The 70,861-nt window shown below is 42.9% G+C and overlaps 3 protein-coding genes across 6 annotated transcripts; 2 read left to right on the plus strand and 1 right to left on the minus strand.

The window, feature by feature from the left end:
- Positions 1 to 2,811: 2,811 nt before the first annotated feature.
- On the minus strand, positions 2,812 to 11,848 carry METTL6 (methyltransferase 6, methylcytidine). Of its 4 annotated transcripts, none has more exons than XM_051789052.1 (7): positions 11,811 to 11,827; positions 10,850 to 11,034; positions 9,820 to 10,198; positions 8,972 to 9,106; positions 7,582 to 7,752; positions 6,001 to 6,142; positions 2,812 to 3,326 (listed from the first exon to the last, which is right to left on the minus strand). In XM_051789052.1, exons 3-7 carry the CDS (start codon positions 10,099 to 10,101, stop codon positions 3,178 to 3,180), a joined length of 879 nt encoding a protein of 292 aa, XP_051645012.1. In that variant the 5' UTR covers positions 10,102 to 10,198; positions 10,850 to 11,034; positions 11,811 to 11,827; the 3' UTR covers positions 2,812 to 3,177. The 4 variants fall into 4 exon arrangements, with proteins under 4 accessions (XP_051645012.1, XP_051645011.1, XP_051645013.1 ...); XM_051789051.1 differs by lacking the exon at positions 11,811 to 11,827 and adding an exon at positions 11,747 to 11,764; XM_051789054.1 differs by lacking the exon at positions 11,811 to 11,827 and adding an exon at positions 3,991 to 4,138 and having other exon boundaries at positions 3,209 to 3,326; positions 10,850 to 11,693.
- Positions 11,848 to 31,949, plus strand: EAF1 (ELL associated factor 1). Its single transcript, XM_051789062.1, has 6 exons — positions 11,848 to 12,035; positions 15,266 to 15,360; positions 18,678 to 18,814; positions 21,334 to 21,500; positions 28,055 to 28,285; positions 30,267 to 31,949. Exons 1-6 carry the CDS (start codon positions 11,933 to 11,935, stop codon positions 30,311 to 30,313), a joined length of 780 nt encoding a protein of 259 aa, XP_051645022.1. The 5' UTR covers positions 11,848 to 11,932; the 3' UTR covers positions 30,314 to 31,949.
- A 12,660-nt stretch (positions 31,950 to 44,609) lies between these two features.
- MTURN (maturin, neural progenitor differentiation regulator homolog) lies at positions 44,610 to 65,462 on the plus strand. Its single transcript, XM_051789063.1, has 3 exons — positions 44,610 to 44,802; positions 51,341 to 51,463; positions 57,819 to 65,462. Exons 1-3 carry the CDS (start codon positions 44,641 to 44,643, stop codon positions 57,927 to 57,929), a joined length of 396 nt encoding a protein of 131 aa, XP_051645023.1. The 5' UTR covers positions 44,610 to 44,640; the 3' UTR covers positions 57,930 to 65,462.
- Positions 65,463 to 70,861: the final 5,399 nt, after the last annotated feature.

The following is a 70,861-nucleotide window of genomic DNA, read 5'->3' on the forward strand; positions in this document are numbered from 1 at the left end:
TGAGCATGATTCAGTACATGTATGCTTTTTTCAAGTCATTTGAACACAATTTTTCCTGATTACTACATCTCTCTAAGGACAGATCTTCACAGACTCATAGAATCATAGAATGACTTGGGCTGGTAGGGACCTTAAAGATCATCTAGTTCCAACCCCCCTGCCATGGGTAGAGACACCTTCCACGAGACCAGGTTGCTCAGAGTCCCATCTAACCTGGCCTTGAACACTGCCACAGATAGGGCATCCACACCTTCTTCAGGCAACCTGTTCCAGTGTTTCACCACCCTCACAGTAAAGAATTTCTTCCATACATCTAACCTGAATTCCCCCTTTTCCAGTTTGAACCCGTTAGTCCTCATGCTATCACTAGTTTCTTCAAGGAAGGATACTAGGTACACATATCTTTGGCATGTGCTACTGGTGAGCTTACATGAGCTTGGAGAGGCTGAAGAGTTGGGGGGAGTATATCTACTTTAATCAGCATTACAACAGCCACATGCACCCTACCAGTTACTGTGTCTCACATGATGAGGCAAGGATTGCTTAAAGATGACTCAACTTCTCCAAACTTTATCATAGTTACAAAAAACTTGTAATGATTTATAGTTCACAGAAGCAGAGCCATAGAGACCAAGTTAAGCTTTCTGACCAGTCATCTCAAGATAACATCTGCTTTATAAGAACTATAGCTGAAGGCCTTTCTGGTAGGGGCACTAATACATGCTACTTTATTTTCCATGTCTGACTGGAAATGAGACAGAATGAGGAATAATAAAAAATTAGAAATACTGCTCTCCATTTAACATATTGCTACACAAAAAGCGTCAGTAGTTCCTCAAGCAGAAAAACACAGAAACACCAAAGCTACAGCCACACACAAAAAGGTATATTATTGTTCTGGCAATAGCTCAGTGTAAAAATGGTCAGTGGATGTCTGGGTTGACTCAAGTCTCCTGATCAATATTTTTGATACTTGCCTACATCTCATTTCCTTTCTGAGATGAACAGTTCAGTGCACCTGCCTTTGCATATGCTGACGAGCACCACACAAGGCTCATCCTTCAGTCTCATTTATGTGCTGTATACTCCAAAAGGACCAAAACTCCAGTCCTGAAAGGCATTTGATGTTACAGGGTTTAAACCAACCCAAATATCAAGAGATCTCAGACTACACATAATCTTTGAGAGAACTGCTGTACTAAAGATGAACATTTGCTATGGGAAGCCACAAAATTATGATTGTTCAGATTAGAATAATGCTATCATTGTTATACTCCTTTTTAACATAGTTTTTCATTTACTATAAATGTTACTAGTTTGATATTTATTACTAGCATGGCAGAAAGGGCTAATGGATTGTGCAGCAGAGGTCAGCAATGCATAAATCTCCAGTATAATACTCTCCATAAAAAAAGAAGATGACATGTAATAACTCTCCTCAAAGAGTCATTAGGAGAACTGTGTGATTTAAGTGTTTTTTCCTGTGAGACCAAAGATTTGTGACACAATAAATTCAGCTTTGGGGCTCATGGTATCAAACAAAAACAAACCAAAAAACTGTGGTGTCCTGATGCAAAGCAATGATCTCTTGCAAATTTATTTGTAAGCATACCAACTCAATAAGACCTCTGGCAGATCCAATTTGTTATAAAAATTTTGACTGGTTAACTTTTTAACATTAAGCTTTAGGCTGGAAAATTACTACTTCTTTCCTTCCATACACATACAGCCAGTGTTAAGAGTGCTGGAAAAGAAAATCATTAACATATCTTATGGCTACTCTGTCATAAACAGAGGCAAATAGTAACCTCTGGACCACATCAGATGTGCATGACTGGGTCATCTAGCAACACCCAAATCCAGTGGAATGACAGCCTGAGTCAATCAATCACATATGTACTGCAAGAAATGAAATCCCTACTCAGAATAGGGCCACCCTCAAAGTCACAGAATGCTCAAGGCCTTGCCCAGTCTACTTCCAAGTATTTCCAAGAATGACTACAACCTCTTTGGGCCCTGTCTCAGTATTTGACCTCCTTTTACACACACACACACACACACACACACACACACAAAGTCTTAGTATTGCATTGGAGTTTTCCCTTGTTGCAACATGTGTACACATTATACAAGATCAGCACAGGACATTGCACAAGTCACCGGATACTTCTGAGCTTCCTCTGCTGCAGAGTTAAATGCAGGTTAAAGATCCAAGCATGTTTTTGAAATTATATCATTGAAGAACACAGAAAAGGTCCTGCAGTGCAAAGTGCCACAGCTGCTGAAAGGATGAAGTTCCTTCAAGCAGTTAAATCTGTGGCAGGCTATGAGCTATAGCAACAACACAGTGGCTTTTAGTGGTAGGAAGAGCAAAGACCAACATAACTTTCCTTAGAGTGATGGAAAAGAATTAAGACCTCTGCTCAGGAAAGAAGCAGCTGACAACAATTCATATGAAAGTAAGTACTCCTGACTTTCTGATTTCAGTTCCAAACGGGGAACTGACTTGCAAAACCTCAACTATTTCTGCTAATCAAATGAAGAACATCTGAAATTAATAAGGGATACAGACAGCCTGATCTACTAACACGCTTCTTCAAGCATGAAATCAGAAAAATTAGGATCTTATTTAGAATGTAAACATTTTTTTACATCTCTAAATGCTAAGCATATTAAAAAGATACCATATTAAAATACCAAAGCATCTTCCATTATACTGCTCACTGAGTCTGTTTCATTCCTGTAAGTCCTACAAGTACTGAAAGTAGGTGAAATATTGTGACTTTAATAAGGTCCAAAAAACACAAGTCATAGGAAACACAGGATATTTATTTAAAAAATAGTTTTTAATAAAAATTAAAATAACAGTTACAATGATAACTAGTGGAAGCTAATGCATAAAATTAACCATCTTTAGTGTGCTTTACCTGATCCTCCAACAGTCTTGCACAGGTTTTACTTTAGAAGTAGGAATACAGACGCTCAACAGGTTGCCTGCATCAGTAAACCATCTTAAAAGTGAATTAGAAATAGCATTCTTATTTTGTAGCTGAGGACAGAAACCAACAGGAGGCACTGGATGCAGTCATTTCTGGTTTACTAGAAAGATGAGCACACACGAGGCTACGTGCTAGCTTCAATTTCAAACAAGTAATGCTGTTGCTAATCAGCAAGAACTTATGTCTTACTGAAAGGCTTTTGAAATTTGCCTTGAAGAAAAACTCTTGGAACACGTAAGTCTTCTTTCCTATTCACGGTTTCTCGCTGCACATATTCATTGACCACTTGCTCATATCCCTCAGCCTTGAAAAGCTGAGATAAGAACTCTGGAAGAGAATTGGAGAAAAAAAAAAAAAATTACATATTATGCTTAAGCTATTTTTAAAACACCAGACAGCATTTATATAAGCATATGTTCTTCTCTGTTACAGCCTGAAAATCACACAGGCCTTCAGATTTCAAGCTGTTCTATGCAGGCAGACTGCTGAATAAAAGTCAATACAGATCTCCTTTAGAAACATCAACTTAAGCAAAACAGCTTGTAAAACTGGGGCTTAAGCTAGTTACTCAGTTGATTTTCCAAAAATTGCCACATCTCTTATTTTTATTGAGCCTTGTCATTCTGATTGTGACTGATGCCAGTGCATTTTTACTTTGTGCAGCTGACCTTCGCTAGCTAAACACATCACTCATTGCAAATACTTCAAAGGTAATCCAGTCTTGCATCTCTGCTTGGGGAAGAACATTACATTACATGCCATTGCTCAACAGAAAAACTGACAAAGTGGTAAAGGGAATATGGTGATATCAAGCCTCCACTAAGTCTAACTGAAAGTGTTTTCCATAAGCAAAAGAATTTTACTCAAAGCATATCTCCCTTAAAGAAGGCAGAAGTACCTCACAAACAGGCTGAACTATGCAGCAGGGAGGGCTGCTTATGCTATTGACTTGTCATGTTAATTAAAAATCATAATTTTTCCTTTCCCGCACCTTATTTCACTCACTCAGGCAGTAATTTCACAGTAAATTTAAGCCATTTCTAAACTTGTGTTCCTTGACAGAAAACAAAGACGTGCCGTTTTCCATTGCTCAGGGGGATTAGCTCGATGAAACGCTGATCTTGTGGGTACAGGAAGCACTAGAAGAGATGGTATATTGAGGAGGATGAGACCACCCACTTTGGTGGTACTGCAGGCTTGTATCAACCTAAGCCCACCATGAAGCCACACACACTGGTTGTAAACAAAGTGTGTTCATGTAAAATGGAGGACCCACATTGATGAAATATAAATAAGCAGCACTTAATTGTGGACCTATTGAAATCTCATTGTAAAGAAGCTGCACATATTTCACAACACAAAATTACAACCACGCATTCCTCCACAAATTTAATAATTATTTCAAACAGTAAGAGAAGAATGGATTTTTTTTTTCCTTGGAAGAAGTTCAGTGTTGTTATCTGACACCAGACATACTATAATAAGCATCATTCAAATCATCCTATGCAGCAATTACTTGGTGTACCAGTGTAGTGCCAAACAAATGACAAATAGCATGGGTTGCAACCTGTGCAGAATTGGTGGGAGTCATGTCCCTAGTAACAAAAGAATCCTCAAGCATTAAGCAATATTTATATGAAACTTTGTGAGATGAATGAGATCATAATGATTAAAAATGGGAGCAGAGAGGATCTGTGAGACAGTCACAGACCAGACCAAGGAAAAACAATTACTAACGTGAGCGATATAAAATAAATTCTCCTTTCTCTTTTCTTCCTCTTCCTCCTCCTTACCTCAATTCTTCCACCAATGGAAACATGCATACTGGAGAGGAATTTGTCATTCAGAAACAATTCTAACACACAATAAAAATGGGATTTAAAATTCCACAGCTAGGTCAGTCTCCTATTTGTTCCCTTTAGCATCCATTCTCTTTGCAAGAGCTAATTGTTTAAACAGAACTAAAAATCACTTAATAAATATCAGTTCTGGAAATGCTTCAATGAAGCTGTAGCACAGCCTGCATTATCTTAGATTTCATCATTGTCCTGTGAAGGATAGAAAGAGCTCAGATAAGATTAATGGGTTTTATATATCAGAAGCAATTAGGTAATATGTTATGGCATAAAATATGAATAACAATTACTTGGCTCCAAGCTGGTCTCTTCAGTGTCTATATTTTGCTTTAGACTAAGAACAAAGAGCTCCACAGATATAAACTCATAGCTCTTATAACACAATGCTCTACAACTGATGGGGGGAGTAACGAGTTTAGCCTGAGGAATTGGGAGTTAGAAGCTATAGCCAAACTGTAATCTCAACTCATTTTGAAAGTCCAAGCAAATTCCTTCATGTCTCTCTGCTTCACATTCTTCACTAGTAAACTGCAATAATTTCCTTCCTTCCTAAACCATTATGAGCACTGTATTAAAAACTTTATATACTGTATCACATGGAAATGTTTTTTGCACCATCTTTACTGGAAAAAAAAAACCCAAAAAACAGAAGACAGAGTGACTACAGCAAGTCAGTGCCATCCCAGTGGGATTTGTGCACAAGCTTATCAGCACTGTAGTCATGATTCTGCTTTAGAAATCAATGGTTTCTTCAATAGGCCTCCTTTTGCACACCAGGAATAGTCTTGCACAAAAAATGATGTCAAGAGAACTGCTTAGTTGCTTCATGAAGATTATCAATTGTCTGACTGAACGTTGGTCTTTTTCCCTCAGCTAACAAATCCGAATGAAATTCAGCAAATTCAGAAACTGCTGCTCTTGGCACATTATAGCACATACAACAAGCTCGTAAACAAGAAAGCGCTCCATAAAGCCCTGCCAGTCTAAATACCCTCTTGTTTCCAAAAAGGATGGTAAACGAAATAAACCACAATTTAACAGTTCATTTGCATAAAACAAAACTTCCAGGGGCATGTTGGCAGTTCCCTGAAGCAAGCTTAAACAGAAGATTCACAGAAAAGAAAGCATTCTACAGTATGTCTTACCTTCAGTAAAAAAATATGATCTTGTCCCATCTTGTCTAACATAAAAGTTTTCTCCAAGTTTGCTGCCGGATTTAAACCTGAGCATTGCATGATCATACATTCCATAGTCTCGGAACAAGACACACTTGCCTGGTTTTAATACCTGTCACATAATACATACATGCTTTAAGAAAACGTTTGCAATATATTAAGAAATAAATAAGGAACAATTTCAATAAAATGGATTGTGGATTTTTGTTGTTTTGCAATTTTATTATTTGGTCTTTATCAAAGGAAACAGGTCATAAAGAGTTTAAAACTTAGAAATACATGGTCATTGGCCATGCTGATTTTAGATATTTGATGTATGCAACTTTCCTACATGACATGCTGTCATCAAATACCAGTTGTATTTGTTAGAGGAGGAAAGGAGTACTTGCCACTTCCAATTAGTGCAGAAACCCGCAAGTGACTTAAATGATCTCCACAAAGAAAATAATAATTAACCTTTTCATAAACATGAGCTAAGAATCAATCCTGCTTTTGGAAAACAGCTGGAAATATACCAAAAAACCCTAACATTCCCTCTTCAGACTACTGATAATAAAACAAACAATATCAGATAACATAAAACTTATACATATATGCATAAGTACAAAATATATTGACTGTTTCCCTCTGCAGTCAATATATGACATCTCAGAAAAATCAAAACAATCACTATTCATATTGTTTAAACCACTCTTTGGATGGGCCTATCCTAGTCTGTCAACTAACAAAGGCAGCCTACGGAGATGAGTCGCTCTAGATTAATGTTTACCTCTGAACACTCCAATTTTAAATCAGCAGAGATCAAGTGTGTTTATTAATAACAGTATCATCCTAACTCCAAGTCACTGTATGCCTGGAAGTCAATTTTGACTCACTATCATTCACACCTTATCAACACAGACATCTCTGCAATCTATAAACATTATTTGTAGCATGCAACCCAAGTCACAGCTTTAAAATCGTCAAATCATAGAATGGCCTGGGTTGGAAAGGATCTGAAAGATCACCTAGTTCCAACCCCACTGCCATGGGCAGGGACATCTTCCACTAGACCAGGTTGTTCAGAGCCCCATCCAGCCTGGTCTTGAACACTTCCAGGGATTGGGCATTCACGACTTCTCTGGGAACCTGTCCCAGTGCCTCACCAACCCCACAGTAAAGAAATTCTTCCTAATATTTAATCTAAACCTACTCTCTTTCAGTTTGAAGCCATTCCCCCTTGTCCCCTCACTACATGCTCTTGTAAAAACTCTCAATCTTTCCTGTAGGTGCCATTCAGGTACTAGAAGGTTGCCTTTTATATATATTTTTGTTATATTGATATCATGAATTAGGCTTCAATCCAAACAATCTCACAATACCAGGAGAAAAAAAACATTATAAAACATATTTTAGTCCTGTATACTAAGTGAACTAACTAAAAACATCCACGGTATATAATATTAAAGATCATTATTACAAGAGGGGTTATTTTCTCAGAAAAAAAAAAATGTACTTTCGAGCTAAAAAGAAGAAAAGTGCTTTAAAGGCTGTAAAATCGGCTGGTGCTACCTTGTAAATGTTCTTCAAGACAAGATTCATTTTGTCAGGATGAATGGCAGAAAGGACAAATATAAGTGTGACAACATCCACAGAATCTGCTGGTATATTGTCTAGAAGATCATCTTTGGTAAGATCGCACTGGAACACTTTACATCTTTCGGTACTATATAAGGCATTTTTCTAGGAAAATAAAAACAGTAAGCTTTCATTGAAAATTAGTAGCATTTGTTACTTGAAAAACAGTAAAAAACTTGTGAAACTAATCAATACAGCAACATGAAACACGGTGGCAAAAGAACAGTAACTTCCAATAGGCTACTAATGCGATCAGAAAATTTTTGCTGTGTACTACAATAGCGAAACTACAACTAGTAGAATAGTCTGTTCTCATGAGTTTGAGAAGGAATGTGCATTAAGACAGTTCAGAAAGCTTAACCATTTCTGTTTTACCGCTGCTTCTACTCTTTAAAAAATACATAAATACTATTAAAAGAAATTCTGTATTACAGGGTGATCGAAGTGCAGCTCTTGAGCTACAAGTAGACTGCAAACAGTTTGGGTTCCTGTCACGTAACCTGCAGCTGGGCTGTTCTAGCCCACAGTTCTGCTGGGTAAAAGGAACCTGGTCTTGGCCAGAAATAACATCAGCAAGAGCTGGGGAGGTAGATGTCACCAAGTCATCCAAACCCCTGGGGTACACACTCAGCCCAGTGTCATCCTGGGGTGCAGCTATGGCATCCCAGGAAGCTGCTGTCCTCTCTTGTTTGCCACATGTGCTTCTTCCTGTTGTTCCCATGAGACATGCTGCTTGTGGTTCTTGGTCACAAATATCCCCCAAGACAATGCTTTCAATTAACAGACATATAGAAATTTACCTGTGACTACAAACTTAATAAACTAGGAGACTTTTAAAGCCCAAAGCTCCTGCCAGCCTTGCTGGAAGGCTGAACTTTGGACTGCAGTACCATCTACCCATGAATAAGTATAAACACACCTAATCCTAACCAGGCTACAAATTTCTTTAACAATAACTTTCATAGCCCCGTTTTTAAGGTTCTCCTTGGGACTCCCTCCATTAAGGGTAAGTTTCCTTTGCAAACAAATTTTGCTTGTACTGCACAGTCAGCAGAGACATAGTAGTGCTCCCAAAAAACACAGTCTTCATAAATTATTCAAGTAATATACCATAATACTACAATGTGATGCTGAAAAGCGAGGTCTTGAGCAATGATTTGACTTCTTGGATAGGATCTCAACTGAAATGGATCAGTCTCCATTTTTTGGCAAAATATATTCTACCCTTCTTAAAAAAGGAAGGCAAGAGACGCCTGTTACATTCATTTGCAATTTCAGAAGCTTCTAAAAACACCCTAAAAGAAGTTCCAGATATCACACCAACCTTCACATACTCAACAGCTCTAGGAGAGAAATCACAGGCATATGCAAAAATATTCAGATCTTCTTCTAAGAGTGGAAACAAGCAGTTCCCAACCCCACAGCCCGCTTCCAGAACGGTCAGTTTCTGATCTGCAAACTGGAGAAGAACCAATACAAGATAAAGGACATCATTTTTGTTTTCCCCATTACATGAGCACTACACTCTTCAATGACCACTTTAAAAGTTATAATCAATTTTAATTACCACTGATTCAAAAACCCCCCAAAGTAGACAGCCACTGGATAATCTGACACTAAAGCCCAGACAACTTGATTTCTGCAAAATTAGAAATCTTCTTAGAATACATTAATATTTCTTTAGTCATCTACCCCTTAACTAATCAACAGACTGTTGTACCATTTCTGTCTTGTCTTTCATTGAGTTATGAGGAACAACAGATTCAGCTGACTATTCCCCTTAACTCCATTCTACAATTAGCCTGCAATTCTGGATGCTTTTCTTTAAAGGAGTGTACTGAAAGTGCACCAACTTGCATTGGAAAACATCCCATCACAGAGAGACAAGCTGTCTATTTGGGACACAATACAAATATTTCAGAATTCGTTCTTAGCATCCCATATGCTATGAAGAGTATCCCCATCCAGCATGGATCAACTATAAATTGAAAGTGAACTGATGCTTGTGATTTTCAGGAGTTGTCTTTGATACTAAGAGAAACTACACAGAGCATTGAAAACTTGGCAGCTCTTACCCAAACAGCTTTGCTATAAGTATTATTAACTCACTTGGAAACAACTGATTGGAAACATTTAGTCCCATCTTTTGCAGTAGAAGTGTATAAATCTCACCTCACGACATGCTTTTAACTCTTGAAACTCTCTAGTTGTCCAATGTCTATCTTTGAAGAAGTTGGTACTGTTTCTTTTGTAAAACAGATCCCAGTTCTTCTGTGCCTCTTTCTCCAGTTTTAGTTGTTTGAACTCAGACACCAAAACCTGATCTTTTGCCAGTCTCTCAGCTTCCTCTGGGCTAAGGACTCTTGCGCTATGGCCTTTTTTTTGGAAAGCACCATCTTCAGTAGATGTTGTTACTACATTTAAGCAATTGTCTGATGCCTTTTCTCGGAACATCCTAGATTCTTTCACACAAATATGAATGCCAAAGATCCAAGGGTGATTTTTTTTCCTTAGTGTATGGTTCCATCACTTAATTAAGATAAGTGAGTATCTAGAAGAAAAAATGATAAATAATTACAGAATGTACTTACAACAGTTTTACAGTGATCTGTCCTACCTGATGGACTGACATACCACCAGATTTCTCCTAATTTCAGAAAACCTTTATCCAAACTAACAAGCATATACATCATCACACTGATTAAAGATACTTCAGAGTCTGCTGGTCTTCCCCCTGCATCCCAGAAAGCTACTCAAGAAGAGAAAGATGGTACAGCTCTAAGCTTAGAAGGAAAGCAAGGGCTTTGTTTCTCGTTAGCCTCAGTTGGAAGACCTCAAAAAAATAATAACTGAAAAACAGATGACATTTAAAAGTCACATTAAAATTGATGAAACAGAGTATATTCATGTTAGCATTTCTCCTTCCTGCTTCCACCTCTGTGAGAAAAAATGGTGAAAACACCAGCATTTATAACACCACATATCTGAACAAGAGAACAAAACCACTACTGTGGCCAAAACACCCAGAGCTGGCCCATGTCAGCATTCTTTTTACTGCCTCCTCCTGAGAATCCATGCTGGTTTTAACAATCACAGGTGGGTTTATTTTCAGAAGTTAACAAAAACAGAGCAACAAAAAGAGCATTACGTAGGCTGGGAAGGGATCCAAATATTTTCTCTCTAATGTTAAACTAGTTCTCACCTCTTCCTTGCCACAAACATGCAGATCCTGGGTGCCGGCACATGTGAATTAAATCCTGCAAGGCCAGGTAACTCCCAGGGAAGCCCAGGTAGCAAAAATGTGCCACTTGTGCCTCAGTGCCCAGAACCAGGCACTGGTGTCATTTTACCAAAGTGGAAATGAGAAAAAACCGAACTATAACCACCCTACAGAAAAAAAAAAAAAATAGTACTTCACTTATGTATTTTGTTTGCGACAGAAATACGTGATATGATAGAAATCACGTATCGTGATATGTACATGTTATGTATGATGTTGTCACAAAAATACACGTTATGATACAAACATAAAATATGGAAGTGTGCAAATGAAATAAAAAACGGTCAGAATTTTGTCCAGCATCTCAGGAGACAGATACTCCCTTTTTCCTCCAAAAACAACAGGTTATAGAGAAGAAGTCCCTTTGAAAGAAAGTCTCTTCAAGAAGAGCATATTCTTAAAACAAACAAACAAGCTTGATCAGCAAGATTTCTACTATATTTCTACTACATATATTCATGCTCCAAGGCGATTAAGCTGCATATTTCTTCATAAAACGAGCTGGGAGGCGAAAAAAAATCCTAGTCAGCCTTTCCATTGCGCTCGAAAAACGCCGTGGGAGGGCAGCGCGATGATCAACTCAACTGCAACAGCCTACGCCTGGGCTAAAGAGCCTTTTAGAGGTGTTTAATCCATCCCTAAGACCGCAAACTTGTAACAACCTCCGTGTAATCCTCCGGTCCCGCCACAGGGACACCGCTCCCCGCCAGCAGCTGCTCAGCCGGCGGGGCCGGGGGATTGATACCCCGGCCGGGGAGGAAAGGAAAGCCCCTCCTGCCCAGCCCTGCCCTCCCGGAGGCGGGAACACCGCGCTCCCACCTCCGCGGGACCCTCCGCGGGCAGAGCAGCCCCGGCCCGGCCCCGCGCCCCCGCCTCGCCTCACCCGCCGCCGGCCCCGGAGAGCTTTCCCGGAAGGGAAACTCAAGAATTTCCGGGAGCACGTCGGGCGGTAGCGCACGGAGAGGGCAGGGAAGGGAAGGGACCGGCCGGGCCGGGAGCGGGGCCATGAACGGCTCGGCGAACTCGCTGCTGGACAAGGAGGAGCACCCGCTGCAGCTGGGCGAGAGCTTTGAGCGACGGCCCAAGGCCTCCTTCCACACCATCCGCTGTGAGCGCCACCCCCGCGGCCGCCCCTTCCTCCCGCTCTCTTCCCGCTCTCTGCGTCCCGTCCCCCGGCGCCGCTTCTCCTGCCGCGCCCACCCCGCCGCCCCTCATGGCTTCCTTCGCGCCGCCATCCCGGGGCTTCGTTCCCCCTCAGCGCCCGTCTCCCCGCTTTCCGTCCTGCCACTTCATCGCCTTCTCCCCCCTTTCCCTCCTGCCCCCTCATCGCCCTTCTCCCCCCTTTCCCTCCTGCCCCCTCATCGCCCTTCTCCCCCCTTCCCTCCTGCCCCCTCATCGCCCTTCTCCCCCCTTTCCCTCCTGCCCCCTCATCGCCTTCTCCCCCCTTTCCCTCCTGCCCCCTCATCGCCTTCTCCCCCCTTTCCCTCCTGCCCCCTCATCGCCCTTCTCCCCCCTTTCCCTCCTGCCTCTAGCGCGCCCGTCTCCCCCCTTTCCCGCTCCCTCCGTGCCCATCTTCCCGCCACCCCTACGAGTGTTTTTCCCGGGGAGGTGTCCAACCCGGGGAAAAGGGGAGGGTGGATGCTGGCAAGGAGGATGTTTGAGCGGGGCAGGCCAGGGCGGACAAACAGCTTTAGGAAATTTTTCATTAGTCGCTTGGAAACATAGAGAGATCCCCCCCCTTCCGCGAGGGGTGGCTTTTCCATTTATGTTATTCTCTTTGTGGCAGTTCCAGGACAGGTCCCACCGCAGGCCCCGGCCTGGAGAGGCAGCCGGAGCACCCGCAGTTTGATTTTTAACTGGGTATTTTCGTGATGAGGCAGTGTGTAGTCCAGCCGCCCTGTCCTGGCTGTCCCGGCTCCAGCCACCTGTAATAAATCACTGTCCAAGGAAAGCAAGCAGAAAGGCTTCGGACACATACAGTAATGCCTAATAAATGCGAGATGAATCCTGAGGTAGGGTCTCAAGCAGTTATAATTGAAAGAATAGTTTATATCTTTGTTTAAGATACCATATGTCAGTCCAACTGCTCTATTTTGCCTTAGGTGCAGTGAATTCCATATTAGAAGATTGTTTTGAAGGGGAACTCACTGCATCTCTGTACTTGAATTCTCTGGGCAAGAAATCGAAGCTAAATGAGACCAGGAACTTTTACTAAAATGACTAGTAAACCATCAACAGTAAATGAAAAGAATTAAGAACTTATAATTCACGTGTTTTCTATGAAAGTGGGCAATTTACACAGACAACAGTGGGATTTTCGGTTTATGATGCATAATTCTAGGCCCAATCTCATGGCCCATATTCATCCACTGCAAGTAAGAAATTTCAGTGATATTGCTCACCCGAGTGCCTAAGCCTAGGCCATATCCAAGTAGAAATATACTGGATTTCTCAAATGAAAAGTGCTTCAATAACCAATTTCCTAAGGAATTGCAAAGCCAAAGCTCTTCAGACTGCAACTGAAAGAATGCAGTTTTATTTCAAAGGATCTTTCTATGTACTTTATTTTCCATCTGTGACTTTGAAGTGAGATCTCTTTATTGCCTGGTTATAATTCTTTTTTCCAAACTGTTGTTCTGGAATGATTTATCTGGGATCCAAACATTGTATTCTTCCCATAAGCCTCTTCACGCAAACCATAATGAAGAGGATTTTGTAGGCTAAATTTTTTTTGGCCTTCTTAAAAAACTTCATTCCTTTCCGTAAAATTTATTAAATACTGTGCTGAGAAACTGGATTGTCCTTGGAAAACACCTCTTAAAAACAATTGACTTTTGGAAAAAGGACTGTGGGTTAACATTTGGAGGGAAGTATGTGCATTCAATCTACACCGAGGTTAACCAAGCATATGGCCCTAATAAGCTAACAAAATGAAAACAATTTTTTGAGTGTTTGTTTAAAGTAACTTTGTTTTGCTATACCTAAGAAAGAAGTGTGATAGCGATATTCCTTTTAAGTTAGTAACTGTGCTGTTGAAATTCTTGATCCGGTTTTGGCAAAGACACTAGCTCTTGTGCAGCTGGTTTGTTTTATTTAGCAAGCTTGCACATAAAGTAGGTGGGAAACAATAGCTAGAAACAGATTGCTCAGATGAAAATGAAGGCTATGATTTGATCTGGCAGTTAAGGCATGAGGATTAAGTCAAGTGTGTCTGATTCCGCTTGTGCTGTCAAAGTAAAACTCAATTAAACATCAACATCTTCTTAATGAGAATTTATTACGAGCTAGGGTTGGGGTTTTTTTCTGCAAATGTGTTTTTCATAGTGGAATTATATTTTAAATTTGTTCTGAGGTAATAATTTCGTAACCAACGCAGTAATTAAAAGCCTTGATCATGAATATAATTGCACCTCTTCATATCCAAGGATGCTATAATTGAATGGAGGATTCTTTTAAAAACAAACAAAACAAACCAACCTATATCTGTCTGAAATTATTTCACTTTGTCTAAATCCTCTGTCAGAATATTAGAGGTTCTGATAGTTTTTTTCTTTTTTTTATGGCTCATTAGCACAACAGAATAATGAGGGGAAAATACTTTTAACTTGACATGTTCTTAGTTGAAATGAATATATTAAACAGAAGTCCCTTGATGGGGAGACAAAGCATTCTATACAATGGAGCAAAAATACTTAAAATGAGTGTTAGTTTAAAGCCTTTTGTCATGCCTCCCTTTTGTCCTGCTTTTTATCCACAGTGGCTTTGGACTAACATGGAGACTGCTGAATTAAGATCAGTGCCTCTTTTTTCCCCCCTTAAGTGAGATCTGAGGTCGCCTCCACCCTTGTGGAACTTTTGCTGCTATTGTGGAGGCTGTTAAATAGCCGGAAATATCAGTGAGGCCAAATGAATTGGTGTCACTAAAGTAGTGTTTGTCACAGAGAGAGCCCTCAGGTTTGGAATTGGCAAGAGCCATGCAGAGCCCAGGTCTGGGAAGTTGGTACTCTTGAGATGCATGGTACAGTTTTACACTTGCCTGCAAAACTAAGTGCCACTCAAAGCCTGGGGTTTGGAGAAGTCTACTTTTAGTCTTCAAACACAAGGTCTAAAACCTTTTTTCCATTTTAAAAGGGAAGTTCAGAATATGGTACCATCATATGACTGGGGTGCTACATGTAGACGCAGTGTCCTGGTGTGTTATTCCAGCCCTGCTGTAAACACTAATGTGTATTATAGCGTTCCCTATAATCACAGTTAAGTGTATGGTGGCTCTCTGCAGGGCAAGATGACGCTTCTGAAGACTCTGAGAAATGTAATCACAATTGTTTTCCTCTTCAGATGATTTTAAGCCAGCATCAATTGATACATCTTGTGAGGGGGACCTCCAAGTGGGTAAAGGAGATGACGTTACAATCACTTTGCCACATATTCCAGTAAGTCTGTTATGTATGTGTCCTTGTTTACTCTCCAGCAAATTTACAGTGTAGTTTCAGTCTCATGTAAAGGCTGTTTTCACTTTTGTCTTTGCTAACACTAGTGGGTTCAATATTTGAGTGGCCAGACTTATAGTGTGTTACCTTAGGAAAGGACTGAACAATTGGATCTTAGTGAAGGGTTATATTTGTAAGATTACAGTTTGTTCTTTATTTTTGGTTCCTTCTTTCCTGTTCTTCCTTGAATAACAAGGAGACATTTACTGCTAGCTGAAGCTGTATGCCTGGTTCCCATCTGTTTTTAGTCCAATGGCTTAATGAAGCAAGGCAGTGTAACTTGGGCTTTAGTTAAGGTTTGATGTTCAGGAGCCACAGGTAGACCTGTAAGCATATTCCTGCCATTACTGAAACATGTACAGATAGGCCATAGAGGGTTCCCTGTCTTTACGTTTATTACTGGAAGCAAGGGGGGTGGTTCTGGTGAGCGGCAGTGAAGTGGTTTGCCATCCACTTCCTTCTCTAATTATGCCATAAAGATCAACTGTGTGAGGATGATGGTCAAACAGCAATAAAACAAGTGATCAAACCATTTAGAGGTGCAGCTGTTTTGTAACAGAAAATTCAGTCATTTCCTTACCAAAACAAAAGAAAGTGCTCACACGCTGGAACTGGATTTGTTTTATTAGCTGAACTTAATGCTATGTGTCAAGCCAATAAACCAGAATTCACAGATATCAATGGGTTTGGTGGTTGCAGGGGGGCACCAGTGAGTTTGGAAGCTGTGTGTCAGATCCTTTTGGTAATGTTTATTCTAGCACCTCTGTGGCTTTGATTGGTACTGTGATAATTCTCACCGAATGATGCTTTAGCCTGCTTTGCCCTGCTCCTGGTTTTTATATGGCTTTGGTCACCTTTAGTGCTGCAGGAGGTCACATACAGGTCTATAAAAATTATGAGCATGGTAGTGCTATTCGAGAGCAGGTAACAATGCAGTTAATAGCAGCATTCATCTTGGATTGATGGGAAACAGTGTTACTCCTTCATCTTTTGTGTTCAGCAGCATCACTTGTAATGTTCCTTTCCAGATCTCTGTACTGATGAGCTTAATTTGATTCTCTTCCCCTGAGTATGAACAGCTTTAAGCTTACAGTGTGCTTCAGAAGCTGAAGCAGCCAAGCCACTATGTGTGTGTTGTTCCAGGGCAGTGCTGCCTCTGTTATGGACAGAGAGTTGGAAAACACTAGGCGTGCTGGAAAGGAGTGAGAAGTTTTGAGATCATTTTGTCCTGACAAGTTTTACTGAATTTCTTGGATCCTGTTTTTGTTCTCAGTTGCTCGACAACTGGATAGGATTCAGTTTCTAAGTGTTTTGTTTTTTTTTTTTAAATTTCCTGATCCCTGAGGATATCTCTGATAATTTGTTCAGCAGAGATATTTTGGTGTCCCTTGCTGCTTGAAGTACTATTTCTACATATGGATTTAGTGACTTTAATATTTGATAAACAGTCTGGGTTGGGGAAGTGAGAAATTTCTGTTCGTTAGATTACTACAGAAGAAGATTATAGAGGATTATAGAATATCCTGAGTTGGAAGGGACCCACAGGGATCATTGAAGTCCAGCTCCTGACTCTGCACAGAACAACCCCTAGAATCACACCACGTGCCTGATTGAACTCTGGCAGGCAAAAAACCATCAGGAGTGAAAACAAATTGATTAAATGTTACTTGTTTCACCTTCCTCCTTCTATTCTGTAACCAGCACAATCTGTAAGCCAGTGTTATTTAGACACTAACATAAACCCTATACATTTAATTTTATGTCAATGAGTAGGACTCTTAATTTGCTTAAGCAGTTACATTTCTACGTATTTTTTTAGCCAAGATCACAGTCTTTGCTGAGTTAGGGGTTCTGGGTAGCGAACAAACTGTGATCAATTTTCATTAAATTTGTGCATTAGTTGTCAACAATAAGCAGGATTTGACTTTCAGCTTGCTTTTTATTTTCTTAAATTTTGCTTTCCTCTCTGAAATGTAGGAATGATAAAAATGTAACATACCTTTGAAGACTAGACTTCCTTGAGACATCCTTTCTGAATTGTGTTTGTATTTCTTACCGTGTCTTTGTTGGGAATTTGGATTTTTCACCTTTATTGTTCAGAACCCATTTTAAATTCAAATATATTCTCTCTCTTAGGAATATGGAGAATAGGAATTGCTTTCCAAATGGTTAAGATATGGTTGTTCATTTTTGCTATTCAGAATAAAATGTAGGAGAGTGCAGTTTTTTCCTTTTCTCCCTGATTTTAGTTGCTTTCCTACAGCACGTGCAAAGGTGAATATGAATAAACATGTAATTTTTAAAAAATGTCTTTTTTACAGAAGCTATACGTTACAGAGAAGCCTGAGAATGTTTCATAGCTGAGAACATATGTCACGGCCTTTGTGACGTGGCCAGATGTGCATCCATCCTGTTATGTGCAGACAGACCATAAATTCCACCCGCTGTAACCCCAAACCCGGGTGTATGAACCAGCCTGTGCAAGGATTCAGCACAGCTGAGCGTGATCTTGGCATTATCAGTCAGCCAGTGTGCACCACCACAGGAGCTTGTTGCCTTTGTTGCTTCTCAGTCTAAGCCTTTAGACTTTTATGGCTCTATGCAGCCTTGTGAGGACTTTGGGACTCTCTGGAAGGCACCACAATGTGCTGTTTGCTTTTGAGAAGATGTTTCAGTATAATTGCACGGGCATGTACGTTCTAATCTAACTTTGAAGAGAGCAGCTAGCCTTGCATAGTTTGTGACAGTTGCTTGTAATCCACCATGAAAATACTGCCATATATATATGTAAAATATACAAAGCAGTTTAAATTATTTTTCAAGTGATCACATATTTCTTTGGGCAATAGTTGTGCTACACAAATAATTAGAATTTTATTTCTTATCCAAACCCATGATTTCCAAAGCAGAAACGCTAAGAAGATTTCTAACACTTGTCAGGGCCAGCTATGCAAATATAGTTATGCTGCCATTTTAGAAATGAGAACTGTAAATAATGGTAACCGTGGAGAAGATGTTTTGTCACTGCAGAGACACTTAAAATGATGAAAGGCATAATATTGCTGTGAGGAAATGTCTGATCTACTGCACATTTTCTTTGCATTTTTCTCTTCTCATTAATGAATATTTTCTGTAGGAACTAAACATTAAGTGCTTAGCCTCTTGTTCAGAACAATGCATATATTCTTTTCTCTTAGTGTTTAAAAACTTTTGGGTAGGGGAATATAACCAAACAAATATGTGCGCTTTCTTTGTACCAGGGTTCAACTCCACCAATGACTGTCTTTAAAGGAAATAAAAGGCCATATCAGAAGGACTGTGTGCTTATTATCAATCATGACACTGGGGAATATGTGCTGGAAAAACTTAGTAGCAGCATTCAAGTCAAGAAAACAAGGTAAAGCTGGGGACAGGGTTGTTGATAGGATTAATTCTTGCTGAAGTTTGTTCTTCAGACTGCTTTGTGAAACAGAACTCTTTTTATTTTGTAGTGATTTTTAATTACTAAGCCTCGTGGCCTTTACATGGCCAATTATCATGTCCCAAGTATGAATCCAAGAGTAAAGAATTTGTAAATTCTCCACTGCTGAAATGACGTAATTATAGTTTGTGATGAAACACCTCTGATGATTTGAGGCTTTAGAAGCTGGCTGAAGGATAGGATGTGTTTCAGGAATCTCTGATTTAGCTGCAAAAGACCATGGAGATATTAGACCATTGGACTTTCTAGGTTTGTTCCTTACAGGTTCCTGTGGGAGTCGTGATGTTTTAATAACATTATCTTAGGGAACAAGGAGCACTCATCCCTGTATTGGATTAGTGATATATAAAGTGAAAGGCAAGTACGAAAGCCTCCAGCTGGTGGAGGGGTGGGGACAACTGTAGAAAAAATGGTTATGAGATTTTTGCCTAGAAAAATTGCTGAAACCAGAAGTCCTTTCCAACCCAATATTCTGAATTTGCCGCAAAATGCTACAAAGTATGCAGTTGGAACATTTCTTAGCAGTCTTACTGCTCAGCAAATACCTGAAGTCTCTGGATTGTGTGCTTTCAGCATCACTGAACCACAGGTTATTTGAGATGTAAAGAGAAAGCAGTTATTCAAATGTCTCATGGAGAAGAAACTCCTTACAAGTTTATGTAAAAAAACCCACATAATTGCAGTGTAGAACTCTCAGCTGCTAAAACTACTAGAAACGTGGTCTGCAGCTCATCAGTAGTTGGCTGGGTGTTTGCCAAGAACACTTTGAGTTCAAGGTAAATGGACAGTGTAACACTACTCTGAATCACTGATGTGAAAACTCATCCATGTGGCATTCATCTTTTCCAGCAGACATGAGCATATCATAGATGAGACTTGAATTCCCAATTTAAGTTCTGCTGAACTTTTTCCAGGTGAAGTTGAAGTCAGAGGAATTAATTGAGTGCAGGACAGTTTGAGTTTAGGGAGGTGTTTGGATACACTGAGTTTTGGCTCTGGTGTGGTGAGAAATATTTCAATTTTTCTCAAGCAGAGGCAGGGTAGTAAGAAATTGGGGATCCCTGTTTTGAGGACTAGCGCTTTGCAAAGTCATTAATTTTCTAGATCAGAAGTGCCTTGGTTTTTTTCCCTGGCTATTCTGATCTTTAACGACTTGTTGACACTGCAGGAACTAGTGTTTAACACCTTGATGGCATTCACAGGGGAGTAAGTGAACTTACTCTACATAAAACCTTCTATAGTTCCAAGAGCATAATTACTACCAGAAACAGCCCTTGGCTTTTATGTTTCACTTGATACAGTGAGTATATTCCCAAATCCTCACTTCTGTTGTAGATAGGCTGTGTAAACTGCATTACTGTGGTATCTAGTAGCTGCATGTCACTGATAAATGAAGGGGTGGTTCTCTGTGAGGCTGAATGTAGAGTTCAGTGAGGTACAGAGATACCCAAGTAAATGCTGAATGTACTAGCTCAGGTACCACAAGTGGTTTAGGTGAAGTCCCAGGAAGTTTGACATGGGCTAATTTAATTTATCTCTCAGTGGGTTTAGTTTACAGACACTAAGTGTAACACTGCTGAGGTACGACCCTCCTAGAACTGAAACTGAGCTCTAATATCCATGTAGATTGCTACACTACATAAAGCCATACCCCCGAGGGCTTTGGTGTTACGTGATAAATACCCTGCACCCTTTAACCTTATTGTGGTGTACTGTAAAGGAACCTATTTTGGTTCTGTAGTTGTTGTTTGGGGTTTTTTTCTGCCAGGGTTATTGACTGTCCTACAGTCTCAATCACATAATTGATTCAGTAAAAGGAAGAAATACCTGGTTTGAATTGAACAGTTAGGCATACTGTTATTGTGGACACTATTTTCTGCTAAGGAAACAGCTTAAACTATTTTTAAGGACTAACAGCAAACAAATGAAAAACAGGAATTAAATGCTTGCATGCTGTATTTAGCAGTAGGAATGATTACTCTTGGCAGGTTGACCTCTAAGAGAGTTCAGTTTGAGATGATTTAATTGCAAGTGAGAAAATTGTTTCTTTTGCTGTGATTGTTTCAAGCAGGATTTTGTTATGAGAGGATTTGTAGTTACTTTAAGTTACTGTTATTGATTTTTCTTTTTAAAAATACAAATATTAATTACTAAATTAAAGCCTTCATTGTTTTTCATGTAGAGAATTTGGCATCACTAAACCACATCTGGATTTGAAAATAGATTTCGTAAGGCTGTTGCAGTGTAGTTGTATATGTTTCTTTGTTATTGAAAGCAAGTGTTGCATCCAGAAAGCTGTACTTCACTTTTATCATTATATAACAAAGTAGAGATCTGTACAAAAAGAAGTCACAGATGATTGATTAGTACAGGGATATTGAAAAAGCTGAACGTGGTTGCACAGTATCGCTGAATATCTCTGGTTGTTTTTTCAGAGCAGAGGGCAGCAGTAAGATCCAAGCCCGAATAGAACAACAGTCTGCCCGAGCATCTCAGCCTCCTTCACAGTTCAGAGCCCCAACCAAGCCAGCAGTTGGACCTAAAACTTCTCCTTTGAAGGATAACCCTTCACCTGAGCCTCAGCTGGATGACATTAAGAGAGGTAAAGAAGGGTTTGTAGTTTCCTGAGTTTTGGTTGGTTCTGTTTTTCTTCATACTAATAAAAACTATGACTTCGCAAATTTTAAAAACATTCAGGAATTAAAGGATGGTACTTGACAGCTGTTTTGTCATCTTTATATCTTGTTTTAAGGCATCTTAGTGAATTATTTATTGTCCTTTGCAAGAATAGATATTTATACTGCAGTCTCCTGGCATGAGAGAACCTCCTCTTTCTGGATCATTTTCTATCTTCCAAATTATTTCTCCATTCTGAAAAGAAGAAAAATATAAGCCCGAATTCAGAAACCCGTAGCTGAGTGCTATACAAACTGCATGGGTGTCTTAGGCAACAACAATAACAAAAGTTTAAGGTCCAAGATCTAGTTAGGCAATCAAGTCACTTGGACAAAAGTTGTTCTGGCTCTGAATAAGGCTGGAATTTGTCGGTGTGATCGAAGCGGTAGGTGGCTGTGTTCCCAGCACGAGACAAGCTTGCACCGTGCCAAACAGTGCTAGTAGGGGAGGAATGAGAGAGAGAGAGAGAACAACCCTGCAACTTCCCCTTTCCCACAACCACTCCCTTGCAGCTTTGATCACGTCTGCCATACAGTTGCTAAACTTATATTAAAGTATCTTGAAGGGATGATTGGCTCAATTCACTCTTCTGCTCCAGCAAGGCTTTGTCTCAGTGTTTCTCTGTGGGCAGGATGCACTTTCTTGCCCATGCCCTTCTCCTTGTACTGGTGTGATATCTGTTTTTGCTGTGGATAATACAGTCTGAATGAGGAAGACTTTAAATTTAAATTTTTATTTGGTTTTCTTGTGTTTCTTCTCTGGCACCAGATGTATTTATTTTATTTTAAGCCTGTAAGCTTGTTCTTTCTGTCTGGTTTTTTTTTTCTGGGTTTCATTTTCTTTCTCTTTTTTTTATTCTGTCCCATATAGCTATTTTTGTCTGTAGACTTAGCCTATGTTAATTGCCCAGATGATGTTAATTACTCAGGGTATTTTTTCAATTTATGGTAATCACTAGGTGACATTTTTACTGCTAAGCTATCTGTGTGTTTGCATAGGTGCTGACTGGTCTGACTCTTCTGCAGCAGTAGTATTTTCAATACCTGGATGCTGGTCAGCAGACAGAATCAACGTCTGAGAGTTTCTGTTAGCTACAGTTCCCTTAGCTGCATTGTCATTTTTATTTTCTGTAATAGGTAAGAAGAAAGATAACACGACTCTTTTATTTGAATCAGTAGTGGATTTTAAATGTCTTTTCATGTAGGGTGTAATAAGTCACTTAACCTTTGGGGCACTCTTCTGTATACCTGCAGCAATCTGTAAAGGTCATGTTATAGTAAAATAATTATTTGGGGTGAAATCTATTCTACAAGACCATTTTCTAGTGGTCTAAAGTATAAGTCACATTTTTCAGAACTGTCCTGGTATTTTTTTTGCCACCTGTTCATCTTATATTGGAAAGTACCTCTAAATAAGTAATCTGTAGAGCTTTGTTTCTAAAATCAAGCAGAAGAGCACCTGACTTGTACAAATAAAAGGAGTTCAAGTTGGTGTTTTATAGGGAGACTCGTTCAAGGCCCAAAAAGAGCCAAATGCCTGGGCAAGGGTGTTTTTTGCTTACAGTATAGAACTTTTTCCAGCATTGAGGATCTAGAGCATCAGCATTACTAAACCATTTATATGATAAGAATCTACTTGGGAAAGGTAGAACTAAAATGGCACTATTCTACAATGGAAGTAGTTAATGAAACTTACCTATAAAAGCTGTAAGTCTTGCTATCGTCCCCTAGTGTGTCTTTTTATGAACACAGACTTGTAAGTTCTGAAGAGACTGTGTTCTTTCCATTCAAGTAGTAGCTCTCCTTTTGGTTGAAGTGCCTTCTCTGTACAAAAGATAGATAAACATAAAGCTGAAATTCTGTGGTTTTTCTTTAATGAACACAGCACAGAACTTAAAATCCCCAGAGGAGGTGCTTGAAAGGCTCTCTGGCGCTATGACACTCTTTTGCTTCCAGTGTGCCCTACTTAAGGGTGTGGTAAGACACACAGTCCTCACAATGTTTAACAGTAGTTTTAAGGTAACCTCAGTGCAGATTTCTGCTTTCCCCTGTACATTTCCATAGCTCCACTTACAGATGAGCTGGAAAATGAACTTTCAGTTCTCTGTCCCATTACACAGCTGTCCAAACAACAGTGTCTGAGGACAGAGTCAGAGCATATGGGAGTTGGATCACTCCTTTCCTTCACAGAGAGAGGCCTTCGGGAGGCTGTGTGTAGGGTTTTGCACCAGAGGAATCTTTTCCCCTGAGAGCTTTTATGTTATCCTCCTGCCCGAAGGGAGCATAGGAGGGGGTAAGAGCTTGTTCTTTTGAGTACTCAGCTACATCTGATAATGTTTCATTAAGCAGCAGACATTTACAGACATATACCACAATATAGCCATTTATGTGCATGAAGTAATTGGTGTTTATCAGACATATCTGACCACAACAGAAATGTTTTCAATGACATTGATGTAATTACAGCATGCAACATATTGACATATGTCAATAACATTGACATAATTGCAACATTTGGGAAAAAACTCGCAGAAACATATTTATGGTTTGGAGACTCTAAACTCAGTGCTTAAAAATGTGAGCTCTTATTCACTTAAAATGCAGCTGTAGTGTTTGAGGATTGTGCCATAGCACTGTTTGTCTTTCAAGAACACCTCAATGAAATTTTTTGCACTTCAGTATAAAATACTGCCTCTTTTATGTGCCATCTCCACATGCTCAAAGTGCCAGTATCAAATCGATTTCTCTCCACCTTGCATACTATTATTAACAGTAGATGTTCTGCTATAGGCAAACAATCTTACCCTACCTGAAGCTGAATGACTTTTTTCTAAAAGTCCTTGGTATTCTTGGAGCCCAAGGTTAGGGCTTTAGTTAAAAGTCCTGCATAGCCTATTGGAATTGAGAGAAGAAGTGAGAACAGTTAAACATGATTATGGAAAGAAAATAAGGTATTTGATACTGAATATATACAGAAGGCAGCCCTGTTGAGAAAGAGTCTTCTGTTTGGATAATGGTTTCTTATCTTGAGGGTTTTTTTACTCTACAAACTGCATAGTGTAAAACAGAAAGCCGTTTTGTTTTCTTGAAAGAAATCCTACAGCTGTAACATGAAATGGAGAAAAGTTAAGGTTCCCACAGCAGCGTCAGCCTTTTCAGGTGATGTAGACTCAATTAAGGCAAGTGTTCAGAGCTGTGCTGTATGGAAAGCTTTTTTAAAAGTAACTGCTGCACAGCCTGACTCTTCTCATCTTTTAAAACTTAAAGGCACATCAACATGTGGTGTTTGATCTTATGATACAAAAAGATCTAGGAAAGGTCAGACACTGTTGTTGTTCAGATTAGAATATATGTACACATATACACATACAACTGTTTTAATTGGAGGCACTGCAAGGAAATGTGTAGCCATGGCTTCAGTACCTATAACTGCACTAAGCATAGCAGTCAAATGGCAAAATGCAAAATTGGACAATTCTAAAGCAGGTGTGTTTTTCCTACAAGGCCTTGGTGTCATCACTGGCTTAGCCACTGTCTTTAATGGTGTGACACAAGACTATTTTGAACAGACTTTCTTAGTGGTCCTGCTGGAGTTCTGCCTGACAGGTTTCTAGTGGTGCATCAACCACCATAATATTAGTGAAAACAATTGCTTTTTTCTCATCTGTGCAGATGAGATGTTTAGAATTCTGGACTCAAGGAATTAAGAGACAACCCATTCCTTGGGGGAAGCTGTCAGCCTGTGAGGCAAAAAGTCACTAGAAGATGGACTCTAACCAAGTTTCCACCAGTGACCACTGTCACTGATAACTTCCCAGTCCTTGAAGCTTGTGATGCTGGTGCTGTTTTGCTTTTTCTTTCCTGTATTCAGTGTAGTGGACCTTACCACTTCTTCCAAGGCATTCTACTGTTCCCTCCTCATAACCAAACCTCTTTTATGGGCTCTTAGTTTTCTGCTTTCCCAGGAGAAAACCCCCACTTTTTGTTCTGACATTAATCTGTAATTCTGTTTAAAATTGACCTGGCTAATTTTCTTTCTCATTGGTCAGACAGCATCACTTCCTTCAGTTATCTCTTTGCCTACTCTACAGAGTTCAAACTTCTTGCTTAGATTTTTTTTTTCCTAGTGCCCTGGCTTGCATTTTTGTTTCACCTTTTCCCTCTCACCACCAGTGCCTTAGAGCTCTTCACCTTCTTCATACTGTTTTAAATGCTGCTTTCTGGGCTCTGTTGTTCTTAGCCTGTGTGCCAACACTGCTCCTTTTCAGCTACAGACTCTAGCTATGTAAGCATAAGTGTGTAATTCTCAGGCACCTGTCTTGTGTTAGACTTGTTTATTGTATCTTTTTGCAACATGGACTGTGACAGGGAGTTGTGCTTGCTGCAATGCAGGATATTTTAACAATGTGTTATTATCATCACTTTAATTTGCAACTAACAACTCCATCAATAGAAGTATGTGGAAATTTTACATCATTAAGCTGTGGAAAAAAAGTTTAAACCTGAGCATTTTAAAGGGAAAGAACTCTTATTGCTTATCTTTCCTATACCTTTCCCATACCTTTCCCCTGTTAATTTCTTAACCTTGAATACAAGGAACATTTACAATTTGAAATCCTCTATATGAATAGGCTGAGAACAGTGACTTACAAGTGCTCATTTGTCTTTGTATCAGACTCCAGGCCTGAAATGGATTTTTAAAGCCTGCAAGACCATGTTGGGAGGACATAAGGGAGAAAGACATTATAGTACAAAGTAGTAGTTTCTGTTGGCCTAATTATATATTCTTCCTCCCTCTTCCAATGGTCTTGTATGCTATGTCTTTGGGATGAGAGTAGGTTTTACCTGGCATACTAATAAAGTACAGAGAGTATAGGTGGTCTAGGCAGGGATCTAGATTTAGGAAGTAAGTTGAAGGAACAACACCGCTATCCTTAAATGCCCAGCTGTAGTATAACTATAGCACTTGAAATTGAGAACTTTGAAATTGAAAAATAGTGGTTTTAAAACTGGCAAAAGAAAACGTAATTTCTCAAACTAATACGTGCTGAGCTAGAGGAATTCTCTCCAGTAAATCTTGTGGACGCTGAAAACTTAGCTGTTATTCTATAATGTTAGGCAGCCCAAGGATCTTATTAAAGAAGAGAAGACTTCCAGTTGCTCAGACTTACTCCTGCAGGGGATGAAGATAAGATATATTTAAATTGTGCCATTTTTACATAAAGGAAATAGTAATTGTACATGATCTGTCTATGCCATACACAAGAAAGGTGTCATGATCTGCGTAGCTGGGGTTCATCTCACTCTGACACACGTCTTACCTAAGTGAATTATTCCTGGCATGAGTTCTCCATTTGTCAGGTAGAGGTGATAATACCTCATCTCTCCCTTCCTTCATTCTTGTCCCTTTAGTATGTGACTTCTCCAGGGTATATACCTTGTGATTATAAAACTGCCAGCACAACAAAAACCTAAATTTTGAGGGTTTCGCATCCTATGCTTAAAATATGTGTGAATGTTGCTCTCGTGGAAACCTGCCTAAGTGAACTGAGTCATTACATACTCAACTTTGTCAGTGGACACAAAAGAATTGTCGTCTAGTAGTGTTTAGGCCACTTACAATATTGTTAAATGTGTCATAATTATATGATTTGGGGTGACCTACCTTAATAGCTCTTTAGTAACCAGTCATTCAGCCAACACTAGCTGTTGGTGATGAGGCTGTTGTGGTGCTGTCATGGTACTCCAGTGTTTCTTTGCACTGGAAACCCTGAAGTGGGGAGTGTCTGACTTGAATAACTTTCAAGTTTCAGAGTAGTTTCCATATTTTCCTGGCTACTTGTATGCTCTGTAGCAGGTTATGGTATTTTTACCACTCTCCAGCATGTGAAAATTCTCAGCTATTCTCATCTGCTCCGCTGCAAGATTATTTGATGTCACCCATCTGCTTCTTAAGTTTGTTTAAAATGGGCTCTGGTACTGCACTGGAACAGTTTCACATATTAGCTGAAGCTGAGGCATTTTCTGTTGTGATCATTTGCCCGTGTCCATGTTCCCCACACACACCCCCCTCCCCCCATTTTTTGTATTTTCCAAAAACCTAAATGTCACTGGCATCTAGCAATTTAGGTTTAGATTTCCTTGATCAGGAAAGATACTTACTTTGTATGTAGAGCATACAGCCTGTCGAAAATAAAGAAGGTGGAAGTGCTTTCAGGAGTGTAAAGTACATAAAGAATAATAGTGGAAGGGAAGGTTTTCTGATACTTACCTATGCTGTTGCCTCTTTAAATTTAGCTACAGAAATAAGTAAAAAAATGCTCAGAATTTTTTTGTTTCCCTTCCTGTGTCTCTCTTTCATGTGAGATATTTTGGTGTGACAAATTATACTTGACAAAACTATTGCATTTTCACATTCTTTTCCAAAATTCCATGGGGCCCTGTTTATGGTTTCAACCAGATGTATGTCTTTTTATTTCAGAGCTGAGAGCAGAGGTTGAAATTATTGAGCAGATGAGCAGCAGCAGTGGGAGCAGCTCATCGGATTCAGAAAGCTCATCTGGGAGTGAAGATGAAAGCTCCAGCAGCGAGGGGGAAGAGGCAGCACATGTTTCCCCTTCCCAACCACCACACCAGCAGTATAACAACAGGAATGCTGTCGCTAACGGCACCAGCAGGCCGCAAGGAAGCAATCAGCTCATGAACACGCTCCGTAAGTAAATGCTTGTGTCTTATCACTGTTGAAAGCTGATTAAGACCGCTCATTTACTTAGCACGTTAGGCTAAATTCCATGAAGTGCCTTTTGCCAAATAGTAGTCCCAGGGAGTTGCACTGGCAGTACAATTTCAATACGTGGGCAGATTTTGTGAACAGAGGGCTGAGAACTTTCTGAAGGTATGGAGAGCCTGCGGGCATCAGGGCAGTGGCCCCCATTGGCTCTGGTGAGCCTTGATTCAGGCCTCCAGGTGGAATGAGTGTGAGAAAAGAACTTTCCCACTGGTGCGGGAGGATCCGGTGCACTGAAGGATGGGAATTACTTTAATGTGAAAACACAAATTAGATGGAAATAGGGGGGCTGTCATTTAAAGGTCTGTAAAGAACTGTGAATGGGACAAGGCTGTTCCGTGTTCATAAATGCACAATCTCTGTGATCTCCGCTATTGCTTTGTCAGAGTATTTATTGTGTTGGTCTCAGCTGTATTTTCACAAATAGCACATTTTGAAGGGATACTTAAAGTGCCGTGTGTTTGGTTAAAATATTGCAGCTACGGGTTTGCAAGCATTGAATCAGTACAAGCTCACTTCACCCTTTAAGAAGTGTAAGAAACATTTTTAGAGCATAGTTCTGTCCCATGAGGATCTCTCTGGGGACATGCTGTACATCGATGTTGCTCTTTCCTTATGCTAGATCAGGTATACTCTAACTCAGTGAAGTTAAAATATTGCATTTACAATTATCATAAATTGTTCTTAATTCCTCCTGAGGCATGTTTGTGTGCATCTCTTGACACTCATACATAGGGAACCAGTAGAGTTTGAATACAGATGTATGTAGGGTTTCCAGCTTTGAGAAGACACGTATAATGTACAGACCATACCGAAAAGGCCTGCTGGAAAACTGTAGAGCCCTGTCAGTCTTCCTGCCAGTTGTCAATGTCTAAGTGAAATCCAAAGTTCAACAGAGTCATTAGGACTCTGTACATTTCCCTGTGTCTGGTTGTGAGCAGCCTCCTTCCTGCTTCTCCTGGGCCATGAAAACAATACTGCACAGGCCATTGAATGATAAGAAGCTTCTGACTGCAGGAGAATCTGGGAACTGGTAGGGTAGCTCTTCTACTCAGGCAGTGCTTTTTGCCTTTGGGTTTAAAATCCTTTTGCTATGGGAAGAATCACAGCTAACCCAAGTTCTTGCCTTGTAAAAGGTAGAGGAGATGAAGAAAACCAGGGCACAGTTGTTTCATAGCTGTTCTGCAGCTGTTTTGGGGCAGGGCCATGGGAGAATGCTCGAAGAGCTAGGTTGAGTTACCAGAACACAAGCATGATTCTTGCCTCTTTTTATCCCCTCCACCTCACCAAATCACAAGTGCTCTGCAAAACAGGATCTGAGACAGTAAGTTTGATCCATATCCTGGCCTTTAGTCCAATCTCTCTTTGCACTTTAGAGGGGAGCTTTTGCAGTCACAACACGTGTCAGCTTAGTTCAGCCAGTAGCCTTGAGCTGTGATGGCTTTAACATTCCTTTTGGTTTATTGACATGTGGAGGCCTTGTCTTGGCTACCCAAATGGCCTTAAGCAAAAAAAATCTTTTTAAAAAGGGCTGAGAAAGCCAAGGAATTCCCCAATGCCTTGTCCCAGAGCCATATACGGGAGCTTGGCTGCATGGAGGCTGTGGAATGCTTTCCACAGCTGCTAGCATGGAGAGGGCTGTTGTCCCACCAGGGAGTGACTTTGGTGGCTGTGGAGCCAAGGAAGCTTGGTTTGGCCTGGATCCAACTGTGTATTGGCAGTTCTTGATGTTCTTGGGCATGGAGAGCAGTTCCATTAAATGACAGATGATGTTGGGATTAATTTCATATGTTATTCTTATTTAAATCTTCCAGTGTAAATGTGACCGTTTTTTGGTTTGATTGCCATGAAATGTGAGTTAACACCTACTCACTTGTTGTGTTTTGTTGTTTTTTGTTTTCCATAGGAAATGACTTGCAGTTGAGTGAGTCTGGGAGTGACAGTGATGACTAGAGGCTGAGCTTTCCCTGTTTCTCTTACATATACATGAAGAGCTAATTTACCTTGAAGTGATCCTATTGCTTATGAAGAGGAGCTGGCACAGAGATAATTCCATGTGTGGAATTTTAATAGAAGAAATGCATAGCCCTACAAAATAGCAGACGTTGAGGGTTGTTTTACTGTGTGAATTAAGTGTATATATTGTGTATATTCTTATGCTGTTAAAGCTTTGAATAGATATGTACAGTGGGTGAGCCAATGTATGTTCCTGTCCACGGTCTGTAAGTTTAATGTGTAACTATGTCATCTAAAAGTTTCTTGTTCGTAGGAGATGTTCAGCGCATCATGACTTTGTCGGGGGACTTTTGTATATTGGGTGAGCATGAGCCAACAATGAGTTCAAAATAACATGCAGGATCTTGTGTGTGCACTGAAGAGAGACTGTCTTAAATTAACTTCCAATACTAAGTTGATTTCTTTGGTTTCGAACTTTTCTAATGCCTTTTTATTGCTATTTATGCTTGATTTAATGGACTGACTTTTAAACAGTTGAAAAATAGGAATCGTAAAACCATGTTTGTCCCAAACCTTGCTGCACCAGTGCCTTATGAGCAGGTTTTTTAAATAGCGCTTCAGTTCCTGCCACCTTTCCTGAGGGAGCAGTACTGAAACCTCCTCCCATTGCTTTTGCAGACAAGAGCTGTGTCACATGCAGCCTGCTGTACTCTGAGGGCAGTAACTCTAGCAAGATAAAGGATATACATCAGTCACCTAACCTCATCCAAGTAAGAATCAGATCAGCATTTTTGTTTGCAACTGAAGTGTTTCATATAACTCAGACCTCATTTAACTTGGACCTAGTCTTCAGAAATATTTAGAAGCCCAACTACCAGTGAAATTGCAAAGTCACAAATACAAAATATTTGTGTTACTGAAATTCCAAGACTAGAGCCCTCTTTGCAGTTCCCTAGAGAATGCAGAAAGAATAAACGACTGAACATGTAGCCGTGTGTATTGGGTCTGGCTGAGATGGAGTTCATTTCTCCATAGCAGCTCAGCGTCCAGCCAAGGTCAACCCACCACACCATGAAATAGCAGAAGTCTCTCTTCCACCACAGTTGTCCAGGTAGACTTTAGTCCATATTGTTGGTTGGACGAGATCTCTTAGTGCATAGCAGTAGTATACAGAACTTGAAATATTTGCCTAGGGTGAAATTCATCCCTGTTTAAGGGGGTTTAAAGGGTGCTTAGTTGGATTATCATTAACTTTTTTTGCTCACATGGGAAATGAGTGCCGTAGGCAGCCTCTTATAGCTTGAATACCAGGGTGACTTTTTAAAACCAAATTCAACTGGCATAGGACAAAGTTGCACCGTAGTTATGGTGAAATCCAGGGGAATGGGAAGCTGAATCAGATGCCTATCCGTTCTCATTCCTCAGAGTCTGCTTTGCACTGCTCTCATCTTTTAGTTTGTGTTTTAACTCCTGTTTGTTTACTGAGCTCTGTCCTTTTTTTTAATGTGTTGAAGAGCAAGGGGACATTTGAAGGGAGATTTTATTAAATGGTTTATTTTTTTGCATTAGATACATATTTAGGCATATTTTTGCATTATTGTACATACAATTAAAAATACTTGGTTTTTTTAAAGTGTTTTGTGATGTGGGTACATATTTTAATGGACAATTATGAAATATACTTGATGAAAGCCACAATTGCTCTCCCTTTTTTTTTTTTTCTTTTCTCTTTCCCTGTTCCTCCCCGGACAGTAAAAATGCTTTGCTTGTACCAATTTGGGATTTTACACTTTGGTGCAGGAGATCTGCATGGTGCACTTGGTGGTCTAATTAACATTGATACTGCTCCTGATTCTTCCCCAGCTAAAAGGTCTGAATAAGCAGGGAGACATTTCTCTGATGCCATTTCCCTGTTACTGGAGCGAATTCCTGAGTTCTGTTGCCATCATTTGCGCTCAAATGGAAAAGCAGCAGTGCAGCATTTTCATTGCTTACTATTCACCGCCTGCTCATGCACTCTAAATCCAGGACATGCCAAAGGAAGTTTATTAATTATGTGTAAATAAAATATACAAAACTTGAGAGGATAAGATAGCACCAGGCTATATTGATTTGAATTTGCAGTTTAATTATGGTTTAGATCAGCAAATGGGAAAGCTTCATTCAGATAATCGATTTCTGCCATGTTTGTATTTGTACTCTAGGTCACATTTCCCTGCTGTCCCTCCCTGAAAGATTACTTTTCCCCTCCCTCTTTGTTGGTAACCAAACTAACATATTTTCACACAACTACACCACTTTCGGCCATTCTTTGCATCCCACTCAGATGCATCATATCAAGGGTGTTGTTTGTGAGCTGTTTAGCTGCCCATCTCCACACCCAGGTGAGTAACACAGTGGCACACAGCCCGCTCTTGGGCATGAGCCAGCCAGTCCCTACACGTGTGTGACCAGCCCATCCCTCCCTGCCACTGTCCCCAGCTGGAGCAATAAGTTGACTGAAATGTTTTGATTAAACCTGTTAATGAAAATACTCCTGGCAGGTTATAATCCTGCAGGATTTTAGCAGTAGCACCTGTTACCATCTTACACTAATTTTTCTACATAAAGTAGGAATGTATTTTATGTGCCAATTAGTTTAAATGCAGATTAACAATGCGAGTGGAATGCAATTATCAGAATGAACTGAAACTAAGGATTTCTTTGCATTCATAGAGAGCTGCCTGCTGGCCACGGCAGGGTGAGCGGGTCAAGGCAGCCCTGGTTTCTGATGGTTTCTTCTGCTCAGTGACTTCATCCATTTCAATGATTTGGCTTTCCTTAAACTTCACCAGCAAACATGGCCTGCTTGTAACTTACCATAAATAGAATTGCTTTAGGAGTAATAATAATGATTTAATTTGATTCAAGTAGATTGTTACAATATTCGGTCATCTGCTTGTCCATGTGGGACGTCCTAAAATATAATTTCAGCAATGCCCAAGCTCATGTTTCAAATTATTCTAGTCATGTGCAGAAATCCCAGCAGCAAGGGTTGACCAGCCCTGCCAGCAGGCACGGTTTGAGTCACTCCAGCTAAACCACAGGCACTCTGAGCAAAAGATGTCCCAGTGCCCTGATGGGAGTCAACCTGTGTAAGAGCAGGAGGCGCTGCCCTTTCTTCTTCCACCAAAGCATCCCCCTCCTCTCGCAATTCTTGGCTTGAACTGATTTTGTGGAGAAGGCAGACTGATGGGAGAAGGTTTTTCTTCAGCATTTCTCGGAATAGCTCCACGTTTGACTGTGGGTAGTACATCTATTTTGAAGATACTGTGCCTAAGTTGATTTGCACAGTTTCCTTTATTATAGACTAGCTATAGGCCTGTTTATAGATATGTATGGAAATGTTTTGCTGTGCCAAGCTTTATAGTCTTTTTTTTCTCCTTCAAAGTCCATTTACTTGAATTATCCAAAAGAAAAAAAAAGTTCAACAATCCATGCATGTCTTTTATTCTTTTTTTTTTTTAATTTGGAAACTAAGAGAACTGTAGCCTGTGATGGAGAACACTTATTTTCAGTAATTGCCCATGCTTCATTATTCAGTGTGCTAGCTGCTGAGTCAGAGATCCTGCAGAAAACACAGCTGCCCAGCAATGGGCATCTTGTTGGAATGAAGGCTTCTGATGCTAACTCTGTGGATTCAGCTACTGATGATGAATGATGACATCTTGAATCTGTCTGGTTATTTAGAGTTTGTTATAGTCACACAAATACATGTACTATCAAAGGAAAAAGAGCATTGCTGATGCTTGCCTTAAAAACAAAAGCTGCAGTGTTGAAGAGTCTTTGGGACAGACATGTGGTCTAGAAGTAGTTGATTGTACACCCAAACACTGTTCTCAGAAGATAAGCTGATTAAGGACCTAATAGTCAGTTAGCTGATAGCTACCTCTGTTTATGTGAGAAGGGTGTGTATATAAATTGAAAAGTGTCTGTTGAGCTATTTCTTCCTATTCCCACTGCTTACACTCCCTTCCTTTCTTTCTTTTGTAATTCTATTACTTCTAGCATAGTTATGCTTTCTGCTGCCAAAGTCCTGCAGGAATTTACAGGAAAGGGGGTGGGTGTTGAAATGTTACAAATCCATTGGCTGTATTCACCCTTGCTCTAAACTTAATTGTAAATGGCAAAGACATTGTGAATGGACTCATCTTCTTCCCCCTCCTTATCTTTGCCTTTCTTAGGGCTAAACAGTATTCCTTTGGACAAGAGAAATAAAGGGCCAGATAACAGAGGGTGAAACACCTCAAGTTGATGTTGAGTCATCATGTTGCATTGATGTCCCTGTGTATGTTGGGGATGTTCTCTCACAGAGCCATGGTCTGAACTAGCCCGATTCGGTCTCACAGCATCGCTGTAAATTGAACACAAAATTCATTGTTACCATTGCCCTGTGGCTGGGCAGACAGGGGTGGAGGTTGGAGAAAAAAGTAGGTTGAAAATATCTTGTTAAATGGATTTGTGCAAGAGTTTTGATGGGATGTTTGGCCCTGCTAAGTTTCATTTAGCTCCGTCAGTGAGTTTTTGTGTGCCCCGTGTAGTGAGGGTACTCACGTTTCCCTAACTTTTTTGACAGATGCTGATGGAAGCAGAGGCTGGAGCAAAGCTGACAGGTTTTTTCTATGTGCTGCTGGATTTAGTTGAACTGTGTGTTTTTAAAATGGCACTGACAAGCTGAATGAGACAACTGATGGGATATCTTGGAAAGAATCATATGAATCTGACTTGAAATCCCACTGAATCTGTAGGTTCCGGTACCTCTGACAGCGATTTTAATTGTCACAAACTTTTGTAAAAACAGGGCTTTCTGAAGGGCAGAGTGTAAAAATGCACTAAATACCATCCTGAAGGTTCTGAAATTTTGACCTGTGTTTCTGCCCAGACCAGCTAGCTTTGTTGTAGGATCTTGTGTGAAAACTGAGGCACACTTGTACAGCGCCAGGTACAAAGAAGGAAAATGTTCCCTCCGTATTGCAAGTAAGATATAATTGTCCACTTCTTTGCAACACCAGTCAGCCCATAAATTCTGCCATCACCCCTTCGTAACTTGGGAGTTGCCTTTTTCCTCCGTAGCTCTGACACCTCCTTAACATTTTCCAAATGCCAGATGTTATAATCACTAACAAAAATAAACAAGCACCTGCTCAGGAAAACAACTATCAAATACTTCAGTGAGCAGCGTGTGTTTCACTCCAATGCTTCAGGTAAGTCTCAGGATTGTGACAGTCTGTTTGGAACACACAGCCTGTGATATGTAACAAAGATGGCAAAAAACTCTTTAACCGTGTGGGACATGTACCAGAATTTTCAGTCATGCCAGAGCCACAGGCTGTGCCCTGTGTGCATTGGGAAGCTGAAGGGGAAGAGATGTTTTTGAGTGAGAGGAGATGACATCAGGGCCATTGATGGGACTGAGATGGAGGGGATATGAAGGTGAGTGTCTATCCAGTGATGCCAGCCAAAAGGTCCTGTCAGCTGGGTAACACTGTAGCCCCAGAGCAGCCCAGCACAACCAACACAAGAGGTCACCAGTGTGGTGGAGCAGCTTCATATGCTCAGAAAGATGCTGGTGGTTGTCACTGCCTCATTCATGACGTAAGAAATATTATATTTAGGTATGTAGTTATTGTGTAATTAGGAAAGAGAGAGAGTCACCTGGGTTGGGATGGTGGAGAGCAAGGGCAGAAGGGAAATTTAGGGACAGGGACCACTCAGCAGCAAGTTCTCATGGTTTCTTGCTCTTTTCAAAGTGGAGCTAATGGGTCTTAAGGGAGATCAGTAGTTCCCACTGGGAATAGATACTGATTGAACCACTCCCCCAGAAGTAATTTCCAAAACCATCTCTGTTGTAAACCTGTCTTACTCCAAATTAATTTTTCGGGCTTATGCAAGACACTAAGGTGCTTTACCTCACAAATAGAGCCAGATTTTTCTAATGTGCTACTGAGGCTGGACTCAACATAATAAACAAGATGGTGTAAACAAGAAAATAAAGCTTCTGATTAACCATTAGCCAGTTAAGATACCAGGCTTGGTGGTTAATTAATCCAGCCAGTGAACTCACCTCCTAAATGCCATCCAGAGATTTTAAGGTGCATTAATGTGCTGCAGCCATGTCTATGCTAGCAAGTAGTAGGGTCCAGGAGCAGATCCATAATGCAGAAGAGTGCTGAGATTGCAGTGTGCGCATTGTCCACCTTTCATCTGAGAGGAATCCACCTCTTGTGCCCTCTTCATAATGCAAACCACAGCAGGGCAAGTGGGTATGATTGGGGCATTCACTTCATGAGTGCTCTCCTGACCCGAGCTGACCACTAATGTGTAGGCACCTTGCATGAATTGGCTCCATTCCAGCTTCTCTGAAAAAATACTGGGATAAGAAACACATTAAGAAATATTGCTTAATCCCAGAAGCATAATATTAGGCTTTATGGAGACATTCTTAGTGTGGAATTAATACATGAATCATACTGAATAATAACACATGATCAAATACCTAAGACAACCGTTTGTTTTTTTTAAAAAAACCAATTTTCCTCAGCAGAAACTCATATTTCACAAGCTTTAAGGCATTGTCCTAGTTAGGACAGCTGAGATCAGTTCATCATGGTGGGTGTAACCCAAAACTGTATTCTATAGCCTTCCATGTCATTTCCCAGAAACTAGACTATTGTTGTCAATAGACTATTCGCACCCTCTGCCCATAGAGCATGGTGGGTGTAACCCAAAACTGTATTCTATAGCCTTCCATGTCATTTCCCAGAAACTAGACTATTGTTGTCAATAGACTATTCGCACCTTCTGCCCATAGAGCCTGACTCCTCAGGCTATAAACTAGGTGTTAAGAGGCCTGTGAGATAGAAGGATGTTTCTGTCCTCACACCCTTTGTGAACTCCCCACCCTGAGGGGAGTACCAAGCATTCCTGCCTGAACTGGAGGATATATAATCTTGGAGTTTTGGAACATTTTTCAACCCACTCGTGGGATCCAGAGGACGGCTGCATCTCATCGCTCTCAACCAGACTTAGACCACCACTGGACTGCGATCACCAGTTCTGGCCAGACTGCAGCAGCTCTCCCACCAGCAGGTTCTTCCCCTCTCCCTTTACTTTGGACTCAAACAGGGCCCAAGGAACACCACTTTGTTCAGGCCCCAGGGTACTGGGTTACACATTTGGGTTTTTGTGGGTTGAGACCAATTGTTTGTTTGTATTATTGTACTTACTGTATTATTTTAATAAATTGTTATTCTGACTTATAATCTCTCCTTTGAGTTGGGTTCATTCCCCCTGCTGGTTAACTTTTAAACCAGCACAGGCATGAACAGCATTACTAACTAATGCATCCAAATCTCCATCTTATAAGGTGCTGAGTGACTATGCCAAATAAAAAAGAAGGCTGTCAGCAGCACAGCCAGGACCAGGCTGAAGACTTTCTCATCTAATACTAATAGCAGCCTCATGCCCATGACATCAGCACAGTGCTTGCCCATGCAGGAAGGTATCCCAAAAGACTGAAGCTGGGAGCTAGTCCGATTTCCAGAGAATAGCTTTTAATTGCAGATCAGTGATCAATTCTGTTTGCTTTTAGAAGCTTAGGCTAAACTTGGGAAGGAGGGGAGCTTTCTTTGCCATGGGGTGTTGACCTGGCCAATGTCATTGCTGTCACTGCCTGTGCTTGATCTTTCATGGCTCTTCCCCAATAGCAAGTGACTGTATCAGAGTTATGGGATGCTTCCAACATCAGTGTGGACTTACAGAGCAATGGCAACTGAATTTAGGGCAAGGCCAGTATCCTGCTTGGGAAAAGACCCTCGGGGTACAATGTGCCAGATACTGCCCTATCTGTGTCAGTTCACACCAGTGCTGGTACCAGTGTCTTTTTTTTTTTTTCCTGTAGACAATACAGTCAATTTTCCTCTGCTTCTCCCCTCTTTTAGAAGGAAAGTAAATCACTGCAGTTAAAATCACAAGTCCTAGTAAAAACCTGCTTGTTCCCAGAAAGCTAAGTATCAGAGCTTGCCTGAAGCTTAGGAAGAAGTGGCATCTTTTTCAATAAATTTACATCTCTAAATAGATGATAAGTGTTGAATCAATTTCCATATGTTTAAAATAGCAGAGCATTAAGGATTCTAGCACTTCAAGCAATCAACTAATTTGGGACCATTATGAGAATATCTTTTATATTAGTGGAGCAATTCATCTGAAAATCAGGGACAGTCTGCAGCTCTGTGCCCTCTAAATATCATAAAGGATCACAAATAGACAAAAAATCCTCTTTGTTTGCCTGATGAGATTACGGTGCCTTACGACATTCAGGTCTTTGCCAAACCACCTTTCAGCCCTTAATAAGTCAATTTATAACATACCCCACACCTGGCTTGCCTGGCCACACAATCTGCTCATGGCTACACAGATACAATGATAAATAAGAGTGCTGGCAGATACTTCCTGGTGAAAAAAGCAGAAACTGTGATGTACCAACTTCTGTATCCAAAGAAGATGCAAGGGCAGAAGCTGTGTAGTGCTCTCCTCCCAGTTTCTTCCATTCCTGTATCCAGTCTGGACTCACTAAGTGTCATCTCTGGCCGTGCTGACTGGCTGCTTGCTGGCCCTCAGCTGGCCAGCCCTAAACAAAGTTCACAACTCTTCATTCCTACCATTGTGTCTATGTCTGAGATGAGACATACTGTTTCCGAAACGACACTGAATATTAAACGTGTACTCAGCCTTTGCTTCAGAAAGCTTCAAGGAAAATCATCTTCTTTCAAAATCAGCTGGTGTTGGTTTTATCTGCATGTGGTAGGATGAAGGCTTTGTGCTGGGCTTTGAGGGTGAGAATAAAGGGAAGATGAAAGAAAAGTTTCAGGTAAAGGAATCCACAGTTAATCCAGCCTCTTATGTCACCCTCAGTTTGCTGAGTCATCTAATATTTCCACCATATTTCAGTACACTGCTCACAAATGTAATGTGCTATTGCCTTAATAAATGCACAGCACTATCAAATCAGAGGAAACACTGTGCTGTTCCTACACAGGACCCGGCAATGTGGTGTGATACTGATGGTCTGGGTGTCAAGAGCAATATAGACTTCAAAACTGTCTGCTGGCAGGACCAGGAAGATGACGGGCATCAGTCATCATTCTCCTTCATATTTAGCACATGATCTTCCTATTCCTAAAAAGCAGGGACTATGAGGACAACTGATTCAGGGGTTGTTTGATGACTTCTTAAAATTAAGGTCCATATTTTGGACAAGGTAATGCCCCCAGGGAAAGCTTCTAATTAGCAAGTGGATTTTCACAGCCCAGATCTTCATCACTATTTATGTGTTTAATTTCTTACTGCCAAAGCAATAGGATATTGAACCACTGACTTCAAAAGGAGGATTTGTGGGAGCAGCAGGATCTTCATTCTATATAGATTTTTAACTAACATTTTAATTTAATTGAGAAACTGTGCATTTCTAATTCACTTTCCCTCTACATCTTCTTGGCTTGGATCATTCTTCACAGTTTTCTTGCTCCTTTCTCAACTCCATTTACCATAGAAATGGGAGGAAAAAAAAAAAGAAAGGCAACCCAAAGCAAAAACAGCCACAGCTGTGTTCCTCATTAAAGACAAGAAAAACACAGACTGTCTAGAAGCTCTGGGAAGCTGAGTATCCTCAGGAGCAGGGAAGTCAGGTGGGGAACAATTTGCAAGATACCAGTGTGCTGACTCCTGGACTCCAGCCTCAGGGGACGACGTGGCTGTGTGCTCAGGGAAGATGCAGCAGCCGATGGGCAGGTTGGAAATATAGCAGCCAGGAATTTTTTTACCTTTTAGTAGCCTCAGGGTAGATACTTGGCAGTTATAAATGGATCTGTTGGTCAACAGTCACTCAGCTTGAGTCCCTGGAAGAACCCACTGCTGCTTTGCTGCAGCAGGACACATTTAATGCTGTTACAGGCTCGGTGGAAATGCATGTGGAGCTGTGAGGGTGCAAGCACCATTGGAAGCCCTGCATAGACCAGGCTTTTGCAGGCACAACTGTTTCAGCACCTCTCTCAAGCAAGTGCAAATGTCAAGGCTCTGGACAGGTGAAAAGCGTGTTGTGAATGAACCAGTACTGATAACAATAAGTAATATTTTCTTTTTAAAGGTCCATGGTGTAAAGAAGGTTTATGAGGGATTGGTCATGAGGGGATCAATCTCCCTCACCTATTTAATTCCTCCTAGGATTTCTTGATGCTTTTGTCTTCTGGAGCAAGGTTTCTGTAGGAAACCAAACTGTGGAGACAGCACAGAGATGCAAGAGAATAAGCTGACACAGAACAGCAGTTAAGGGTGTATCTCTAATAATTTACTGGAGCTCACCCTCCTGACCTTTCTGTATTTAGATCAGCAGGAAGGGTGCATAATGAGGGCTGCAAGAGGGCAATCAGGTTCTTACAGCTGGTCAGGCGAATTAGTGTGAATTGCTTGGCAGTTCACCAAAAGCAGACCAATGAGGGCTCTTCATAAGGGAAAAAAACAATCTTGAAGGTGGCCAGTCCATGCGTAGGATTTTTCAGATTTCTAACCTGCTGTAGAGTAGAACAGTGGTTCAGTGTTTCAGAGAGGCACCACAGCCATGGGCAAGTTGCCTTTGTCTGACACATTTCAAAAACCCTTCTGCTCCACCACCCTCTGCAGTTTCTCGCTCCCCCCTCCCCTGCATGCTTTTTCCCCATGTCCTTTAGTGTCGCTGTGTCCTGGAGGAGTAGGGGAATAGTGAACACCTAGCACTTTCCTCACTTGAGCACAGGGCTGTCGAGTTTTCAGCCTTCAAGACCATGCTCATCACTAGGCATTGCAGAGGCAAGATCTTTTGTAAAGATAACTCCTGGGAGCCAGGTACTTTAAAAACCTTCCCCTCCACACCTCCTCCAATCCATGCAAATGGCAGAAAATTGGTTTATCCTCTCAATCCTCATGCTGTCATTCCCTTTTCACCTGGCTATTTAATTTCTGTGAATGTGGAGAACCTGCATAAAACCAGAAGTCACCTGTAAAGTGCGGATATTTATATTTTTGTTCCAACTAGTATGGCTGTGGCATGGCACGTGCTCCCTCTTCCTAATACTCTCCATATGTTCTTCAAATTGAAATGTGTTTTCCAGTAGATGATAGTTACTGGCTAGTGGCATCCCTCTGAAATTATCTAGCAACATTTCCCTGCCCTCGCTATGACCTGGATCAGGTCAATGGAAAGAACCAGAGCTGCTGTGTCCTAGAAGAAGATGGAAATGGAAATGCATCCCTGCAGGACCGGAGAAACTACCTTCCCTCTGGTGCAGTTTTCCATCTGCAAGCCATCCTTGCCACGGCAGACAGCTTCTTGACCTCCCCTCTCCTCTCCCAAGAAGACAGTTGCTCCCCTTATATGGCCATGCTTTGGGGCATGAATGGTTATGGGTATTTGGAATAAGTAGGAAGAAAAAAGATGTGTGTGGTTTCAGTATACAGTATTTCAGAAAAGCTGAGGCATTGTACAGCATTGTTGGCCATCTACTCATCTCCTCAAACGAGCAGCAGGTGCTTCTGATTTTGACTTGCAGAGAGGCATAAGGGTGTCATGAACATTGCATCTGCCTCATGCCCATGTTGCCATCCCTCAGCCTCTGACATCAGCACGATGGCCAGGGCCACTGAGCCTGGCTTGCTCTGCAAGCAGCACTTCTGCGGGCTGTTTTCTAGCATTGCCAAAATCATCAGCCTTTACCAGGTTGTTTTTATAATTTGCTCTTGGCGTACAGGTGTTGGGGCAAAGAGACTCATCACATGTAAATAAACAAATAATCACATCTTTCTGATTTGAATGGCTGCGCTGTCAGACGTGACAAAGGATTTTGCAGCACATGCTGCAATAAGATATTTTAAATCTCATTCGAAGCCTGTCAGCTTCCCTACTCCATGGAAGGGAGATAGTGAACAGCACATACTTCAAAGAGACATTTTAAGGACTAAAAACACGTTCACGTGGGGCTTTGAAAATGCATATAAATCACAGGTGTTAACACTGAGATCTCGTTTGTTTGAAATTGTGTCTGTTTGCAATGCAGCCCTGACCTCCCCTCGCTGCTATGCGCCAGGGCGCTGTCAGGCAGGAGGATATGGCTGCCTGGCTGCCCCCCTTGGGGAAGCACAAAGAGACAGTGGGATTGAGGTTGACCTTGGTGGCTGAGCACAGTGGCGTGGGACATGTCTGTCCTGGTGGTAGCATCCTGCCCACTGGTTGCTGGAAAGCAGTCACTGTCACGTTTTAGGAGAAAAGGCTGTATTTTTTCATGTCCAATTTTCATGCTAATTACTTAAATACACTTGGAAAAGAAAACACCAAATACCCAACAGTGAAAGAGTGTTGAAGTTGAGAAGTCCTGCACAGGACTCACAGCCTTGCCAACCCCTGGAGGCCCAGCAACCTGCAATCACGTTTGGGTTTCTGCAGGACCCCTGCCTCCTTCAGGAAATGGCAAGAGGTTTAGGATTTCCTTTCCAGCTGTTCAGGACACACCGCTCCAGCCCCAGGCTTCCTGCAAAGCCATAAGTCTTTAAGTGCCCTACACAGCAAGGCTTTGCAGGTATTACTACACTCACCTCCCCAGGCCTGTGCAGTAGGTAGGAGACTGATGCTGCCTCATTTTCCCCTGGTGAAGAGACATGCAGCAGGACCAGGGTAATTACCTACAAAAGCACACCTGGATTCTGGGATTTGAGGCACTTAGACCAGGAGCTTTGGAACATTAGCAATTTTTACAATGCTTTGCACATTCAGAGCACAGCTCCAAGTGTAATGAAGGGTGCTCAGCACTTGCCACTCTAATAGCAACCCAGGAATGAGGGCATTATCCAGGTTGTCTGTGAAGAATAGATGAAAATATCCTTTCGTGGGAAAACCAGCAGTCATTCACAACCCACGTGCAGAAAGGGTCTGAGTTACAGTTGCACAAGCACTCATGTTGTTGGCATTTCCTTATACCTCAGGCTGCAATGCCCGAGGAGGTTTTTCACTGTGGTGTCATTAGTACCAAGTTCTGCTGTATCCATGGACACACCTGGGACAAGCCAGAGGCAGGAGACAATGACCACGGGGCTGAGCACAGCAGCATGGGTGCTCAGAGCATGCCCTGGGCCAGCCAGAGGCAGTGGGGCTGCATCCTTGCCACAGCCTTGCCAGCACTGCTGTGCTTGGCCTCATTACCTCTGCAACTTGGAATCACAGAAACATTATTACCACCATACTCTAACCAACTGAGCTGATCTCAGGGTTATACAGGTTGGAAAAGACCTCTAAGATCACCGAGTGACCTCACTGATTACTTTGGAGTGGTCGAATGATTTATGTACCAACTGATACGTACGATGGGAGTGTATGATGTGTGACACAGACCATATTAGCTGGGCATTTGGTACCTGCTGTGGAAATGCAGTTAAACACCACTCAGGAGACAAGCAACGGGCTGTGTTAGAGGCCAGTGTTGTCTTTGTCCTTGCAAACTTTTCTGCCCACTGCCATGTATGGGCTCTGTGCTTCCTATTCCCCTCTATGAATTCCCAGGCTTCCAGCTGAAAATCCATCCAGGCCTGTGGGGATTTGTTTTCCTTTGTGGCACAGTGGACACTGATGCAAATCTAAGGCCCTTTACAAATGCAGACCAGCACTTTCCTCCCATGCCTTGCTGGATATATACATAATCATTTGGGATAAGCTTGGAAGAGTAACGTGAACCTCACTGCAAACTCACCAGTCCCCAGTGACAGGATGGGGGGCTGGGAGCAACCTCCATAAAGCTTTCCAGTGTCATGGGGTGGAATCTGTCCACATTTGGACAGCCCAACAGCTCACATGTGGGTGGCTTCCACGAATCCAGTGCAAGGGGGTACCCACCAGTGAGTTTAGCACAGTGGGTTCTGCCGAGATGCCGGCCCAGTTCTGGGAAGATGGAAGGGAAGAGGGAAGACGAGGCATCATCTTGCCGACAGCGCCTTCCTGAGTGGGCTTGAAGGTTTTTTTTTGTGGATTTTTTCTTCCTTCCCCCCCCCCCCCCCCCGCCCCCAAGTTGCCAGAAGGCGTCGAGTCAATTGTCTGCAGCGAATTCCAGCGGGGCCGGTGCCTGGAGCGGGGCGCGGGGCGCGCGGCGCGGTGCGGGGGGCGGGCGGGGCGGTGCGGGGGGCGGGCGCGGGGCGGTGCGAGGCGCGGGGGGCGCGGGCGGTGCGGGGGACGCGGGCGGGAGGCGGCGGCGGCGGCGGCGGGGTCGGCGATGGCTTTCGAGGCGCTGGCGGAGGCGGCGGAGCGGTGGTGCGCCCGCACGCCCTTCCAGCTCATCGCCGCCGAGGAAACGGAGCGGCGCATGGACTTCTACGCCGAGCCCGGCGTCTCCTTCTACGTGCTGTGCCCGGAGGCCGCCTGCGGGGACAATTTCGTGAGTGCCCCGGGAGGGGATCGGGGGTCACGGGCGTGCGCGGGTGCCCCGCGTGGGTGCGGGAGCGGGTGGGGAAGCCCTTGCGCCTCTTTGGGACGCTCCGTCCGTGCGGGTCGCCGGTGCTTGGGGGGAGCACCGGAGGGGGAGCGCCGAGGGGGCGGAGGACGGGGCCGTGCCCAGGAGGGAGGGATGCGGTGATGGAGAGCGGCGGGGCCGGGGGCCGGGGGGATCCTCCCACAGTCTGCAAAATGGAGTCTGCTGGCGGTGGGGGGCGGCCCCGCGGGCAGGGGCACCCCCCTCGCACCCCTCATCCCCATCGCCCCGGCCCGGGGAGGCTGCGGGCCCCGGGGCGGGCGGGGAGGAGGGGTGCGAGCCCCCCCGCCTCCCGCGCCCTGCGGGGTTGCAGCTGCTGCTCCCCCCGCGGCGCCTCCATCCTCCCGGGATGCCGGGCTGGGGCACGGCGCGGGGACGGGCGGACTGGCAGGACTGTCACGGCAAATGGAGAATGGGCAGGGATAAAATGGAGTCAGGATGACAGGAGGGCCGCGCCCCCCCCGCCGCTCCCCCGGGCCCGCCGGGGCCGGGGAATCCGGGCAGGTGCCGCCGCGGCCGCCGCGCCCCTTCCTCGCCCGCCCGTCGCCGATTTCAGCCGCAAGTTCGTGCAGAAAAGGCACCGGCACCACAGCACTGGGCTTTGGGAAGGGTGTCGAGGGGTGCTTTTCCCCTTGTCCAGACCCTCCCGGTGGTGAGCAGAAGTGCAGGAAGAGTCACCGAAAAGCGGCACCTCGACACGAGGTTTGTAACCTGCCGAGTGCGAGTTAACTTCAATGAAAGGGTTTTATTTTGCTCTTTTTTTTTTTTTTTTTTTTTACAAAATAACTCCTAGCACAGATCATTATTGTAGGAATGTTGTAGGTCTTTCCCTTCCCGGGGCAAGTCTTCTCCCTCCACCTGCTTGACAAATATTCGCTAATTCCCTTTTGAACAGGTAAGTGCAGAGTTAGCTCATTTGACAGATGGGTCCATGGAAACAAAGAGCAGTGAAGTGACTTCTCCTGGACCACAGATCCCAGCAAGTGGGATATTTATTTATTGTGTTGGGCAGATGGTCATGCTGAATTATGAAAGAAGTTATCTGGAGTTTAGTTATGCATCTGTCCAGGGATGATACGTGAGATCTCCAGCTGTAGCAGTGGAGCATCTCAGGGTGTGCAGTCTTTCAGTCCTCTGTGGGACTAGCCCTGCACATCCATCTTCCCAGCACCTATGAGCCTGTCAGACCCCAGTGCTCATTCCTCTCTAGAGATACCTGTGCCCAGAAAGGGCCATGCCTGATGGACTCTTAAGCAGGGATAAATCCAGTGCAGCACTAGGCTGAAACTATGATTGGACACTAATGCTATTGGAAATTGCAAAGAAAGCCCATTATTTTTCTTAGACATGTTTTGTTTCTTTATGCACTGCTCAGTAATTGAGTGAACTCTTTCAAATCAAAATCTAGTCAACTTTAAAAAAAAATCTTAAGCAGTTTCAGACTCAATTCCCATGCTTCCAACACTGACCTTTTTTTTTTTTTTGAGTTTTTTTTTTCAGTCACATTTCCCCCTCTTTTGACAAATATTTTCATTCCAGGGTACCTGTGGGAAAGACTCCCTGCCCAGAGCCACCAGTAGTAAACCTGAACGGAAAGACCAACTCTTATATGGAACATAAACAGTGGAAAAATAGAAGCAGTGTTTTCTTCTGTCTCTTTCAGCATTAGTACTTGAGGCACTTTTTGTAATGATAATACTTTTAAAACAGGCAAATAGGTGTCATTCTTAATTTTTTTCCTGTTGATGGTGTCTCTTTAATGTGATTATGACCCACTAATGAGCAGATTCTCCAGAATCCTGTTTTCTGCTCCTAGTAGGGCTTAATTTCTAGTCCCAGCTTGACTATCTTGGGTTTTTTTGCAGTCTTTTTTTTTTCCTTATTTTCCAGAAGATAACTTTCCTTTCTACATGCAATTACAGGCTAAAGTTTATTTTAAGAAGAATTAATAAAAGCCAAGGGACTGATTGTAATTTGCACTTTAAGCCTTGTTGCATGGCTCCTTTGGCACAATGGAGTGTGAAAGTGAGTAAATATAAACAGAATTCACAGTGACACACTTTACAGCCTTTTTGCACCCTATGACTCCTATAAAGGAGCCTTACATTTAATAAGTATCTGGTGCCTGGTATTCTTGTACTCTTTTTTATGTCTCTATTTCATAATAATGCAACTTAAAAAGCTATGTAGGAGGTGCCAGAGAAGTCCCTGATAACCCACTTGTAAGGAGGAAATGATGAGCCTGATGTACTTATAAGGGAGGAGGAGAAAAACATGGAAAGGTTGTCAAGATCCAATCTGGGGGAGAATAATTCTGAATTTTGTATAAAATCAGAGATGCCAGATCACAACAATCAAATATTTTTAATTTCCTGAAAAGCTGTATTTGAGCTAGGTCTTTAACATGGTAGAGATGCAGGAAACCCACGTAGACACTTATTGACATTTTCAGTACCACTTGGACACTAAAACTCTCTGAATCAGCATTTTAGATAGCTGAACTATGTATAATTTAGCTCCCGAGGCTTGTGGTGTTCTCAAGAAATTAATTGGCCTTGTGTAGCCATAATCAAGGAGGGTGAGGGTTGTGATGCTATTCCTTGTCGTCTGTCATTTGTTTTGTCACCATGTTATTTATATACTGGTATTCAAAGTAACTGATAAAATAAATAAAAATATGAGGCCATTTTGATTCAAGATTTCCTGTAAAATATTTTAGAACAGAGCCAGTGAGTCTGAATATTTTCTGCAAATGGAATTATCCTCACACAGAAAAAGTTTTGCTGCCATGCTCAACGAGTCGACTGGTTAGAAAAAGGTGGTCTAGCAAGTGACTTTGTTGTCCAGCAACACTGAGTGATCTAAAAGTGTGAGGGAAAGCAAACCCTTCCAGATGCAGCCCTATGAATTGTCTCAGCTATCTGCAGTGTGTAGATGCTGAGCTAAATAATTCAACCATGATCCTAGGTCAGCTGAGGTGGAAATTAGTGTTTGTGTGCTTTTGTAGTGACACAAAGCAACTGTGAGCAAAACTGGGCAAGCTTGGAAAACACATACTCAGATGATGAGTGTGCTGGTTTAAAAGTTAACCAGCAGGGGGAATGAACCCAACTCAAAGGAGAGATTATAAGTCAGAATAACAATTTATTAAAATAATACAGTAAGTACAATAATACAAACAAACAATTGGTCTCAACCCACAAAAACCCAAATGTATAACCCAGTACCCTGGGGCCTGAACAAAGTGGTGTTCCTTGGGCCCTGTTTGAGTCCAAAGTAAAGGGAGAGGGGAAGAACCTGCTGGTGGGAGAGCTGCTGCAGTCTGGCCAGAACTGGTGATCGCAGTCCAGTGGTGGTCTAAGTCTGGTTGAGAGCGATGAGATGCAGCCGTCCTCTGGATCCCACGAGTGGGTTGAAAAAATGTTCCAAAACTCCAAGATTATATATCCTCCAGTTCAGGCAGGAATGCTTGGTACTCCCCTCAGGGCGGGGAGTTCACAAAGGGTGTGAGGACAGAAACATCCTTCTATCTCACAGGCCTCTTAACACCTAGTTTATAGCCTGAGGAGTCAGGCTCTATGGGTAGAGGGTGCGAATAGTCTATTGACAACAATAGTCTAGTTTCTGGGAAATGACATGGAATGCTATAGAATACAGTTTTGGGTTACACCCACCATGCTCTATGGGCAGAGGGTGCGAATAGTCTATTGACAACAATAGTCTAGTTTCTGGGAAATGACATGGAAGGCTATAGAATACAGTTTTGGGTTACACCCACCATGATGAACTGATCTCAGCTGTCCTAACTAGGACAATGAGGTTAATATTTTTTTAATTAAACAGCCACAACTGGGCACTGTGGTCCACCAGCTTGACAGCAGACTGCTTCTCCCACTGCAAAGAGATCCTTAGGCATCAGGTTTTCCAGGAAAAGCATCTCCTTATGTGTAGCCTTAATTACTGCTTTAACTTTTTAAGCAGGAGCTGAATCCTCAAATTACATTTGTTTTTATTTTGAGGTACCAAAATTCCTTTTGAAGGTTCCTCTGGAGATGCATGAGTCAGTGCTGAGGCAGTTCCTGCACTGCCTTGGTGCAGCACTGAACCTCCACAGAGAGCTGTAGGCATTATAACCTATAGGCATTATAGCCCTGGTATTTATTATGGTTGAGGTTTTTAGGGGGCAAAGATAAAATCAAGCCATTTCCGAAGGAGATGCGTGCACTAATGGCATGTGAGACCTTTCATAGTGCATTTGTTGCTACAGTCAACATTTGAAATCTTCTGCACATGGAGAGATTGTTGGAAGCCTTACTTGATTATTGCCTCACGATGCTATGCAAAAAAGTCTCCTCAAAAACTCAGTGATCGAGTTACTCCCTTAGGTTTGCCCCTTGTGCTAGATCATCTTATTCTGCAATACTGCTGACAAATTCACACTGGAGAATAAAACATGGTACAGCTTGAAAAAAGATTGTAAAAACATGGTAGGACAACATGGAGTTACCTTTCCCTGGGGAACGAAGTACCTATTATTCATTAAAGGGCGGGACTTGATTTTTATTTATGTAGAAGCTCCTGTGTATAGCTCTGGTAGTCGAAAGAAGCCACAATTTAAACAAGAATGAGGATCTCAGCAGTCATAATCATTTTATACATATAAACAATTACAACAGGTTTAGTACGAGCCAGGAATTGCCAAGCTGCAATATCCAGCTCTGAACTTCGATGAAAAGATTAGGAATAACTAAAGAGTTATTGCTAACCTGAAGTAAGGAGCCAGAGCTCCAAAATCTTGAGACTGTTCTTAAAATGTTCTAATTTGAAAGTGTTCATTGGTTATTTTATAGAGGGCTCATTTGAGTTCACTTCATGTACCTTCTGCCTTTTTAGACCGTAAAAATCTCAAAGTGCAGGCTTTTTTTCTGCCTTTTTTTTGTAAACAGAAGCTGAGATTTAGTTGTATATTTATAGGTTTGCAAGGCCCATGACTCTAAGATGTCATGAAGTATCATGAGACTTGTGGTATGTGCATTTGAGAGTTGGCAAGACTGCAAAGAACTTATTTTTATTGCCAGAATGGTTAAGAGATGACTCTGGTTATATGGAAGAGCAGAACCTACTCAGTAATGCAGAGTTGTTTTCATAACAAAACATTTCACTCTGTTTATGCTTGTAAAATGCAACAAGCAGCAGAGAAAATGTAGGTCAAGTGAGGTTCATAGCAAAGCAGCTAGTTTTTATCTTAAAGGTGCAGCTTAGATGATGTTAAGTACTGTTTTCTTTCTTTAAGTGTAAAACTGCATCCCTGGCGGGTACTCACCTCTGAAGGGGAAGGTGACATGCAAGCCTTATGTTAGGGATTGAAACATCTGTCATTTTGAGTCTTTCCCTGAATGTTAGTTAAGCTTCAGAGAGACCCTCCTTTTTCCTTGTTTAAGTACTGTAACCTGCTGTTTATAGCAGAGTAAAAAGCTGCACGGCACTTTGGGGAAAAGAGCTGCTGTGCAAAAAGAGGTACCAGTCTCAAAACAATTTGGCAGTATCGTGCTTCTCTGTGTAGCTGACTGCCTAAGACAGTTCCATACAAAAAATCTTCCAAAAGAAAGTCTTTAAGGTTATACATTAGCTTGTGCTGTGTGCTGCCCTTCTTGTTTGAGCACTCCCACCATCACTTGCCAGCTCTGTTTCAAACGAAAATCCTCCTAGCAGCAGAATAAGCATCAGTTTTGGGAGAGGTTTCGCAGAGTCAGGCTGGGGGAGCAGCATCTCTGAAGCAGGAGCAAGATGAGAGGAAGATCTGAAATGGGTTTAAGTGTGCCTACCTGTGAAGAGATGATCAGGTTGTAAGGGGAGTAAACCTCAAAACAGGGAGGGAGGCTTGAATTGTCAGGATGTCGTGAGTGCCCAAACATCTCTCCTTGGCTCTGTGTCTAGACTGCGGGTGTATTTTACATCTTTTCTTCTGCATCGTCAAGAGAATTACACATCAAGTTCCACCTCCAGGGTCACATCATATTTGCACTAACGCCAGGAACAGAAAGAGATGCTTTGTCTCCCTGAGGGCTTCATTGCAGTGGGCGATGCAGAAGAGGAGAAAACCCAATGTGACTTCCAGGTCTGAGCAGGGCTGATGTCAAATGAAAACACCTTTATGGGTAAATGTGCATACCCTTCATTGCTGGTGCAGTCACGAGGTATTTTCACTTCTGGATCTGTTTCCCTGCTTTCTGATGCATCGTGGTAATAAAATGCAGGTTCCTTCTCAGAAGTGTGGCTTCTGAAACAGCCTGCAGCGCCTGTCCCCAGGGCGGGTCTTGAACTGCAGGAGGCTCGGTGTACTTTGGCAGATGTTTACAACATGTGACCTTATAAAATCACATGGAAAGGTTGGCGTGAATTCCTGTTAATGCCTTTACTTTCTTGTGTTGCTGTTGGCTTTCAGCACGTGTGGAGCGAAAGTGAAGACTGCTTACCTTTTCTGCAGCTCGCGCAGGATTACATCTCCTCCTGTGGGAAAAAGACACTCCATGAAATATTGGAAAAAGTCTTCAAATCCTTCAGACCTGTAAGTGCTTTTTTTTTTACTTCTAAACGTTGACTGTTGCCTGTGACTTAATAGAGCAGCACTGGATAGAGCAAGGTGTTTTTTTCTTCTTCAGGAACTTATACCTCCAGTCAGCTACCTGGGCACATGAGTGTTATACATAAACTACCGTTAGGCTGTTGGAAATTGTTTCTTGGAAGTTAGCTGCCTTTTTATTTCCATCTCTGTGTTTGAGAGGATGAGATTCCCATCCGGGGTGGGAGGCCAACTGGTGTGTCAGCCGGTGGCAGCGGGCAGGGACTTGCATCCTGCTGATGCAGCGCTGACTCCGAGGAACGGGACACGAGTCAGCGCTGCGGGACTTTGTGGCAGAGTTGTTTCCTGGCACTGGAATTGGGGAGTTTTGCAAGGATATGAGTAGCAAGAGTAGACCTCTGGGAAGCTGGAAGTACGGTTTCTCCTCAGAGTGATTTGTTTTATTTTATGGTTGGCTTTTTTTTTTCCTCCCGAGTGATCCAGATTTTGCTCTTAGGATGGTTGCCACTTGGTATTTGCAAACGCCAGTTTGGTCACTGCTTGAGAAGAAGTTGGAACAGAAGCTGGGTTTTGTGGAGAGGGGGCATGTGTGTTTCTGTTTTGCTGCTGCTCAGCTTTCTCTGTCCTTGTTTAACACTAAGATTTGGGTCAAAGCCTGGATTTCATTAGGGTGAGGTGTCTTAGGCTGGCTGTTGTCCTTCATTTTTGCCAAATCCTCCCTTTACCCAGCCTCTCCTTTTGAATGCTTGGGGCTGGCTGATGACTTGGTGCAGAGCAGAGGTTCATTGCCAGAGCCATTCTCCCATGATGTCCTTGAGAAAGTTGACTGATGGACATCTTTATACTCAACTGAAAATGTAGACCTTTTCCCCTCCTGTCTTTTTCTGGATGACTAACTGAGAAGACTGAAAATGCATCCCAAGTATTTAGTGCAAAAGGGAGGGCCTGGAGCACCGATATGAAAGCACTGGCCCTCCCTGTGTTACACCCTTGCAATGATTTGCCGCAGACCGCCACAGCTGGGTGACATAAAAGAGCATAATTTTAAAGAATCCTTTGAGAGGCTGGAAATAAATAGAACAGATGCATACTTTTCTTAGAAAGGACTGGAAATCTAATCTGTCACTACAGCTGCTTGTAATTGTGAAAACATACAAAAAAATATAAATATGTTTCCCAGAACAGTATTTGGCTCTTGGATCTTCATAGTTGTTTTCTCCTGCTCAGAGAAGCTGTCTCTGATGAGAAACTTCCACTGGTTTAACTAAAGAGGACTTCAGAAAGACTTAATTCAATTGGTACAGATTACTTATTTCATTTAAACCACATTTATTTCTGCGTAGGTTAAGTTACTGAGAAATTCAGTCAAACCAAGTTGAGTTACTCTTCAAAATAAAAAGGTTCAAAGCAGGAGGAACTATTATGCTCATGTAGCCTGGGCCCTTCATTAATACATCACATTTCACCCCATGATTCTGACAACCAAGCGCATAAATCATGGTTGAACTGGAATGTGTCTTTTCCAAAGACACCCACTCTTGATGTAAAGTCTTCGGGTGAATTAAAGGATACAACCCTGCTGGGCACTTTCTCTTCTCATTATTAGTTATGGTGCTCTGAAAGTCTCTTTTGTTTGCAATCTACGTTCTTCTAGTTTTGGTTCCTAGTTGTTGAATTTCATTTTGCTTTTGTTTGCTCAAAAATGGTGTCCTCAACTGCCAGAAACCTCTTGCAGACTGTAATCAAGTACCTCTTCATTTTCTCTTGGATGTACCACAAAGAGTAAGTTTCTCAGATTCTGCTTTGGCCTAGTACTGAGAGATTTGCATCTGTATAACAAAACTGGGTTTATGATTTGAGGTATGGTTTTAACGTAGATAAGTCTAATAAGGAATGTATTGACATTTTTCCCTTATTGTAATTATTAAAAATAGCACATACATGGTAGGAAAGATTTTTAAAACTGTGTGGTGTTACCATAGATGTATGGAAACAGTTATTTTGTGCCCTCAGGCCTTTTCCAGAACAAAATCACTTTTCTTCAGTATTTGGAAATTATTTCCTTGGCATCGCTTCATGCTGTCCCACGTCCTTTTTCTGCTGGACCCCTTTCGCTAATGAAACCACCTTGCTGTCAGCTTTAAGGCAACAGTGCATTTGCAGGGCATTTCTTCTCCACTGTCCCAAGCAAATCTGCTGTCAGAGACCAGTCTGGCAAACTTCAGTTTGAAAAAATGTCAGTTTAGGTAAAAACTGCTGAAGGTCAGACTGGGCTCTTCTGAAGTATCTGGTGGTCCTGGCTATCAGTCTGGGAGGAGGGAGACTAGGTTTTTGGCATGTGCTTGCTAAGCACCTTTTGAAAGTCTTCTCCATTTCAGTATTCCCAACAGACATCGAAGATTATTAGACAGTTCTGAAATTCTTTGTTGGGGTCCTCTGAAGGGAAATACTTAGAAGAAAATAGTGACAGTGCATCTGCATCTTTCCATGCCCTTATGCACAGCATGAGCATCTGCCCTCCCATAACTGAGGGGTCCAAGACCAATATTTGTCCAGTAACTGAGCTCAGCTCTGCTCTGCACATTCACAGTGACAGACCAGCTGTGACTTCACAAGCTTACCCTGAGGCTGTGGGGTAGGAAGGGACTGGCTGCTGCTGCACAGGGCCCTGCGTTTCAGAGACAGTGAGAGCAGGGATGCCCAGCAGTTGGCATCCGTCTCAATGAGAGACAGATTTCCCTCTGCTCACTACTCTTCCCTGGGCACAGAAGGCAATGAGGGTGCTCTGGGGCTGCTCACCATCCCTCGGCTCTCAGGCATCTCTCCCTAATGTTACAGTGCCAGAGCAAGATATTTCATTAGACAAGGCTTTTAAAAAGTGTTGGTTAACCTGCAGCAGCCAAACCACACCTCTAAATCCTGCTGTAGGCAAGGTCAGGCTTTTTCTTTACTGAAGTTGGGGGGAGGATGTTGTCTTTGCCCATTAATGCCTTCCTGGATCAGTTTCCACAAAACTCTGATTTGCCTTATTATCCACTTATTCAGGGAACATCCAAAAGTGCCAGACACCATGCAGGTACATGGTATCAATCAACAGCACTGGGCTCAAATACTGTTACTTGCCTCAGAGCATCCCACTCCTCCGATGCCCTTGTCTCTCTGGTGTCAGAGGTGCCACGCTCAGGTGCCAGAGGTGCCCATGCTAGTGCTTGTAAGCATATCTGCCTGGAGACTAAGCCCTTTCCACAAGGATTCAGCAGAACTGTGTTGTCTCTAGTGTAGCATCACATGGACTGCTAAAGCTCAGTCTTGTATTTGGTTAGTTTATCAGTCTGCCTGTGCATCAGCTTTTGGTAGGAGGCAATATCACTCTGCCTCTGTGACTTAATAACTACTAGATTATTTGTATAAAATCAGGGCACTTGGGAAGAGTTAAGAAAGACAAATTTAAGAAATGCCTGAGGGACATCACACGAACTGGCAACGTTTGCAGAGAACCAGGGCATGAGTTGTACAATTCAGCGGCAAATTCCGGGTGTCGCACACCGCGCTCCTCTTCAGCCTGAAAAAGCCTACATCTGAACTAGGGAGTCTACAGTGTAAAAGCCATTTATCCCATATTCGCTGAATTCATACATATCCTGGTGACCTCTCCTTTACCTCCAGATGGGTAGTTTGGACAGCAGGAATAAATAGAGGTAGTTCAGGCAGTGCTGCCACTGGTTGTTATCTTCTCTCCCTGCTTTCCTCCCTCCCTTCTCACCATGCTCCTGTCTTCCTCCTCTCCACGGGTCTCCCTCCACCTGGCAGTTTTGTTCCCCTTGGCTCTTTGACTGATGGATCAGCTCTCTGTTTCTACACCCTTTCCTCTTTTACCTCTTTTCTCCTTATTTTTGCTCTCCAGTTAAATCCTTTCAAGTCTGCCACATAGCTGATAATGTAATATGTGAAGCAGATATGGATTAGAAGCAGAAACTAGTGTGTTTGAAAGAAGACAAGGTCGGAGTTAGTCTAGGGTCAACTCAGGCCATCTTCATCATCTTATTTTGTCCTTATCTTTTGTACGCCCCCCTTCCATTTTGACCCAGTGTTTGTAGAGCTCCCTGCACTTTGGACCCTGATCATCCCTCCTTGGTGTCAAGGTGTGGACTGATTTGCCACTGCAGTCCAGAGAGCAGTAAGGGGTTAACAGCAGTGAGGGACCATAGTCCTGTGGGAGGCGATGGGATTCAGACTGTAAAAGTGAGATCTGCATGGTCAAGGTCCTTGGTGCCTTGGAAAGTCATAAAGTGTCCGTGAGAGAATAAAACTGCATCTTCCTTGGAGGAGCCTCCCATCCTATCCCGTCCCATCCTATCCTATCCCGTCCCATCCCATCCCATCCCATCCCATCCCACCCCACCCCACCCTATCCCATTCCACTCCACCCCACTTCATCCCATCCCCATCCTTCCTCCATAAAACCACCAACATCTGCAGCATCACTCTTATTTGTGCTGCTCCAGGGGAAGAAGAGCTGGGTTTCCCAAGGGCGAAGAAAGAGGGGATGTGTGAAAAGCAGGATGTGTTTCCCATGCTTTGGGACTGTATAAGTCTTTGTGGTTCTTGTGGTGTATGTTGTGTTTTCCATGCTCATGTTTGCATGAGGAAGTCTTGCAGGATCCCATAAAATGAAAACTCATGGGCCTCATTTCCTTGCAAATCAAGGAGGAATTATAACCAGAGCTAGGAAAAAAAAAATAGCGTCAAAACGCTTTTTGCCAGGTGATGTAAACAGAGGAGTACAACACTCACATTTAATTTGAATCCACTAGATCAGTTTAGCAAAAAATAATATTGGTGTATAAGAAAGTCTAGAGAGCCCTTGCTTTTGCCTTTTGAAAACTGAGTATTTTAATTTTAGCTTCAACACAAAACAAAACCCCCGCATCCTGAAAATGAACGAAGCAGTTTCGCGTTCAGTTAAGCATTTGATTTGAAAGATATGTGCACATAGGAGTTTACTTTGTTCTGCTCAGAAGACAAGAACATTTTCTGTTTGGGGTCTCGCTGTAAGTATTTTTAAAATACAAAGGAGGGGATTTAGTCAGAAAATTCTCCTTCCATTTCCCTGCTGAAGAAGCCCTGCAACTAAAAAACTGGCTGTCTCCCAGTGACAGTGAGGAATACAAGCTTCATTGCATTCAGAAGCTAATTCTGTGTGCTGTATTTGTGTCCACTGAATAATCTTGAATGTTGATCCCAGACTAAATTAGTTTAGGTCCCTGAAAATCTACCTTGTCTCATTTTCGTGCTCTCACCTAGCGAGTGTCACCCTCCTCCCAGTTTTTATGGGCTTTGCCTCTTTCAAGAGCTAACAGCTGCATCATTCTCCAAACAGAGTCTTTCATGCATCTGCGCTGATCTTCCAGCCCTTGCAAGCTAAATACATGGTATTCCCAGTAATGCCTGGCATATGATTTTGCTTTGTGGCTATTAATAGCTGTTAGTGTAGGATTCTAATATGAGATTTCCACAACAGATGTGTTATTTTGAGTATTATTTGGTTTATCTCTCTTCCTGACTTCTGTTGGCTTGGCAACCTTTTGGAGGAGAGGAGAAAAGTTCAAACATGGTTGTTTGCTCCTTTTCCTGTCGTGAACAAGACATGTTGCAGTGATCGGAGCCATCAGGTGGAGGCATCCAAACATTGTCCAAAGAAGACGGGCTTGCAGTTCCTCACAAGCCCAGATCTAATTTGCAGAAGTTTAAAGGGGCTCAGACAGTTTTGAGTGGAATACACAGTATTTCTCACTACAAGGGCTTCACCCAGTGTACAAGGCTTTGTCTGGTGTATTGGAGTGAAGGGTTCAAGAGAAGCATTTAACAGGCTGGATTCTTAAGGTTTTTGGGGAGTCCTTTCCTACTCCATACTAGCCAGTTCTGCATGAGGATGCTTTTTTCTTTGGCTTTTATAGTGTTGCTAAAAAACAGTCTTAAACCAAGATAACTACTGCTACAGTAGTATCATGATTCTTTCTGAAGTTAAACCACTGCCAAGTCTTAAACACTCAACAATTCATAATGCAACCTCAGGGAAGAATGTGAAGCTTTTTGCAAGTGCTTTGTTTTGGTTTTATTTATCTTCCGGTCTCTGAGCACTTAATTTGGTGTGAGGATGCATTTTCAACTCTTTCTCTATCCCAGGAGGGAGAGAAAGAGAGCCAAGATCATTATGCAATACTGTTATTCCAGGGTTTAAGGTTTTCAAGAAGTGCCATGTAGGATTTGTGTGAAGATTTGCAGTAAAGCTGCATGAGTGGGTAATTCACTGTTACACAGTATTTTCTCTTCTTTGTAGTTACTTGGGCTTCCAGATGTTGATGATGATGCATTTGAAGAATATAACGCAGATGTGGAAGAAGAGGAACCAGAAGCTGATCACCAACAGATGGGTGTCAGTCAGCAGTGATTTTCTGAGAAGCTAAAATAATTCGGAAGCCTTTGGTACCAGGTGGGGTCAGGTGGTCCCACGTTAGCCTGTTCGAATTAGCACATCACAAGGGGATATCTGGCTGCCAAGATAAAAGTTTCACAAAAAATGGTTTTAAAAAAAAAAAAAATAATAATAATTTGTGATGAGCTTTGCTAAGAAGTGACCTGAATTTTGCTCCTGCTTCAGTGGGTTTTCTATGGAGTTGTCTTGGTAGCATTCTGCCGCTATCAGTCTAGAAGTAGTTTTGTTGCTGACTTGTCTCTTCGATTTGTGCTCGAGAGTAGCATTCGCTGACGTGAATGTAGAGTACCGAGAATGTAGGAAACGTGTGGTGAGAGTGCCGAGTCCTCACCAGTGACCTTTCCAAGGAAACCAGCGCAGAGAGCAAACACCACACAACCTGCGCTCTTCTGTTTAGTTCAACAGCTATAGTTTTTGAAAAAGTACCAAACTTGGAGAAACTTCTCCTTAAAAACAGTAGTTTAATAGTGGTTGGTGCTGCAGAAGTGCATGTGAACGCTTAACAAAAATAATGGGAAGTGGGAAATCCAGGGGGTGTCAGACATATTAATGTTGTTTTACTGACACCTGAGTTTACAAGTGCTGAATTAATAACTGGGAGTAATGTGTATCAGCAGCAAACATTATTGCCAGCCCTGGTACTCAAAACACCATGTGATCCAAAGGCAAGTGCTGCTTTCTTACAAATGAAGTAAAAAATAGCCATTGCCTATCTCACTTCTGCATGACAACCAACTTTAAGCTTTGCTGGTTTTGATACACTGCCAAACTATTACTCAAACCTCGTGGCATCGTGAATTAGAATCAAAGAATATACTGAGTTTGAAGAGACCCATAAGGATCATCAAGTCCAACTCCTGGCCCTGCACAGAAGACCCCAACAATCACACCGTGTGCCTGAGAGTGTTGTCCAAATGCTTCTTGAGCTCAGGCAGGCTTGGTGCTGTGACCACTTCCATTGGGAGCCTGTTCTAGTGCTCAACTACCCTCTGAGTGTAAAACCTTTTCCTGATATCTAATCTAAAGCTCCCCCAACTCAGCTTCCTGCCATTTCCTTGAGTCCTGTCACTGGTCACATGAGTGAAGAGATCAGTACCCACCCCTCTGCTTCCCCTCGTGAGGATGTTGAAGACCGCAGTGAGGTTTCCCCTCAGTCTCCTCCAGGCTGAACAAACCAAGTGACCTCAGCTGCCCCTCATACGGCTTCGCCTCCAGACCCTGCGCCATCCTCGTGACCCTCCTTTGGATGCTCCCTAATAGCCTAATGGCTTTCTTATATTGTGGTACCCAAAACTGCACAAAATATTCAAGGTGAGGCCACACCAGTGCAGAGCAGAGTGAGACAATCCCCTCCCTGGACCTGCCTAATGCCCCCTAGGACATGGTTGGCCCTCCTGGCTGCCAGGGCACTGCTGACTCATATTCAACTTGCCATTGACCAGGATCCCCAGGTACCTTTCCATAGTACTGCTCTCCAGCCTCTCCTTCCCTAGTCTATACACACAACCAGGATTGCCCTGTCCTAGGTGCAGAATCCAGCATTTGCCCTTGTTAAACTTCATCGAGTTGGTGAGAGATTGCCCATCTCCCTAATTTGTTGCGGTCTCTCTGCAGGGCCTCTGTGCCCTGGAGGGAGTCACTAAATTGCTCCTCCCAATTTAGTGTTTTGGCAAACCTATTTAGTATTCCTTTGAGTCCTGCATCCATGTTGTTAATGAAGATGCTGAAGAGAACTGGGCTGAGAATGGAGCGCTGTGGAACTCCACTAGTGACTAGATGCCAGCCCAGTGTTACCCCATTCAGTATAACTCCTCTGCCCAACCTGTGAGCCAGTTGCTCACTTAACACAGTTATCCAGCTTGGTCCTGGACGCTTTGTCCAGAAGGATACTGAGAGAGTATCAAAAACTTTGCTGAAGTCCAAAAAGATGACATCTGCTGGCTTTCCTAGATCAGGTAGGTGAGTTACCCTGTCATACAAGGAAATCAGGTTCTACAAGCAGGACTTTCCCCTCATGAAGCCGAGCTGGCTGTGGCTGAAGAGTGTGTTGTCCTCCAGGTGTTTTTCAATACCTCCCAGAATAATCTTTTCCAAGATTTTATTGGGCACCGAAGTGAGACTAACTGGCCTGTTGTTTCCAGGGTCCTTCTTGAGTGCACCTTAAGTGCAACTTGAGTGCAACCTAACATTGAAGCCATAGGGATATAAACCAGCACCTGGTTCTTGAAATTATGCTGGACCTCTTCCTCTCCCTGGGCCTTTGAGCTAGTGTGGTCATTTACACCTCTTTGAAGGGGAGTTAAAATACTACTACTTTGACTGATACAAAATCTAGTGAGTTTTATTTATCAGGGAACTTGCTCCCCAGAAGGGTTTGGTGAGGGTCTTGGTATAAAGGAGAGGAAGACCCTCATGTTTTATACCTGTTTTGCATAGATTTAAGTGACTTGGATGAGTGCCAGACTGTGAAGATGCAGGGTCTCTTTATTTACTTGCCTTTTGTACTGAAAATTTAAGAAGCAAAGGTAATTCTGTTGTAATACAGCTGAAGAAAAATGTTTCTAAATTCACTCCTTTTTTCCAATTTTTTAAAAACCGTTAGACAAAGGTCACACGCTTCAAAAGCCCTTTTATACAGAATTAGCTTTATAAAAACAAAGAGTGAGTGAAGAGAAAATGCTTGGACAACTCCTAGAAACAGCTCTCATCATTTTGAAAACCCTATTATTAACAATGTCTCCTTTTCAATAGACTTTTTAAAGACTCTTTTTCCAAGGTTACTAAAGAGAGCAAGTTTTCTTGGTGGTTTGATGATAGTGGCTTCAGAGATGCATAGCACATGATTTTTTCAGTTGGAGGCAAAGACCTTCTGTAACTGGGATGATGTGTGGTACCTGAGTCTGCACAGAAGTGTCTACAACACTGTAAAAGTCAGAGTTTAAGAATATAAAAAGAAAAAAAAGTGGAAGAAAACCAGAGCTTAATGCAACTTTGTACATTCTTTCAGCATGCAGCGTAAACATGGTAGTCGCAGCACATTTTCTATGGACTAGTGACGTGAGAACTGTGGCAGTTCATTGTATAACACTGTACAGCAGCAATAGGCTTTTTGCTTACTAAAATAAAGTGTAAGACCAGTGGTTTCCATCCCTGCTTTAAGTCCCTAAATTTTTCTTTCCTCTCCAGCTAGGACAGATATTATAACCTCAAACAAAGCCTTCCTCCAGGAAAACCTTTCTCTTCATAGCATCCAGTCCTTGGGTCGTGGCTCATACAAGTAGGGGCTGACTTTCCTCTGCTCTAGCATAATGCAAGCAAGCAGTTTACAGTAGCCCAAGCAGGAGGAATAGTCCTGCCATCCAGGTTTGCTGGCCACTTGCACCCTTTTGACTCAGGGGGAGGTGCAGGCGTCCACACACACACCTGCAGAAGCTGTGGCATGGCTGCATCGTGAGCTGGGCTTAGGGGTCTGTCTGACTGGCATATAACCCTCTGCCTTTTTACAGACAGGTAGTTTTCCAGCTGGATCAATCCTACCATCTGGCTAAGTGTGTGGCTGCACAGACGAGTGCCAGCACAGCAGAGGGGAGGGTGCAGGGGTGGACCGGGCTAGTAGCTGAAGACCTGCTGCTAAATGGGCCTTGCACAGTGTTAGGGGCCCACGGTGGAGGTGCAGACCAGCCTAAATGCTGTGAAGGATTGACTCCACAAGGCTCAGTGGAGAACTGGGCTCTGGCTGGCAGCAGGATACATGGCAATTCAGGAAATGAGGAAAGACTGTAGGATCCAGTGCTTGCAACTGTGTACAGGAGGTTGTAATATGTACTGCACTCTACTACCTTTCCCTGTGTATTGATTGAATTGTTAGTGAGGGGTTGAACAAGCAAACAACGCTGTAAGTTATGTAGATATATTATTATTATCTGTATTCACTAACTTACTTTTTTTTGGAATGCCATATACCATTTGGGTGACTTCCACACCAGACAACAAGTGCTGGACAGTTGGGGTCCCTTCTGCAGTGCACAGGCCTGCAAAACTCCCACTGATGCCAGCAAGATTTTGTTCAGATGGGACCTGCAGGACCAGGGGATGCGTGAGGCTTGGTCCTGCACAGAGCTGAGCGCTCTCGTTCCCTCTCACTTTGTTAGGAGTGGAATGTGTTGAGCCCTGCTGCTGAACTGAAGCATGACCAACCAGCACTGAGAATAAACTGGAATTTTATACATAGAAAATTTAATTTACATGTGTAATAAATGTGAATGAGCATTAATATAGAATGTATTTTATCGAAAAATATTGATTCCTTACTTTGACCAAATACATTTCTGTATTACTGTGTTACTTGTTCCATGCTTGCCAAACGATGCAAGAGATGCAAAACTGGTTTGGTTGTATTATGAAGTGGTTTTATATTTTATTTGTATTTTATTTTTCCCTCCCTCCCACCAACTATTGCAGTTAGTAGCCATTCAATAATTAATTAAGGGTAGCATGACCCAGTGGCTAGGCTTGCGACTGAGACAAAAGGTTTGCCAACATAAATGCTTCCAAACCTGGGAAATGAGTGAAAAGATGGGGATTCGAAGCCATTGCCTCGCCTTGAGCTTCAAGTGGGTCTCGGTGGCTGGGTGTTCAAAGCAGGCCTCTAGAAAATTTAGAAGGAGGAGGGTAACTCCTTCGAAAGTGCCACCTTCATCCTTTTGTAAAAGGGACTATATTATTTACCCAGCAGTGTATACAGTGCTTTAGATCTGTGGGTGTAAAGAGGCGCTCATGATCATTGCCTATCCTCAAAGCAAACCACTAATGAAAGGACATAGAAGTGTGTCCCTTTTCCCTCGCCCTTTTCTTGTAGGCATTTCATGCTCTAACTGAATATAAATATACCAGAACAGAGCCTTTTGCAGAACTGGCGCTTCTGAATATGAGTGGCATGGATGCAGTGAGCAGAGTGCGCTTGGGGGATGAGAAATACATGGGATGCCAGAGGGAAGCATTGATTTCAGAAATGTGACAGCTGGTTTGGGTAGCAGGGGCAAGAGTGAGCAAGGCCCCTTCCAGAGAGATGCTGTGATTTCTGAGACAGTCCAAACCATCCTGCCAAATGTCTGCTTATTGAACCCGTGCAGTTTATAAAAAAGCTCCTCAGAGCTTTGGGGCCTTGAGCTCAGTCATATTTTTCCATTAGTGTCCTGCCTGATGAATGCATTCAGGTGATTGAGGGGGGAAGGGGTGGAGAAAAAGCAAACTGAAAAGCCTTCTTCTCTTCCTCAACATTATGATACTGTGTGAGTATGTAGGAGCAGCAGTCAGGGTGCAGGGTGTTCTGTTAGTGCCCAGTAACATCTCTTAAAAGGACTTGCTCCGTGCATAGTGCTGTGCCTTTGAAAGTCTCGTACTTGTAAAGAATGCCTCTTTTTATGGGAATAGCCAGAGTTAGTTTTCCTGCACCAGTGACCTGCACACCAGCTGCTGCCTCTTGTTGCCTTGTCCCACATAAGGTGTGCAGTGTGACATGGGTCCTGGGGGCAGCGTGGAGGAGTTCCTGCTACAAGATAGCTTAGTAGGTCACTGCCCTTTCCCCCTTTACAAGGTGGGACATGAGGCTGTGGCAGTAAAAGTGATTGCAATAACATTGTGGGCGTTGTTTTGGAAAGGTGCCATTCAGGACATATTCCCAGCCTCTTTCATCATGTTTCCTGATCTTTCTCTGGGATCCAGGGCGGACATCCATGGCTGTTTTGCTCAACATCAGGTTTAGCTGTGGCAGGAGGCGAGGTTACCAGTTCATCCATCCTTACTCTGTGTCCATCCTTAGCCTGTGTCCATACTTCCCTCCTGTTTGTCCTTACCATTCTGTTCTTTTCAGAATTTCTCACTCACAGAAGAGAGGAAGTGTAGGAAGGGGGAGAGAAACACCCCTTACCTCCAACAGCTTGCAGCCGGGTGCATCAGTGAAAGCTCCAGTCCAGCACAGTGTGTGTTACCAGGTCACATTGTCTTCTCTGCACAGGGGGATGAGGTGGCGTGGGAGATGTGTTATCCCTCAAGGACCCATGAGTGGTCCATGCCAGACAGGGGTTATGCAGAAGACAGCAGTCTTTTAGGTGCCAAACCCAGTATCTTCACAGGGAGCAATGTCTAGCCAAATAATCCACTCTCTGAAAATCATAACCCATTGAGGCTTTCCAGGCTGGGCACCCAGAAAATGAGACTTGTCTGGCTGGAGATCTTTCTCAGTGCTGGCTGGTTTTGATCTGGCCACAGGACATTGGAAATAGGGAAGTATCTCTTAAGGGGCTCTAGCTAGATGGACCTCTCTGTAAATTGCTGAGCAGAGCCAAATGCTTTGTTTGATATGTTTAATTCTGGCAGAACCTCCCCTCCTCCCCAACAGCCTGTTTCTGCAGCCAGCTGCAGCTGGGAAGGCTTTGTGTGAGTGCCAGGCAGGAGTGACTCAGGACAGCAGCTCCTAGACCCTGTAACAGGCTGGGCTTGAGGTGGTTCTTGCAGAGTCACCAGGGAGCTGAAGGCTCAGGGATATCACTTCCAAGGCAGATATTAAAATAAACAGATTCTTTAAATGTGATAGGAAAGGCTCTGAGGGCAGACCCTGTCACTTAGGTTTTTATTAGACTTCTGAGACTTAGTTTTATTGTTGGTATCTGATGTCTGTGTCAGGTGTACAAAGGAAACCTCTTCACTTAACCACAATCACCTGTTCAGTGGGCCAGATTATTATTTACCCGATCTATGTTTTACTTTTTTCTCAGTTCTGATAATTTTTTTTAAAGAAAGAAAATCCCTAAAGGCACGTCTGCATTATTGCAAGTGTATTCTACAGAGCCCCATATCACTGCACTGTCAGTACAAGCTTGGATGTAAAAAAAAATACAGATTCAGAAAAAGGGCCTTGTTTTGTCTGCAGGAAAAAAACCCTTCTTTGAACTAGTTATTGCTGACTACAGGAAAGCTCACTGGTTTCATGTAAAATACATTGAACTCTGAAATTCCCTTTCTGTACCAACATGCTATTGCTCATGTAGGCAAAGATCTGCAGTAATGCTGCATGTAAAGGAAGCTTTCATCTGCGGGGGGAGTGGTGGTGGAAGCAATAGCTCTGGATTTCAGTGAGTGCAATTTTTTTGTTGTTGTCAAGTTTTCCTTTACTAATGTAGGGACCAGTCAGCCTTCAACACGTCAAGCAGAAATCATGTTGTGCCACACCATGCCAAAGATGTCTTTGGTGAGGTTTCCACCATTTTTCTGGCTGGAAGATCTGTCTTTGGAACTACAAAGCTAGGAAGCGGGTCACTGAAAGTTGCCCTTTTGTTCAGCGCTTTCAAAGGTGTAAGCCTTCAGTGAAGCACTGCTTTCTTTCTGATACTCCTTCCTACTGATCCTCCTTCCTCTCCCACCACTGAGGCATCAAATCCAGCAGTGTCATTACACCATGAGCTTGCCATTAAAGAGCTTATCAAACTCTGATGACTGATGGAGTCTTTTCTGTGGGAGAAAAATCAGCTAACTTTTGAATCTGGGGGGCTAAAACATGGCTACAATGCATGTGGTGAAGGGAGCAACAGGCTTGAATTTCCTGGGCACTGCTGGTGTGTGGTGGTATAACACAGTGTTTGCAGGTGTAAGGAGGGGAAAATTATGTCGTTCGAGCTTCGGGCACTGCAAAGCCATTCCTGCTGGACCCAGAACCATCAGGTGGTTTGGCACAGTCTGAGGTGGTGGATTCAGAAACTGGGAATTGGTGGTAATATTTGTGTATGAGCCAGTATTTCAGACCTCTCAGGTCCTTTTCTGTTTTGCACAGATTAGGGAGACATCTGTTCCAATTAAGAGACATGTAATGATGCTGAAATGAAAATTGGTGATTCTGTTCAAATAATTTGCCTCTTTTCTTTAAACACTTCACTCTTAATTGCCGCTTAGACATATTCTCACCCTGATTTAGTTGAAATAGTGCTGTCAGTTGTTACCTTTTGTCACAAGCCTCTGTGGGCTGACATCTTCCAGCCCATGGAAGAGCAAGTGCTTTAACTTAACACTTATTTTATATTTTTGGCACTTCCCAGGGCACGAGCACTGAGAGGAGCATGCCAATTACATGCTCCATGGTGTGCCCAGAACCCTTAGTGCTGTCTATAAAGCCATTCCTGTGGTTGGTGGAGTGCCTGCCAGGACTGACTCCCTCGTGTTGGTGCATGATCCCGACAACACAAGCCCCACAGCCTCTTGAGAGACCTTTGCATATGGTTGAAGCCACTGTGACAATTAGGCAGATACAACTGCCCTTGTGGAAGTGATGATGGTCCCAAGCACCTCTTCAGCTGCTTGGAGCCTGCTGCCCACTCAGGTCTGCTGGATGGAATTCTTCCTACATCAGAAGATTGAATAAATTTAAAGTTTAGACAGCAGCCCTCTGCTAATACGGTCCTCAGCCCTGGGACAACCATCTGCCCTGCTGTGGTGGGGAGCTGCCCCACAAGGTGGTGGCTACAGCCAGGGGCACTCTGTCATGTGTGCGGCTTTTGTCCAGTCCAAATCTGTCCACACTCCAGCCCTCCAGAGTTATATCACACCTTCCCTAAGTCAGAATATTCCAGGGCTGTGATAGGCTTTGGCTTTGTATCAAGGAGAACAGATCCATTAGAGGTATGTAGTTTGTGCTTCCTCTGTAGTCTCCTGCCTAATGGTCTATTCCCTGCCATGGCTGTCCTCAAATGGTCAGCTGGGAAATGCAGTTACCCTCCTTGGCAGCACTACGTGCTCTTTTAAGGAGCACATCAGATTTTATGCTTGCTTTCTGCAAGTCTTACGTTCCTTATTCTCTGTGGCAAGGCTCTTGCTTCTGCCACTTCTTCAGTGATCGATGAAGTGCTGTAAAAAAGCACATTTAACTTTATTTCCAGTGCCTATGCTTTTCACCAAAGTGAGTAGTGCTGTAGTTGTAACACCAAGGCAAGATTTGTATGCCTTTTATTAGACAAACTGATACAGAAAGCCACAAGCTCTCAAGCTCCCAAGTGCATCCCACACTGAAATAAAAGCAGCAATTATTATGGGGCAGTCTGATAGCAGGAGATATCTCTCCACAACAGCCTAGCCTTGCTTGTACACTCTTCTTGAGGTATTGCTGCCATAATGGTGCAATGGAACAGGCAGTGTTAGAGCCAGGGTTTTATTTACAGCCTCTAGTAGTGCTAAAGGGCCCAGAAGCGGGTTGTGTCAGCTGTGTTATACCCACCACAGGGCTCCTTCGGAGCGTGTGAAGGGCTGTAGCACGCCATGAGCTCTGAAGCCTTTATGGTTTTGGGTTTGTAGCAGTCCCCTAGAGGTCAGCAGAGCCTGCGTTTTGAAGCAACTCTAGTGGATGGTAGCATTGCAGGAACGATAAAAGCAAGTTTGCTGCTGGCCTGTGAGACCCGGCTTTTGCTCTCTGGTAATATCATGTTTTGCTGGAGGAGGGATCAGGCTGGGGAAAAAAAGAATCAGTGCATGGGACAAGAAGTCTTGCATTGGAGACAGGCAGATGGGTTGAGAACTTGCCTTGGAGAAAGACCATAAGGAGGAGGGGGCGAAGCAGCCTGAAGATGGGTGCTAGCATTGTCAAAGCTGCACAGGGCAGTGGGAGCTGGTGCCTACACATCATCACTCCAGTGGTACACATTCTTCCTGGGATTGCAGCTGGACTGTAGAGCATCAGGAGCAATGTCCTGGCAGAGTAAGCTCTGCTGCAGCCACGCTTTGTATGTGTGCATCTGTGCTCCAGTGTTGCAATGGTGTGGCTGCTGGTCACGCTGATCTGCTCTCAGCATTCAGCTGTGTCCACAGTGCCACACTGTCTCAGCCATGCTGCAGCCACTGACCAGATGCCGCCTCTGCAAGCCCAGGTCCTTACAATCCTAACCTACTTCATGCAGGCACTCACTTTACCTGCAACTCTGACCCAGGGCTAGAGGTGGAACTGGGTTTTTCCTGGACTTTTTCAGTTTCTGGGGTTGGAATGGCAATGGAAGGGAGTCAGGCTCTGCCACATTCACGTGACTCGAGGCTGACAAGCTGGTCACAGGTAGCCACTCCATGTCCAGTCAGCTTTCCACAGTTCCAGGGGAGGGACTGAGTTTTGGCACAAGGCACTGGCACAGACATAGGCTAAAGGATGCTGAAGAGTTTTTGAGTGGCGAGTCCTACCTGCCTGTGCTAGTGATCCAGGGGCCAGACCCCAAACCAAGACTTTAATTCCTGCTGCCAGCCCTTGGAAACTCTTAGCCTTGCAACAAGCAGTCTGGTCAGAGGAAGACCCAAAACCAGCACTGCATTTGCCTGCAGTGCACTGCCAACATGAGCATCACATTTCTGAGTTATGAGAAAATCAGTTACCTCTCAAGGTGAGCTTGTATTCACCCTGCACATGGCTTGCCCTCCCCCCACCTGCAGCTGCAGACTAAATAACTGGAAGTGCAGTTAGCAAAATATGCCTCTTTCTCCCCAGTTTTTCTCCTGGTCAGCATGCCCAGGACTATGGCTGCCTTTTTCCCTATTGTTTAGCTGGATGCTCTCCAAGCACAGCTCTCCATTTTCCTCTGCATCCTTAAGGACCATATGCTCAGCTCCAGCAAAGAACAGAGACTTGCAGGCTCCATTCAGGAGGACATGAAGTGCTGGAAGTGCAGCAATTCACACAGAAAATCAGTACCAGTTTTTATGCCTTCATGCTGTCCCTTTAGGTTAATAAAAGTTTGGAAATTTTTATACTGGCTCTTCTTGAAGGTTTTTTCTTTTTTATTATTCTATTACTCCCTGTTTGCTGTACTTATTTTTGTCTCTGCAAAACCCTTATCAGGAAAGGTTTTGAACTGCCTGTTAGTCATGTAGCAGCAATGGGGAGTGGCAGCTCTGGGAGCTGAGCATGTGAGTTTGTGCCCCGCTCACATCTCATGACAAAGGCTGCTGATGTATAACCCACAATGTGTCAATGGCCTTCTTGGCTGCGTGCCTGAGGGTGGTCAACCACTGTGCCAGTCACATCTCTCCTCCATGTGCCCCTGGCTATGGAAAATGAATGTCTTAACCTTGATGAATTCAGCTCTCTTTTTGAGCCTTCTGAAGCCAGTGTAGCAGACTGCAATAAAATTACTTATGCAAAACCTAAATTACAAAGCACAGAGTGTGGACCCTTTCTCACTGCTCTGAAATGTCTGAGCCTGAGGGCAAGACAGTTTTATGGATGCAAGCAAGCCATGAGCTGAAGATGTAAAGTGGGATAATGAAATGTTTGCTGAGACTTCTCCAACAGTGCCTAAGGATTTCCTTCCCACTAGTCCTAGGGCATGTGTGTGGGTTTTTCCATCTCTGTAGGAAAGCAGGAGGCACCTTTCTGGGAATCACCACAGCAGGGCTCTTGCTAAATTTCTTCAGGTTTTGCCCATGTAGTTTCTTTGTTGTGTCATGCAGAAAAAGGGAGGGAGGGCATTATTTTCAGAACCAGTAATGTGATCACTAACCTGGCTTCCTCAGCACTCCCTGAACCCTCCCAAGCAGAGATGAACAATTAATTAGGTAACTGGCCCCATGCAGCATCCCTGGTAAAAGACAGTTTGCAGTGCAGCAGCAGATCAGCAAAAGTGCATACTACCAGCCCCAGGAACATGCTTTCATCCATCAGCACACAAAATAGATCAAGAGGAAAACTAGGGATAGACTTGCCATTTCTGGGTTAGAGTCACAGGATCATTAAGGTTGGAAAGGACCTCTAAGTAATCATTGAGTCCAACTATTAACCTAACACTGCCCAGTCCACCACTAAACAGTCTTCAGAAACATGTAAGAAATGGGGGAGATAGCATCTCAAAACAGGGGTAAGGGGGTGTTTTTGGAGGAAAAAAAATTGAATCATCTTTGTTACTTTGGAAACTGAGCAATGAACACAGTCAGCCGTAGAGGAACAGTGACATTGACCTCGGGCCAAAAGGCTGCAGGAAGAGCCAAGAAGGCATCTAGGAGATCACAGATCCCACCTCAAAGGTGACTGTGTTTCAGGAGCTGGTGGCATACTCAAGACAGGGAAAGGGAATGGCAAAGAGGAGATACAAGAGGAATGAGACCAGGAAGAGGGCATCATAGGAAAGGACTGGTGGAGAAGAGGATTGGTTTGGTCTGAGGTGGGACTGGAGAAGCCTTGTGACAGACGAGTGCAGCCAAGCTCAGCCAGAGCCAGTAACTGAAATGGACATAGAGACATAGCAGCATCTCATGGAAAAACACTCAGGCAAACACTGCTGTAGCAAGAGCCTTTGAGCAGCAACCACTGCAGCTTTTCTTCCTCATCACCAGCCCCCCAGGAGGGTCCTGCACCATTTTCTACATGTTTCTGAAGACTGTTTAGTGGTGGACCTGGCAGTGCTTAGTCACTAACTCTGGATTCCAGGAGCTGCAGCCCACCTGTGGCCCCCTCCCTTGTCACTCAGCTTCTTCAGAAAGAGCAAAAAGAGCACTGTCAGGACCCCAAATCCTTTTGAATGAGCACCAGCTGCTGCCACACCCAGCCAGGCAGCATATTGAACAGATAGGGCTGTTTGCTGCTACGTGAGGAACTTCTGCAGCCCTGTGACTAAAGTCCTCTGTACCCTTGGCACAGATTGCCACCACATCCGTTTGCACAAACTTGTACGTTATCACACCGTTGGAGCTTTCACCACCAACTGTTCTTTCAGAACAATAAAAATCATGTTTTCCTTCCTAATAAAGTCTCTTTCCTCATGCTGGCCCTGCAATGGTAGTGTTTGTACAATGTATGGCAAGCCTTGCCCATGAAGAAGGGACCTGCCCAGGCCTGCAGGTCCCTTTAATGGGATGCCGATGCTGAGAGT

The sequence above is a fragment of the Manacus candei genome, unplaced genomic scaffold (genome assembly GCF_025592945.1).
Source record: "Manacus candei isolate 608988 ecotype Guabito, Panama unplaced genomic scaffold, ASM2559294v1 h1tg000026l, whole genome shotgun sequence".
NCBI lineage: Eukaryota > Metazoa > Chordata > Aves > Passeriformes > Pipridae > Manacus > Manacus candei.

Bases quoted from the DNA above. Each gene is read 5' to 3' on its own strand.
- METTL6 (XM_051789053.1), bottom strand. From the start codon at position 10,101: ATGTTCCGAGAAAAGGCATCAGACAATTGCTTAAATGTAGTAACAACA. The intron at 9,107-9,819 runs GTGAGATTTATA...GTTCTTCTCCAG, and splicing joins AGTTAAAAGCATGTCGTGAG to TTTGCAGATCAGAAACTGAC. The intron at 3,327-6,000 runs GTAAGACATACT...ATTCTCTTCCAG, and splicing joins ATCATATTTTTTTACTGAAG to AGTTCTTATCTCAGCTTTTC.
- EAF1 (XM_051789062.1), top strand. From the start codon at position 11,933: ATGAACGGCTCGGCGAACTCGCTGCTGGACAAGGAGGAGCACCCGCTG. The intron at 12,036-15,265 runs GTGAGCGCCACC...TTTCCTCTTCAG, and splicing joins CTCCTTCCACACCATCCGCT to ATGATTTTAAGCCAGCATCA. The intron at 18,815-21,333 runs GTAAAGCTGGGG...TTGTTTTTTCAG, and splicing joins ATTCAAGTCAAGAAAACAAG to AGCAGAGGGCAGCAGTAAGA.
- MTURN (XM_051789063.1), top strand. From the start codon at position 44,641: ATGGCTTTCGAGGCGCTGGCGGAGGCGGCGGAGCGGTGGTGCGCCCGC. The intron at 44,803-51,340 runs GTGAGTGCCCCG...GTTGGCTTTCAG, and splicing joins CCGCCTGCGGGGACAATTTC to CACGTGTGGAGCGAAAGTGA. The intron at 51,464-57,818 runs GTAAGTGCTTTT...TCTTCTTTGTAG, and splicing joins TCTTCAAATCCTTCAGACCT to TTACTTGGGCTTCCAGATGT.